The 68,941-nt window shown below is 37.3% G+C and overlaps 1 protein-coding gene and 1 non-coding gene across 2 annotated transcripts; both read right to left on the bottom strand.

Moving 5' to 3' along the window:
* Positions 1-43,379: 43,379 nt before the first annotated feature.
* Positions 43,380-45,393, bottom strand: LOC101663528 (thyroid hormone receptor alpha-like). The gene is given in 3 exon segments (XM_013005907.3): positions 43,380-44,101; positions 44,104-44,284; positions 44,287-45,393. Coding segments are annotated over 3 exon segments (1,584 nt in total). The 5' UTR covers positions 44,968-45,393.
* A 9,967-nt stretch (positions 45,394-55,360) lies between these two features.
* On the bottom strand, positions 55,361-55,547 carry LOC115868314. Its single transcript, XR_004045506.1, has one exon. It is a non-coding gene; the product is annotated as a U2 spliceosomal RNA (small nuclear RNA).
* Positions 55,548-68,941: the final 13,394 nt, after the last annotated feature.

The following is a 68,941-nucleotide window of genomic DNA, read 5'->3' as shown; positions in this document are numbered from 1 at the left end:
TCCATCTCACAAAACAGACACAACGATGCCGACTGCAGGAGGAAAGCCGAGTCAGTGAATGTGTAAACATCTCAGTGCTGGCAGGGGTCTCCACACAGCTGCCCCAGCACCCAGGGCTGCATCAGGGGAGGCCCATGTGGCTTCTCCTCAGGGATGTCTTGCAGGAAGTGAGCCTTGCAAGCTAAGCAAGGAACTGGCTAAGGTGGCTGCACCCTGGTCTGACCATCACAAAGCATGAAATCCGAGAACTAGAAAGGCAAGTCTCACTGAGCCATTTATCCCTCCGCCTTTCAATTAACCCCACATGTGTTTATAGGCCAGGTTGGCACAATAAACTAACTAACTCACTAACTGCATAGGTCTTAAAGCTATATTTGAAGTTACCCCCTCACAATGCTTATATAGACTACTATAAAGTTAATACTACAATTGAGAAGGAAAATAACAGACATTTGGGCCTGCTTCTACATGCCTTTTGTATACTACATTAAGTGTTTATCTCATTGGGTCAAAATCCTGTCACTGGATCCAACAGTTTTAATTTTGGAAGATATACTTTATATGAGTTGGTACCCCCCAAAAAAAAACCTGGGGAAAAGCTCTGATGCAGGGAGCTTTCATAGTATGCTTCTTCCCACTAGGTGAGCATTGAGCAACTCACTGAGTCAGTACCCCCAGTGGCATCACTTGGGAACGTTCTTTCTGGTCACAGTGAATTTTTTTTTTGTAAAAGCAGTTTCCCTCAAACTCATTTGTGTGGTGTGTGTGTGTGTGTGTGTGTGTGTGTGTGTGTGTGTGTGATGGCTGATTTAAGAGATCAACTTGCAGCTGTGAAATTTTGTTTCCTGCTCAGGAAAAATGTGGTAGAAACTGTTGTGATGTTAAGCACAGCTTGCAAGGACAGGGATAGGGGACTCCAGTGTATGAGTTGTTTTCTTGCCTCAAAAAAGGTGAAATGTTGATCGATGACAAACCTCTTTCTGGACATCTGTCAACTTCCCAATGGATGAAAATGTCAACAAAAGTCATGCACCTGTGCTCAAAGACTGACAACGGACCATTGAAGAGATGGGGAAGTTACCTGGTCTATCTTGTAGCTCAGTTCAGTGAATTTTAATGGAAGATTTAGGAAGGAGAATAGTTGCTCTGAACTTTGTACCTTAGGTTCTGACTGACTGGGTCACATAATGTTTGAGTGGAAACATGTCATGCTTTGGAAAAACAGTTGCAACGCGACCCCGACTTTTTCCCCCAATGTCATTGCTAGGGATAAGAAGTAGTGATACACTTGTGACCCTGAAACCAAAGATCAGCCAGCAGAAGCCATTATTGTTCCCTTGCCCCCCAAAAGCTCGTCAAGTGAAATCAAAGATGAAGATAATGCTCATTAGGGTTTTGGGTGTGAGGGGAATAGTGCATTCGGATTTCATTCCACCAGGTCATGCTGTTAATCAAGCTTTCTATTTAGAGGTTCTGTAAAGATTGTTTAACAGTGAACAACAAAAAAGGCCTGCTTTGTTGCAGACAGGGGACTGGTTTTGCCACCATGACAATGCACCTGCTCCAGCAGCCATTTCGGCGCACCAATTTTTGGCAAAAAACAGCAAGCCTCTCTTACCCCATGTATCTTACTCACCTGACCTTGCTCCATGTGACTTCTTTTTATTTTTGCGAATGAATTGGGGCATGAAAGAACATCAATTTGATGACATGGAAAAGAAGAGGGGGAAAAAATCAGGGAGTTGCTGCCAGTCATTCAAACAGATGAGTTTGACAAACGTTTCGAAGAATTGAATTGAAGATTTGACAAATGTCTTAAGTGTAATGAAAAGTAATTTGAGGGTGATAAGTGTTTGGGCAAATATAAATAAATAAATACATACCTTTGAAAAAAATTGTTTGTTTGGTTGGGTTTTTTTTGCATAACCCCTCATGTATCAAACCCAATCCATGCTCATCCTTAGATGAATTTAGTCTCCGCTAACTGTTGAATAGTCCCCTGTTTGATCAATGAATGAGTTTAAAATATTCATGGTCTAATTTCAACTTTGGACACTGCTGAATTTAGAGGCATTATCCCTGAATAAGTATCTGACAAGAAGGCTTCACCGGACGAGTAATTCTGCTGTACCAGTGCAATCCTACAGAAGCTGTAAAGGTGCCTCTGATACCTGCTTAACTCTGAACCAACACTACCCTGCACATTCTTCCTGAGGGCTTCCTGTAGGGATCAGACAACCCAATTCCCAAGAGGGGGAATGTAAGGTCCTTGAGGTTTTCTTTTCATTTTTCAAACAGACAAACAGAGACTCAGAAAGAAAATATTCCCTACTTTCCTCCTGACTGGAGGAACTGTGTTCCATGAAGCCTAAACAGAGACACTCAAAATACTAAGGCAAACTTTAATCCTTTTAAATTCAGTTTCTTCCGCCCAAATCTTGCTGACGTGCTCATTCCAGCAAAAATAAAATTAACTTGTATCCCTTTGCTTTAGTTACCTAGTGCTGCTATAACAATCAGCAAATATGTGGTTTTAGCAAGCAGATGCTTATTTTCTCCGTTTCAGAGACCTGGCGTTCAAATCTGGGATGGCAGATGTAGGGAAGGATTTCTCTTCCTGGTCTGGAGGAAGGTCCTTGTCCCTTTGAGAGTTTGGCCTTGGAATTATCTCCATGCGGTTTCACATTTCTCTTCATCTACCTCTACTTATGTTTATTTAATCGCTTTTCTATCTCAAATCCAATTTTATTAACATAGAAAGACAACTCATTCTCAAATAGGATTATAACCCAAGGCATGGAGATTAGAATTTATAACACAAAAGTTTGAGGACAAATTTAATCCATGACATTTCATCCAAAGGTCCCCTAAAATTCATGACCTTGCCATGTGCAAAACACATTCACCCCAGTATGTTATCCCCAAAGTCCTCAATCTATTTCATGGCCAAAATCTCATCTTCTGAAAAATCAAATAAAATATAACTGAGAATGCAGGAATAATGTATATTAAGGCATAATTAACCTTCATCTGTGAACTTTTGAAATTTAAAATACAGTGATAGAAGAGGCACAAGATACTTATTTCCAATATAAATTGGAACAATTAGAGGAAAATAATGAATTATAGGCAATTAGCAAATGCCTCCCACCCACCCCAAAAAATTTGAATTCATTTCAAGGCTGGAAAAGTATCCTCTCTTCTCTGAGATCCATTGAGCTATGGCCCTGATCTCCAGCCTGGATGTTGGCCACATACTAGAGAGTTTGTGGTGTTCCTTCATCCTAGGGTTTAAGCTCAATCTTCTAGGCTCCTGGGAAAGTGAGTTTGTTTTCTTGATTCTGGATGACCTTATAATCCTAGGCCACCTCCTCAATCTTGGCAAGGCCCACTCTTCTGCCTCTTGATCCGGACACTCTGCCATCTCCTCTGCTCTATCTTCTCAGCAAAATGAATGGCGGCCCAGCATTCGAGAATCAGGTTGATGAGGATCTGAAACTTGGAAACCTGGGAGGCCGTGGCTGGACACGTTGAGACCCCAGAGGTCATGACTTTCAGATTGAGTCAGACTTTCAGATCGAGGCGGCTCTGCCTCCAGCGTTTCTTCCAGCAGTCTGCTGCTCTCTGCATTATTGCAGGCATGCTTTCGTCTTTCCTTAGAGGACAGCAGATAGAGCTCCTCTGGCCAGTTCCATGTTTGTAGAATTTCAAGGGGCACAAAGTGTTCTCCCCTGCCATTCTTTTTCTTTCCCATTTAGTCTAAGCTGATAACCAGGATAGTTGGTTCTAGCTATGGGTCACATGCTTATTCTTGTCAACATAAAATTGTGTAGCAATAACCTTGAAAAAAAATCTCTAGGACATTTGGCTTTAGTTTTAGAACAGAATTTTCTAAATCTAATATCCAAAGTTTGGATGAACTGTTATACTGTGAAATTCTCCGTCTTCAGTCATTTATATCAAAATATAAGAGGAAAGAGAAGGACTAAAAAGCGACTAGTAAAATGAGAATTTAAAAAAATTGTTAGTTGGAGAATCCAACTCCACCACTGTCAAAGACCAATTGCCTCAAGGCAAATCTCAGACATGCCTCCACCCTACATCCGTCTTTTACCCTATTCTTATACCTTCTCTTCCTCCCATGGAACACATCTTCTATGCTGGGTTCAATAATACATCGGAAGGCCACACAGAACTGATAGATAATACTCATAAATTGTAGGTCTTGTTAGGGATGTTAACAGGTCACCAAAAACCACGATTAGAAAAAGCATTAAGGATACAGTCAGTGGTTGACATCAGTAGCTCTTATCCTGCAACTAAGTCATTCTCTGGCCCTTAGCCTCCTTGTCACTTGGTCTATGCCTCTGTGGTCCAGGAATCCCAAATTGCCATTCTGCCTTGTGGTCTCATCCTCTGTTTGTATCAAGGTGGCTCCTTTGCTCTATTTCATGGTCTCCATGCCACATATTCTGCTACCTCCACCAAGTCAGATATGCATCTGACATATATGGTTCACTGGTGATTGCTCTTTCTTGATGGTCCCAGGATTCTCTCTATTCCTGCTTCTGAGGTGCCTCTCTTACAGCCATGGGGATGACAGAACAAGCCAATCTCCAAATTAGAGTCTTCTATACCGTATTTGCATGGTCCACACAATTATTTGGTGGTAATTCCATAGAAATTGATAGGAGAGTCATAAATAATTTCATTTCAGCACAGTGGCAAAGAGAACCCATAAGTTTTCTTTAATATCCTGCTCAGAGATATTATTAGCCTGATATTCAAGTTCATCACTCAGAAGTTCTATTTTCCACCAAATATTTGAACATAATTCAGACAATTTTTTACCACTGTATAAAAAGTAGCACCCATCTTCCTTTGTGCAATCACATATACATCATTTTCCTTTAACACCTCACCAGAAACATTTTTAATATTCATGTTTGTAGCAATAATCAGTTACTGGTACCATATGTTTTCTCTAAAATATTCTCTTTCTTTGTACCTCTGTTTGCTTACTGTTAGTTATCACCAGAACTGGCTTTGAAATCCATAATCCTGTGACCAGTCTGTTCAAAGCAAACCTAGGTTTTATTAGTATACACTTTAAAACACATCCAGCCTCCATCCATTTCTGAATTCCAAAGTCAGCTCCACATTGAAGGTATTCGTTAGAGCAAACCCTCACTTTCGATACTAAATCCTGGTTTTAGTGTTGCTGAACAGAAACACCACAAATGGATGATCTTTAACAAATAGACATTTATTTGCCCATAGTTTTGGAAGCCAGAAGTTCAAATCCAGGGCTTTCTCTCTGTAGATTCTAGAGAAAAGTCCTTGACTCTGAACTTCTGCTTCTGGAAGATTTTTTTGTGTGCCTCAACTTTCCCCATTTGGCTTATCTTATGTTTATTTAATCTTTTTTTATACATCAAAAGAGAGACTCAAGGAAGACTTTACATTCATCCAGTTTCCTCATTAGCAACTCACTTTCTAATTGGTTTATATAGGCATAGAGGTTAGAATATACAACACCTAATTATTGTGTCATGGAAGAGTATTGTCAGTACCAGGACCCACAACAACAACAGGAACATAAATCTGTCTTCAATACAATCTAGGCAGAGTACGCCTTGAAAGCAAGGATCGTAAGAATTTGTCTCGCATACTTTGGAGAGGCCATCACGCGAGGACAGTCCCTGGAAAAAGTACATCGTATGTGGTAAAGTGGAAGGTTAACAAAACGAAAAGACTCTCAGTGAGATCGAATGATCCAGTGGCCACAAGCAGGAGCTCATGCCGTTAGTTGTGTGGTTGGCACAGGACTGGGCCGTGTGTCGTTGTTTTGTACTCCGAGTAGTAACCAACCGGATGACACCTAACAACCATAACAAAATTAGAGGTAGGTCACACTTCAGTCCATGCATTCTGTTTTAGCTTTAATTTCTAGATGCCTAAATGAATCTACCACACCGAAAGAAGAATTGCATGTGTAGTATGAATGTTTATTGATATCACTTGCATTACAGGCATACAATTCCTTTTATCAAGTTGTCAGTCATATTTCTTTGAATACATTCTAAGGGTTCTTATAGCTGACAACCTAATCGTACTTGCTACACTATGTATGAGATATTACCAGGATTTTGAAATTGCTCATTTCTGTGCACCAGGACCCTGATGATCAAGCTTTCCTGTGACCAAAACCGATTGGAGCACTCATAAAAAAAGTTAGTGGATGTGTGTGATTCAAAAGTTGTTTTTTATTTTATTTTATATAAATACTGAAATTAAGAACAGGGAAGATATTAATGATAATGAAAAAGAGGGGGGAAACTCAAGAACCATTCCTGAGTGGAATGCAGAAATTAAAAACTGTAAACATCCATTATCATAACATATTGTGACACTATCCTATTCTAATGATGGATTATTGGGTACATTTTATTTCATTAAAAGCATTAACATTTGCTGATGACTTCATGACACTATGCATTTGACACATAATAATTTAACTGGTGAAAACTAGTGCATAACTAAGTTAGCTTGATGCATTACCAAATTTTGTTTTGAAAATGCAGTTTATGTCTATAAAGTATAGTATATTAAAATATTATATCTTATCTACCCTTCCACTATAAAATGTTGACCCAATTTTTCCAGTAAGAACATATAAAGTTAAGATAGAACTTTTCAGATTCAATTACCTGACAACATATAGCCCATTATGTTGAGCAATTCCATATTTGAATATCAAACACAATCCTTTTGGTAGACTGAAAGAAGTAATATATGAAGGGGTCAAGTAACTTTACCAAGTCCACCAAGTCTGAGTAATTAGGACAGAAAAGCTTCTATATCCATGCTGTATCCTTTTACAGCTCAAGTTTATGTTTTGTTTTCTGTCTGGAAGGAAATGTGATTGCTTTTAAAATGTCAGAGGAAAATAGACTATTAATAAATATTTATTTTGTATAAATGCTTTTCACAAAGAGACCTTACTGATTGGTTAGTATCGTTAGAGTTTCTTTTATCCCAGGCATATTGGAAGACTGTACTTTGTAACTTTTAAAGAAAGACTTTATGAGTTTATTTGGCCGGTGGTGCACAAATGGAAGCAGCATTTCTTGCTTCTCTGAGGAAGGATTTAACTTCTGGAACTGAACAGCTCAGCGACTCTTCTCTTACTGGGCTGACCTCAAAAGCACATGTGGTTACAGAGGTGTTCTAAGACTGTGATAGCCCATGGCACTGAAATATCACATAGTGGTAATTTATCCTGAAAACAAACAAGCAAACAACAATAACAAAACTACTTGGACTCAATTATGTGAGTGGAAACCACATTTGTGCTGACCTGCTTTGGGATGATTTAGGGCTCGTTATAGAAGCATGACTTGTGCTAGTCATTCTGGCACAAATGAATTATAAATGACTTTTATTTGTGCCTTTGCCTTCGTTGTCCTTCCTTTTTTTTCCTTTTATAGGAAAACAACAAAAATTAATACTTTTCTGACAAATTTTGAAATCTACTAGAAAAATATGTAGTGTGAAATAAAATATAGTCAATGTTAACTTCAATGACACATATTTAAATTGATGGCCCGGGCTGATGAACATTGAAAAGCCTTTCAACTCCTTTTTCTTTTGTTTTACATAGGAAAATAGTCCCACTTATTTTTCTCTAGAGTTTGACTTCAATAGTGATTTTGGAAAAAGATTTGATAACAAAAATATACAGACATGTAAATGCATTAATGATCCGAACAGAGGAGAAATTTGCTTGTTTTCAGAAATTAAAAATTTAATCTCTCTCTAAATAGTTCTGTTTCTTGTTTTTGTTATTTTTAAGTGACTTCATTTAAATAAAATTTAAAATTAGTACATACATATAATATGTGAAATTCAATTTTTAAAGTATAATCACAGATGTATAACCATTACCATTGGACTGCTATCCGCAACAAGTTTCAAACTACCAGCCACCCTGAGCATGGAAGAAAGACTGGGGTTTCTACTCCCATCGAGAAACTCACAGCATCTCCTGTACTATTCTGCCGCATAACTTCACTTAGAGTCTGGGCATCACCTCTTTGGCAGTGATTTGAGTTTAGTGAACCGGGGTGGTGTAGTGCCAGCAGCCCTGATGGTACAGAGGTTATGTGTTGGGCTGTGACCTGCATTGTTGGCAGTCCAAAACCACAAGCAGCTCTGTAAGAAAAAGACTGGGCGTTCTACTCTTGTGAACTCCTGCCCTATAGGGCTCATAGGAGTCAGCATTGACTCGATGGCAGTGGCAGTGAATGTATGATCATGCCACATTTTGCCTAACCATTCATCGATTTATGGCAATTTGGGTGTTTCCACTTTGTAGAAAGTGTATGTGTTCTATCTTGTGAAGTCCATATAGAATCACAGTTTACATTGTCAAAATAAAGTGTATACGTTGATTAAGACATTGGTCATGCAAAATTTTAATCTTGTGATCTCCAACATCATTTATATCACCAAGTCCATATTTCCCAAATGCTGATTATTCCTCTTAGTTTTAAAACGTTGTATTAAAATCACAAGTTAAGATTGAGAATTGAGTGATTCAAAAGAATAATAACAAAATGAAATCCACTTTAGAACATTTCCATAATTCCAAACTCATTTTTCTTTGTGTCTTCTGCAATTTCTAATTACATTCTAGATCCAGGTACCTACTTAATTTACTCTGTCTTTATCACTCAGTTTTCTAGATAGACAGTGTGAATTGAAATATTTAAATCATAGAATATATTTCACTATGCATTTCCGGTTCTGGGTTCATCCAAGGTGTAGTGTGCAATTGTAGTTCCTTCTGTTTTTCTCACTGAGTAATCCTCTGGTGTGAATGGATATTTGGGTTGTTTCCAGTTTTGGGAGTCTGTCTCCTAAATTTATTTGGTATCCATAGTTTTTAAATAGATATTAAATAGATATCTAAAACAAAACTTGATCCAATGTATTTGTTTCATTGTTTAGAATCTTCCAAAAATGTTTTACAGAATACTTTAATTGTTTACATTCTATGTTCAACGTTGGTGGGTGAGGAAATGGCATGGGGACCACGTCTGCACACTTGCCACTACACAATGGGGAAAGCGAGGCCAACTTCACATATGTCCAAGGATGATTTCCATGAAGCAGAGGACATCCATGTTTCCTCCTTCCATCTTTTTTTAATCCTAATTTGACACCAGCCATAACTCCCATGACACTCTACTTCTCTGCAGGGTTCAATCAGTCACAGAGAGCTCACTGACAATATTTACCAATATTTACTGTAAGGCTTATTGGGGAAGTCAGATCACAACAAGTCAAGATCAGAAACATTAAGCATACATTTCCTTTGTCCTCAGCAGGGCTTCTTCTCAACCAGGCCTGCAGGCACATTTCTCCCAGGTTTCCATCCTCTCAGCCACATTGTCCCTTGGCCCCTGTCTTTCTTGACCAATTGTTTCAAAGCTCCTTTCTTGCTAATGAATGCCCAAGGGGCATCCGCTACTCTGCCTCACGCCTGTACACTGCTGCTCTGTTCTGTCTCATCATCTTAGTAGTACAGCCTCCAGTTCCCCTGCTGCCTCTTCAAGCAGATTGCTTATATGCAAGATCTCAAAAACAAAGCACGCACGCAAACCTCACAGCTGACTCATAGCTGCTCTACTGGATGGGACAGAACTGTCCCTGTGTGGTTTCTGAGACAGAAACATTTTACTGGAATAGAAAGCCCCTTCCTTCACCCATGGGGCAAGTAGTTGTTTTCAATGACTGACCTTATGGTTCGCAGCCTTAATGCAACCGCTAGGACACCAGGGCTGTATGTAGTTTGATAAACCAAATGCTCACTGCCATCAAGTCGATACTGACTCATAGGAACCCTATAGGACAGGGTTTAGCAACAGCCCCTATGAGTTTTTGAGACTGTAACTCTTTATGGGAGAAGAAAGCCTCTCTTTCATCTCATGAAGTGGCTGGCGGTTTCTAACTTCAGGCTTTGCAGTTAGTAGTCCAACACATATCTACTGTTCCACCAGAGCTCCATGTGCTCCGACAGTGGCTCTTATTTCTTAATGATCTTGGGATGTATCTCTTCCTGTGTCTAAAATGGTTTGCTGATATCCCGTGGAACAACAAAACTGACCAATCCCCCTCTTAGAATCCTCTACTCCTTATTTACATGCTCCAACCCAATTATTTGAGGAGAGTAACAAAATCGATGAAGAGAAGAGCCATAAGAGCAGTTTCAATTCACTGTAGAGTTCTTGTTTTTGAATATTCTTGGCAATATTTCGTATTTTTAGTCTTTTTATATTATAGTTATTTTTGCTGGTGGCTAATTTGCATTTCATAAATGACTAGCAATGTTAAGCATTTTTTTCATGTGATTATAACCCATTATAACTTAGGTGATAAAATACCCTATTTTGATATTCTGCCACTTTCCATAGGTGGTTTTTCTCCCCCCTTTGTTGCTGAATTGTAACAGTTCTTTATATATTACCAATTAAAGTCTCTTATTATCTATTTTTCATTATTTTCTCCCATTCTGTTGCTTATTTGTATTTATATCTTTAGTTTTTTATTAGATAAAATTTTCTCAAATACATTGTTTTAAAATTTAGTGAACTTCATTAGCGCTTCAAATTTTCTTTTATTTGTTTCCCCTTCTTCTTTTAGGGATTGTCTTAGAAAATTTGTCTAAGCTAAGTTCACAAGCATATTTTTTTGCAGAAACTCTAGTTTAAAGTCTTTTAGTAAGTCGCTGATCCATTTGAGTATATGTGCCTATGTATGTGGTGAACCGCATATGGTTTTCTAATGGATTTCAATAGGTTATCATTATTTATTGCAAACTGTCATTTTCCATTAAATTACTGACTATTTATTTCTTTATTTTTGGAAAATAAGTTTACCATAATTATGAAGTCTATTTGGGGTCATCCTAATTTGTTAATTTGTATTTTTTGTCCCCATACCACTACTGCATTAACTTAATTACCTTAGACTTACCTTAAGTTTTGACATGAGTAATGTAATTCCTCTAACTCTGTTCTTCCTCCAGAAACTATTTGGGCTTTCATATCATTAACACTTTATATGCCTTTTAATCAGCTAATCATACTGTTGAAAAATTCTTCCTAGAATTTAAAAAAATACTGTGCTAAATATATAAGTCAATTTGATAAACATTGCCATCTCAACAACATTGTTGTCTAATACAACAACATATTCACATTTATTTCATGTATCCTAAATCTTTATAATATATGCTTATATTTTGATATTGTTAAATATGTTTATAAGGTTTTATGCATATTTTTCTAAATTCCATTTGACTTTCTCAATGAAGAATAATGTCATTAGTGAATAGAGTTTCACTTTTTTCCTGTCCAGTTTCTGTGCTTTAATTTCCTTACATGTCCTATCTCAGTGGCTAGAATCTCCATTATAATGTTCACAAGAAACAGAGTGGGTAACTTTGCCTGCCATCGAATCGTGGCTGAAAACACATTTTCAATATGAAGTATAAAATTTACTAGATCATTTTGTGTCAATATAGCTCCTCCCTTAATCCAGTTATAGAATTGGGAGATGCCTTAGTTTTCTGAATATTTTATTCTCCTAATATTGCTGGTTTCTTCACAGAGTACTTGAAAAATAGGTTATTCATAACTTACTGAAGAACTGAGACGACACTGGGGATTATACTTTTTAAATTTATAACTTTATCCCATTAAATTTGATCTGTTCGCTGATTAACTAAATCAAATTGACTACAAAAATGACAATAATTAAATGTACTCATCATAATCATCTGCATCAAGTTCTACATTCTAGTTTCATTCACAATGTCCTAACAAGATATAATTGTACTAGCAATATGAAAAAATAAACGCACCCAGATTCCTTCATTAAGAACAAATATTAACCACAAACAAAAGTTGAAATAGTTAGAATGTACATTATTATATTATCCTTTAAATTGGCATTAGCATCTTTAACAATCCAAAATTTTTTGAATGGTGTTGTTTACTTTGCCCAATAGTCAAACTAAAAATTTGATTTGAAAAAAACCTTGTACAAGCTGAGAGGGAGTTATGTGTCTCAGAGCGTCTTTATACTGATACAAAGGAGTGATGCTTCAGTCTAAGCATGGCTCTAGCTCAGACAACATGAAGTGTCTTAAAAGAACGTTAATGCCACAAAACCTACGCGATTGTGCTTTCTAAAGTGCTCCATTTGCATAAAACGATACAACCGTGGCCCAAAGAAAGTTAGTGATGCCCTCAGTAAAGCTTAGAAGAAAACTGTGAGAATCACAACAGAGTTAAAGAAAGAAATCATAGCAAAATCTGAATCAGGTCGCCGCATGTCTGATTTGGCTGCTAAATACAACATGGCTCAGTCGATATTATTAAAAAATTGGGGGGTACTCTTATTAACGCGGCTGATGTAGTAAAATGTGTGAAATAGTTAACCATGAAACAAAGAACACAGACCACTGAAGAGGCTGAACATTTACAGTTAATTTGGGTAAACTGGAAACAACTCCATGTGATAGCATGTCCAAGGCAGTGATATGTGAGACGGCTAAAAGCCTTCCTAGAGTTGTAATGAAAAATAGTGTGGGGATAAGTGATGAGCAGCACAAAATGCTTAAACCCAGCCATGGCTGGTTTGAGAAATTCCAGAAGAGAAGAGACATGAGTGTTTACTGTAATGTGTTTTGATATTTAATGTACTGCATTTATTGTATTTAGATGTTTTAGGAGGTATTTCCTATTATTACTTTGTGTTAAAGTCTTCGAAAAGTGAATTTGTAAATATAGTTTTGGGGCTTCAGAACCAATTATTTAGTTTTCCATGATTTCTTATGGGAAAATTATGTTCAGTTATGAAAATTTTCATTGTCCAAACACAAATTTGGAATGAATTGAGTTTGGCCACCGAGGTATCACTGGAGTAGATAAAATATAATCCCCACAACCCACTCCTTCCATTAAAGTCTCCTTCACAGGGACGGTCTCACAAGGTTTTTGTGAGGCCGTGAATCTTGATAGAGACAAACATCTTCCTCCGATGGAATTGCTTGTTGAACCTTTTAGTGAGTAGCGGATTGTTTACCTGTTGCACAGTCAGGACTTATCCTAAATAGTGCACAGGGAGCTAATATTTTCAAAATGGCTTCTAATACAGAATGTTTACTTTAAATATTTATTCAAAGATAAGACGATTCTTTCCATTTGCTTTCAAAATCCGGCTTCTCTGCAGGTGCTGGTTCTACTTGAGTCCCTTCCGAGCATCGGGAGTGCATCATGTTGCTCTGCATGCACCTGTCTCTTCACTGTTCCGAGTATGCACGTAAACACACCTTTCATTCTTCACAGTAGGAAGGTAAAACAGCATGCTTTCCTGGTAAGTTCTTTCTTTTGTGGGTCTAGGAGCATTGAATTTAAAGTAAACATACTCCTCTCTCTTTCTGCCCTATTTTAAATATTTCATATCAAACATTCCGCCCCCACACCATATACCCAAATATTTCTGTTGTCAAAAATGTGTTGCTTTAAATTTTTATACCTTTCTAATTTCACTGATATCATGAGCAAATTAAACATGCTTTTCTTTCCTTAAGCATATCTTATTTATAACTCATGTATGCTTTCAAATCTAAAGCATGGTATTACTCTGAATCTATTCGAGATGTCTTGTAAAGTTATGTGAGTATTCAATTGAGTTTTATGGTTGTGTGAAGAGTATTAAGATTGGATATTGGTCTATCACATTTTATTGAAATGATCTAAAAAAAATCTCCAAATATTAAATTGCCTGTATAAAAATTGTAATATCATATCCACCACCTACTTCTGAAAAATGAATATTCAATCTTATAGTGTGAAAGATATTGGGAGATGAGCTATGGAAAAATGAAAACAAATGTGTAACATGTTATCTGAATTTGGAAAGTATTTTGATTAATGAAAAGCACTCCTCAAAGGGAAAAAAAGTATTCAGTAAACACAAGAACTACCAGAAATATTTTTATTCTTATAGGCTATAATAAAGAATGACTTACTCACTTGGAGATTCAAGTTAGAAAAACAAACAAACAAACAAACAAAAACAAAGCAGAACAAAAAATTACACTGTTGCTCCGGAGAGGTGAGAGGATGGAATTGCTTTGACCATTAGTAGGTAGGAATTATTTATTTTCCAGGCTTAGAACTGAACATGTTTCCTTGAATAAATTTTGTGCCAAGTAAAATCTTTTATTCTTTGTTGCTGTGGATAAATACGATTGAAGTTAAGTACAAACCATTCTCTTTTTTTCTCATAAAAATATTTCATGTTTTGTAAAGGTCTCCAGATGTCCTATATTTACAACATGTTCTTGCACTAAATCACAAAAACTAAGGCAGGTCGGAAATAACAAAATTGTCTCATGTTGATTCAGGGAGAGAATTAGACCTACTGAAGTAACTGACTATAATACATGGCTTCTTCTTTATAATATTAAAAATGTCTTGTCTGAATAAAATCTTTATGCATTAAGGTACATTCTAATATATTCTACCTATAGAAGAAATATACAGAGATATTTTGAAAGAAGCATTAAAAGAAAAATAAAGAAGATATCTAGTTAATTTCAGTCTGAACTCTTTTAATGTACACTCTACTTATCACACTTGTTATGGATTATCTTCTGTATAAATAGATGTCTATATAAAATTTCTGGAGCCATGGTGGCATAGTGGTTATGTGATGAGCTGGTAAATGGAAAGTCAGCAGTTTGAAACCGCTAGCTACTCCTTGGGAGGAAGAGAGGGACTTCTATTCCAGTAAAGAGTTACAGTCTTGGAAATCCACAGGAGTTGTTCTACTCTCTCCAATAATCTCGGTGTAAGTTAGCATTGACTAAATGACACTGAGTTTTGAGTTTATAAATTCTTCTGAGCTGGGGTTCCTGGGATAGACTTGAAGTGGAAGTTTCCTGGGATAATCTTAAAAAAAAATAGAGCTAAAAGATAGTTTCCAAAGAAGACATTGAAGTACAGAATTAAGCAAATGTCAAAATTTTTTAAATGTGAATCAATATAATTTTTCAAGAGAATATCAACCAGAGAGAAAAATAGGAAAACATATGGGATGTCAAAATGGAGTTCGTTTTTATATTTTTTCTGTGGAATGGCCTTAACTTTTCTTCCAGTCTTTAGTCTACTTACTGCTTTCTTCAAACTATTTTTTAAACAGCTTTATTAGCACTTCATCCACATATCATACAATTCAATAATTCAATTATATCAAAATTAATTAGTACAATTATTACCACATTTAGTTCTAGAACTGAGTCATCTTTCTTGTATTCATTGCGATTTATGTAATTATTTTTTTCTAATTATACCAAAAATATAAACAACAAAACATTATCCAACTTCACAACTTCTACATGTATAATTCAGTGCCATTGATTATACTCTTCTGTTGTACAACTATTATTGATCTCATTTTCCAAATTATTCTGCTATAATTAACATAAACTCAATGTCCCCTAAGCAACAACTCTTTCTCCTCACACATAGTAACCACTGGTCAAGTGGTTGCTTTTTTTAGGAGTTCTCTTCATATATCATACACTCCTATGGTTGAATTGGTTTTAAAAGAACTGTGTATACATCACCACAGTCAGTTGTAGAGCTTCCTCTCCCCTCCTGCATTATTGTTTGCTCCCACCCTCTCCACCTCCCCTTGCCCCCTCCACATCCCTATAAATAAATGCATCAGTTATTTTCTCTGTGCATCCATGGCTTCTGTGCTTTACAAACTGGGGAATCCATAAGAACAATATGAAACAAACAAAGGATCACAAGAAGAAAATAATAATAATAATAATAATACAAAGATGAAAAATAAAAATAAAGCATAATAAATAAAAGACCACCATCAATATTTAAAAGGCCAGAGAAGAAATTTATTTCCTGGAACATGTGAGAAATACTTCAGCCTAGAGAAAATTCAGGTTGGGTCAAGAGAGAGGTCAACTGACCAAGTATTACCCTTTTAATACAAAGATATTAAATATATACAATGTATTATATGACACAATAGTCTCAGAATGTCTACCCAGGATTAATTTACTGGGTAGCGTATATTGTCATTATAACAAAATTTGTAGAAATATTAAATATTAAAATATTAAATTCATTCTGGCACATGCATTGCTATATAGTAAAAGTCCAATTGAGTCATTTAGATAAAGGTTTCATTCAATTGTCGGACCTTTATATCTGGGTGGTTTTAAGACTGTCACTTAATTTCATTAAGTCTTTAAAAACTCAATTATAAAAGTTAATTATACAAATAAATATACAAATTACCTGCCTTTTTGTGTTGAGTTTAGAGAAGTGGTTCTCAACCTTCCTAATGCTGTGACCCTTTAATACAGTTCCTCATGTTGTGGTGACCGCCAACCATAAAATTATTTTCATTGCTACTTCATAACTGTAATTTTGTTACTGTTATGAATCATAATGTAAATATCTGATATGCAGGATGTATTTTCACTGTTACAAAGTAAACATAATTAAATCATAGTGATTAATCACAAAAACAATATGTAATTATATATTGTGAAATATTTATTTCTAATTACAAATAAATGAAATTTTGTCTTCAAGCAAGGTGTAGCATGGGTAACAGTCTTAATATAACAACAGCATTGCTGTATTTTGCGACAGTATGTGTAAAAAGCCAGCGTCAGTGCGAAGGTTGAGATAGCTTCTTTCTCACCAGATCAGAAATTCTCAGGGTAGGTAGTCTTTGAAAGAGCACAGCGCAGATCATCTTCCACAAGTCTACTTCTGTATTTGGACTTGATAACCAACAGGCAGGAAAACACTGTTTCACAAAGATATGTTGTTGGAAATAGAAGAAGAAGGTGCAACACAGTCTCAGACGGAACAGGATATGACCGCAAACACTTGATCCAGAATTTTGTAGCTGGCATTGCAGAGAAATCAGTTCTCGCTGCATCGCTGTCAATAAGTTCAGGAAACCCCTCTTGTGCTGTCTCAGGAACATCCTCAACTTTGACCGTGAATGGGCTTCTGGCAAGTGCAAATGGGGGGTCAGGTAGATTTGGAAAGGACGATGAAATTTTGTCTGAAAGCATGTGCAGATTAAATTCCCATGGTATAGATATTTTTCTTTTGCAGTAGTTGATTATTTTACATTGCATGGTTTTACATTTATCCAGTAATTATAATTCATGAAGTGTTGTTTTACCTCCAATACCGCTGCTTTCAACACAGAAGCTGCTTTCAATGCAGTAGCTGCTTTTTAACAGAGTAGCTGCTGTCTACACGTGTGACTGGCCGGCATATGCCACCAATCCTGTCAGATACCCCTGTATTTGTACGGGGTGTATGTGATGGAGTTGGCGTGATGATGTCATCACGCCGAGTACTCCTATGTGGGCCTATCAGCACATGGGCAGACCCGCAGACGGATAGAAGAGCGGTATCTAGGTTCCTAAGACCATCGGAAATAGGTGTTTTCCGATGGTCTTAGGCGACCCCTGTGAAAGGGTCATTTGACCCTCAAAGGGGTCGCGACCCACAGGTTGAGAACCACTGGTTTAGAGGATGCAATGACAAAAGAAGACACTTAAGATAAGTCCCTAAGCATATTTCTCTATCTTCAGTTCATATTGAGGGAAGAAACACATAAATATGAAAGGGTAATATTTTTTATGATTAGAAATGCTACCTACCGTACCTTGTAAAATAGGAATTTCCCACTGCTGGAAAATTTCAACAGCAACCAAAAAGAGGGATGACCAAGTTCAATCAAATGGATGCAAATCCATTCCATTGTTGATGCTACGTTCTCTTTCTTTGATATAGTAAAATATCCAAGTACTAACACAGTCGTCTGTCCATTTATTGTGGTATTACGTGTGTGTTATGATGCCAAAAGCTATGCTGCCAGAATGTCAAGCACAGCAGGGTCACCCACGGTGAGCAACTCTCACCATCGCTCCCAGAAAAGCACACAACTAGAAAAAAAGAACGGAGCACTCAATTTTTTGGCGGTGGGGGATGGAGGGGATATAGTAGCAACTGAAAAACTGATTATTTTCTGATACACTGTTGAAGATGAGTCTCTAAGATTAGGAGACACTCAAAATGTGACCAGGGAAGAGCTGCCTCCTCAAGGTAAAGTTGACCTTAATGAATTGTAAGCAGTACAGCTTTAGGGAACTTCCATTTGCTGTTTGGGTATGACTCCAAATGAGGAGAAACAGCTATAAACATCCATTAATTATCAAAGAGAGGAGGGTACAAAATAAGATTCCCCCAAAATTGGGTGCAATGCATAAATATCAATATGCTTGACAATAATGAACTGAAATGAATTGGTATTGGACATGTTGAATCAGATAATCATGGTTTACTATGTTGGATATATTAGGCTGCATTTTCTAGAGAAATAAAAGCAGCGCGCGCGCGCGCGCGCGCACACACACACACACACACACACACACACACGAAAGAACTTCATATCCACAAAGACATTTAAATCAAGAAAGTGGCCCAGTCGTGTCCAACTCAAGTCCATGGGGCAGATGCTAGCTAGAGCCCTCTGCAGACTCACACAGCTGCCTGTGTAGGGAGTAGGAAGGCAGAGATCGTAGGTTGATGAATGCTGAGTTGCCTGGATCCAAGATCAGCAGGAACATGGCAAGGGCCCTGTAGATCCCAGGTTTGGGAGGTCACAGGGCTGCCAACCTCAGAGTCAAATGCAAAATTCAAGCAAGCAGGCAGTGGAGGTAAAAAAGAGAGATCACTCCTCCACATCTGTTACAAACAGATCACATTCTTGATTTTTCCTTTTTATAATAATGGTCACATTGCTCAGAAGCAGCAAAGCCCACATAGAAGAAGCCTGTGTGACCACGAGCTGTCGAAGGGATCAGGTATCAAGCATCAAAGAACAAAAAATCACATCATTGTAAATGTGGGTGAGTGCAGAGTGGAGGCTCAAAGCCCATCAGTAGGCAACTGGACACCCCCCTACTGAAGAGTTGTGGGGAGGAGATGAGCCAGTCAGGGTGCAGAGTAGCAACGATGAAACATATAACTTTCTTCTAGTTCTTAAATGCTTCCTCCCCCCACTATCATGATCCCAATTCTACCTTACAAATCTGGCTAGACCAGTGGATGTACACTGGTACAGATAGGAACTGGAAATACAGGGAATCCATGACTCCTTGAGGACCAGTGGTGAGAGTGGCGATGCCTGGAGGGTAGAGGGAATGTGGGTTAGAAAGGGGCAACCGACTCCAAGAATCTACGTATAGCCTCCTCCCTGAGGGATGGACAGCAGAGAAAGAGCGAGGGAGTCATCAGACAGTGTAACATATGACAAAATAATAATAATTTGTGAATTATGAAGGGTTCATGAGGGAGGGGGGAGGGCAGAGAGAGGGGGAAAAGGAGCAGCCAATATTAAGGGCTCAGGTGGAAGGCAAGTCTTTTGAGAATGATGATGGCAACAAATGTTCATATGTGCTTGACACAATAGATGGATGTATGGATTGTGATGGGAATTGTATGAACCCCCAATAAAATGATTAAAGAAAATATATATATATATATATTTGTTCTTTTGTGTTTGAATAACTTTATTCAGTGTATTGGTCTCTAAATCGCATAATGTAATGAGGTGTTTTACAGGTCCATCATTACTTATTAATGATGTGTAATATTCCACTATGTATATGTACCAACATTTATTTATCCATTATTTCACTGATAGGAATGTAGATTCTCTCCATCTTCATGATTTGGGGAATAGTTCTGAGATCAACGTGGATATGCATGTAACTGTCCATGCTATGCCTCATATTTCTTTAGGTTTTGTCCTCAGTAAAGGGATTGCTGAGTTATATGGTACTTGAATTTCGAGTTGTTTGAGGAAGTGCCATATCACTTTCCACATGGCTGCACAGTTCATAGCCCCAAAAGTAGTATCTAAGGCTTGCAACTTCTCCATAACATCTATAGCATTTGTTATTTTCTGGCTGATGGACTTTGCGAGCGATGCCAGGTGGCATCTTACTAACGATTTGATTTAGATCTCCCAAATGCCTTGTGATCCCAATAATTTCTTCATAGGTTTGTTTTCATCTGAATGTCTTCATTCGGAAATCGTTTGCTTATGTCCTCGGCTCATTTTTTAGTTGGATTATCTGTGCTTTTCTTGGTGAAGTGTTGCTCTTCTCCATAGAATTTAGAGATTAGTCCCTTGATAAATCTAATCATGCTAAACTTTCTAACCAGTTTGGGGGTGCTCTTTTTACTTCTTAAATAAGTCTTATAATGAACATAAGTGTCTTATTTTTAAAAGGTCCTTGTTATCTCTTGTCTTCTTCTTTTCGGTATGTTCGATGGTGTACTTATGTCATGTATCTAGAGTCCTTAAGTTTGTCTTTATTCTTTTATTGATCTTTAGCGTTCCAGAGCTTATGCACTACTGTTGCTACATCTTGGGTTCATTTTTGTATATAGACCTAAGTATAGGTCTTGTTTCAGTCTTCCGCAAATAGGATCCAATTTGACCAGCACATTTTCCTGAAAAAATTTGCCGCTGAGTCAGGACACTTACACAGCCACCCTGGGCACAGCAGAACGAAACACTGCCCAAACCTTTGCCATTCTCACAATCATGGTGTCATTTCAACTCATTGAGGGCCTTCCTCTTTTTGTTGTCGCTTTACCAAGGATGATATCCTTTCCAAGGGCCGGGTCTCTCCTGACAACATGCCCAAAATATGTAAGATGAAGTCTCAGCATCTTTGCCTCTACGGGCACTCTGTCCATCTTTCATCTAAGACAGACATTTTTTTCCTTTTGGAAGTCCAAGATATTTTCAGTGTTCCCCTTCAGCACCACAATTCAAACACAGTGACTCTTCTTGGGTCTTCCTTATTCAATGTCCAACTTTCACATGCAGCGATGCAATGGAGAATAATGGCTTGGGTCAGGTGCTCCTTAGTCCTCAAAGAAACATCCTTGCTTTTCCATACTCTAAAAAGGTCTTATGCAGCAGATTTATCCAATGTAGCATGTCTTTTTATCTCTTTACTGCTGCTTCCACGAGCATTGGTTGTAGATACAAGCAAGACAATATTCTTGACAACTTCCATCTTTACTCCAGTTGTGAGGATTTTGATCTTCTTTATATTGAGTTGTAATCCAAATTAAAGGTTACAGTACTTGGTATTTATCAGAAAGTGTTTCAAGTCCTTGCCACTTTCACCAAGCAAGGTTGAATTATATGCACATCACAGGTTGTTAACAATAAGTATTCTTCCAATCCCAGTGCTACATTCTTCTTCATATAACCCAGTTCTTCTGAATATTTGTTCCACACACATATTGAATAAGTATGGTGAGAAGATACAGCCCTGCCACACAGCTTTTCTGATTTTAAATATTATGTATCATTTCCTTGTTTTGTTTGCACAATTGCCTCTTGAACCATGTATAAATTACATATAAGCTCAATGAAGTATTCTGGAATTCCCATTCTTCTTACAGCTATCCATAGTTTGTTATGATCCACACAGTCTAATGCCATGGCATAGTCAATAAACCACAAATAGGCATATTTTTTGTAATATTTGCTTTCAACCAAGATGTACCTGACATCAGAAGTGATACCCCTTGTTTCAAGTTATCTTCAGAATCCAGCCTCAACCTCTCAGAGTTCCCTGTCAATGTGCAGCTTCAACCATTGATCATAAGCAAAATTTTTCTTAAATAATATTGGTCTATAATCTGAATATTCTGTTAAGTCAACTTTGTGTGGAATGGGTACAGATATGGATCTCCAGTCAGTTGACCTAGAAGCTGTCTTCCAAGTTTCCTGTCATAGAAGAATGAGTGCTTCCAGTGCTTCACCAGGTTGTTTATATATTTCAATTCGTAATCCATCAATTTCTAGAGACTTTCTTATGGCTAATACTTTCAGTGAAACTTGAACTTGTCTGTCTGTAGATGTTTATTATCGGGTTCTCTATTCTATTCCATTGTTACCATTGTACCAGTATCAGACTACATGGATTACCATGGCTGATTTTTAAGGAAGAGAGTCCTCCCACGTTTTTCTTCTTCATAAGCAGTGCTTTGTTTTAGGTCTTGATCTTTTCTGTACACATTTGGTGATTCATTTCTCAAATTCCTTAAAGAATAATACTTAGTTGGAAGTATTGGAATTGCCTTATATTTATAGATTGCTGAGTTGTATTGACATTTTCACAACGTTAAGTTTTCCTATCCATGAACATGGAATATTTTTCCATTTCCATATAATTTTATTGGTTTCTTGTTGTAATATTTTGTTGTTTACTTTGTAAAAGTCTTCTGTTTCTCTGGTTAGGTATATTTCAAACTATTTCATCTTTTATTTGGCTATTGTAAATGGTATCATTTTCTTCTATCGTTTTTAGAGTTGTCTTTGCTTATATACAATAATCTGAATTTTTTATGTTGATTTTATACTGTGCCTGGTTGCTGAAGCTTTTAATTATTTCCAAATTTTTTCTTGTCAAGTATTTGGAGTTTATTTTATGTTTTAAATAATAACATCTTCAAAAGGTGAGAGTTTACATCTGCTTTGTCTATTTGGACGTCTTTGGTTCCTTTTGGTTTCCTAATAGCTCTGTCTAAGACTTCCAGGTGATAAAGATCATCCTTGTCTGGTTCCAGTTTGTAAATGAAATGCTTTCAATTTATTCCTGGGTGTGAGATATTCGCTCTTACTTTTGTGTATATGGCCTTTATTATGTTTAAGAATTTCCCCTGTATTCCTGTTTTGCTGAGAATTTTTATTAGGAATAGCTATTTTATCATATCACATGCCTTTTCTACATCAAATAATTTGATCACCTCATTTTTCCTTTGTTTTATTTATATTATAGATTACACTTATTGTTTTTATAATGTTGAACCATACTTGCATACCTGGTATGAATCCCTCTTAATCATGATATATTATTTTAGAGGTTTTGTTGAATTATGTTGACCAGGTTTAGTTAACAATATTTTTATCAATGTTCATAAAGAATATTGATCTGTATTTTTTCTAAGCTGTTAATGTCTTTGTTTGGTTTTGGTATTAAGGTTTTTGTGTTAGGCAGGGTTCTCTAGAGAAACAAAACACGTGATTTAATAGATAGATAGATAGACAGATAAAATAGGTAGATAAGTCTATATTTCTCTCTATCTCTGAGAAAGGAATATAACAACTAATTAGTCACACAGAAGTACCAAGGACTCAGTTGAACTCACTTTCATGGAACAGTTAATATACTGGAAGTCCTTCAACTCATGTGGGCTACCAGGTTCAACGTCAAGGGAGCAGACAGCAGAGTCTTCCCTCAGACAAGGCAGGAAGTCTGTCTGAAGGCAGCATGCTGCGGGTGGGTCAGCAACAGGCAGTAACATTGAAGCTTTGTGAAGCAGGCCCAATGGGATCTTGAACTCAAGCATGGCGGCAGGATCCGCCAGCCTCAAGCTCAAACAACATCGCACCAGCAGCATGGTGAAGTAGGTCTCCAAATTGCCTCAAGCTCTAACAACACAATCCATGGGTTTGTGTGGCCCACAGGTAGTGCAGCACTCTGGCTGATGCAGAGAACTAGCTAAAGCAGCAGCACACAGGGAGCAAGAAGGAGATAGGATGGCAGCTATCTTTATCTCGATCGCCCTCCAATCAAGCTGCTACCGGATCAAATTCTGCCTCCATGCTCCTATTGGACTAGTTGGCACAATAGCTATCACAGTTATGTTTGCTTAAAACATGAATTTGGGAAATTGTTCTTGTCTATATTGTGAAATACTTTCCAGAAATCATTTTCAGCTATACTCTGAGTATGTGGTAGAATTCTTTGTTGAAACAAACCATCTGATCCTTTCCTTTTTTGTTGAGGCATTTTTAATGACTTGATTTTAGTTTTTGTGGGTCTGTTTAGGTTTTCTACAGCAGACTGTGTTAAGTAGGTAGTGTCTTTCTAGGAATTTGTCTGCTTTTTCTCACTTTTCATTTTGGTGCGGTACTGTTTTTTATAGTACCCTGTTATTAGGTTTTAGTTTCAGTAGGTTCGGTAGTGACATTGCTCTTTTCATGTCTTATTTGTAATATTTGCTTTTTCTCCTGCTTTTCCTTTGTTAAGCTTGCCAGTGGTTTGTCAGTTTAGTTAAACCTTTCAATGAACCAACTTCCTAGCATGTTGATTTTTTCTGGTTTTTCTAATTCATTTATTTCTGGTCTAATCTTTATTATTTCTTTTCTTCTGGTGGCTGAAAGTTTATTTTGCTGATCTTGTTCCTTCTGTCTGTGATAAAATAATATCCATAATCAACATCATAAACAGCTAAAATAACCATTATTCAGTTTATGCACCAACCACTAAAATAATGAATGAACAAATTGAAGAGTTCTACAAAGTTCCTAAAACTAAAGTTGATGAACATGTGATCAAGATGCATCAATAGTTATTGAAGTTGGCAATTATAGCCTTGCTGAGAAAAATGAAGCTACAGGTGTTATCATTAAAATTTGCAATACCAATGACGTCATCCTGAATAACTTTTTCCAAAACATAAACAACTATGAACTATACACATCTGTCTCTTGCCATATGAAATACACAAACTAGAACAGTGGGAAGAGGCAATCGAGAAGCTGAATATCCTCTGCCAAATCAGGCTATGGTCAATTGTGTAGCAAAAACTAAACTCAAAATGAATTGTCCATATGCATCTTCAGGTTGAAGCTGTAGGAAATGAAAGAAAAAGTATCAAAATCCATTATATGACTTTGAGTATTTCCTATCAAAATTTAGAGAGTACTCAAAAAACATATGGAATACATTTAACACTGATGATGGAAGACCAGTAGAGTCATGGGATGACATCAGGAGTTAAGTGAAGAATAAAGTACATATTAGAAGAAACTCTGCAGCTTCTTCTTGTATATAGAGTAGTATCAACTTACCTGCCAAAGGATTCTGAACAATTTGGTAATTGAGGGTTGTTAAACCCAAATGATTGGACCTAACATAATGGAATTGACTTCATAACGGGATCTGCTGTGAGAAACAAAAAAGTAGTTGTAAGTAGATTTGGGTGGAGTAAAGCTTCCATAGTCATCTCACAGTCCCATTGTAATTAAAAGGAAGCTTCCTCAGGGGTGTAGCTGATTCCGATATTTGTAGCTAGCATGGAAATGCTTGCTTACTATTTGTCAAGGGCAGATCCTGCATCTGCTTTGTCAACCTCCAATTATCTGTACTTGAGCCAACAACTTACCATATTGTCTACCAACCTCAGGAGCCATAAGTGGGCTGTCATATCACCTGCTGGCCTTAGATTCATTCACTTAGCCAGTCACAAGCATGACTTGCTGACCCTGGATATATTCAATTCTGCAGACATCAGCCTGTGCTGTTCCTACTAATCTTAGAATTATCAGCCTCTGAAGTGCTATGAATCAGAAGAAACTTCTACTTAATATCTGACCCACTGACTTGGGACCTGTCTGGACTCTGGATTGCTCATTTCTGCAACCGTGTGAGTCATTTTCTTGATATAAAATCAATATCTCTGTCTCTCTCTCTGTCTCTCTCTCTATATATATATATCACAGGTTACTTCTCTAGAGAAGCCAGCATAACAAGAGCAACTACAGTGAATGAAAGAAACGATAAAGTAAAAGTACTGAACAGAAAATTTCAACAGACAGCTTGAGAATATAAAACACAGCATTAAAATGAGTTGGGCATATGTATGAATTTAGAAAACAAAAAGGAAAGAACACATTCATCATATTTAAATTGAAAAAAAATCTGGAAAAATCCAAGTCTCAGCTTGAAATGTGAGTCTCTGCACAAATTTTGAATTAGTTAGGAGGAACCAATGAAGATGGAAGGAATACAAAGATATATAAAAGAATTGGTAAACATTTCATCATTTTAACAGGCAATCTGAGAATCAGTACCTACAGTATTAAAGGTAATATTCAAATCCCCATGAAAGGCATTATTGAAAAACAAAGTTCCAGAAATTGACAGAACCAATTAAATGTTTCAATAATGTGATGCGGTACAGGAAGTTCTAACTAGTCTAGGTCAAGAAATTTCTAAGAGAGTTTCTTGGACAACTAACTGGAAGAGATCCATCTTTGTGCCCCTTTTAAAGCAGTGACTTTCTCAAGCAATATCATTAATATTATATGTAATTAAAATTGTTATGAAGATCATTCAAAATCAGTTGTAGCAATATGCCTGCAAGAATCTGCCCAACATTTGAGTTAGATTGCTCAAAGGATGTGCAACAAAGGATATCATTGATGCAATGAGGCAGATCTTTGCTGAAAGCAGAGAATGAATATCAGAAAGATGTTTGCTTGTGTTTTATTGACTATACAAAAGCATTCAATTGTGTGGATTATAACAAACAACAGGAATTTCAGAAATGTCTATGTGCTCATGCATAGCCTGCACAGAAACCAAAAGTCAGTCTTTTGTGCAGAACAGAGATATTACATGGCTTAAAACCAGGAAATGTTTATCAGGATTGTATCCTTTTACTACACTTATTCAATCCTAAACTAATAATTATGAGAAACGACTTTGTGAAGATGAATGTAGCATCAGCATTGGTGGAAAACTCATTAACAACCTTAGGTTTGCAGCTAACATAACTTTGCTTCCTGAAAGTGAATAGAACGGTAAGTACTTACTGATGAAAGTCAAAGAATAGAGCCTTCATCATAGATTACAACTCAGTATAAACAAAACAAAAATCCTCCCAACCAGACCAATAGAAAACATCATGATCAATTAACGGAATACAGTTTGAAGTTGTCAAGGATTTCATGTTACTTGGATCCACAAACAATGTTCACGGAAGCAGCACTTAAGACATCAAATAACATACTGTGTTGAGTAAATCTGCTGCACGTGACCTCTTTAAGGTGTGACATAGAGAAGATATCTTTTTGAGGATGAAGACATACCTGACTCAAAACCATGTGCTTTCAATCCCCTCCTTTGCATGTGAAAGCAGGATAATAAACAATGAAGAACAAAGAAGAATTAATACATTCAAAATATGGTGTTGGAAAAGAATATTGAAAGTATCATGGACTGATAAAACAAAAAAATCTATCCTGAAGAAAGTGAAGTCCTAATGCTGCTTAGAATTCATGATGAAATTTGGTCTCACATTTTAGACATTTTCAGGAGATCTAATCCTGGAGAAAGATGCTATGCTTTGTGAGCTAAGGAAAAAGAGTAAAGCCATTGAGGAGATGGATTCATACAAAGATTGGCTCAAACAACAAAAAAAACCAGGCAGTGTTTTATTCTATAAATTCAGTATGAGTTGTAATCTCCTCAATGAGCCACAATGTTATGTCTGCCTTGTCTAACTGTCTCTTGACATGTCTTTCTGCCAGCAGGCTCTTAACCTTGTATCCAGGTCTCCACTTGGCTGAACTCTTCTTGACCTTTTTAAAGCAGCTACATTGTCTCCCTTAATTAATGATAACATTCAACCTATGCAATATGGTCTGGACATAGCTACGCATTTTTTATAGATCATTTTATTGGGAGCTCTTACATCTCTTATCCTAATCCATACATCCCTCCATTGTGTCAAGCACATTTGTGTATTTGTTGCCATCATCATTTTCAAAACATTTTCTTTCTACTTGAGCCATTGGGATTAGCTTCTCATTTTTCCCCTCTCTTCCCCGCCTTCCTTCCCTCATTTTTTAACCCTTTTGAAAGACTAAAGAGAGAACCTTTTTTAATGAATCCTAATCTATGATTTGCTCCTATTTAAAAAAATAATCCTATTGGTCTTCCAATCAAAATGAATGAGCTATAAAACATCTACTGAAGTCCTTAAAAATCAGGCTATTTCTGAAATCACTTCAGTCCAACAAGCCAAATTGTCCTCATTAAAAATTGTAGAACTGTGTCAGGAGAGGTTGTTAATATTTTACATACAATAGATATCATTATGGGATTATACCAGCTTTGGCATATTGTGATAACAAAGAGGATGTTTAATCTTCTCTGTAAATGCCATAAAAACTGGCACTATCACTCATCTATGGAATTGCTGTCTTAAAAATACAAGAACGCCAACCAAAAGGAGGACTTAGAACAATGAGCATCAGAAGAAAAAAACTTACTGATGACAGCCAGGCAATTTACCTCTCTCTTTGTATTTCTGCTTTTATAATGAATATAGCAAATGACTTCCCATTTTTGACTATGAATATATCTGACTTTCATGAATTAATGCTAGAAAACTTTTAAAACCTATTTAAATCCAACTACATGTCTCCCTATAGTTAATGAGAAAATTTAACCTACATATGATTGTCCAGACTTAATTGTGTATCTTTTAATCCTTTAGAAAGGTTAAATAATTGGCCCAAAGAGACAAAATTAGGGCACAGAGAGTGTCACTGTAATAAAGCTCTTACTGCTAACTTGTGAACTGAGCCTACTAAGAAAACTGTCTTGCCCATTTATTTACAACTTCCAATGTTATGAGCCTTGCAGGAAGGTTCCCACAGGAAGTTAAAATGATTGAGACCTGATAATATGTTGGTAGACACGTGTTTTTTTCCGGTTGCAGAATATGCTGTCGCTTATTGGTCTGTATGTATTCACTACAATCCAGAAAAATGCACTAAGTTCCAGAGAGACATCTGCCTACGTGCCTGGCTAGGACAAGGAAGACTTCCCTGACAAGCTAACTGTTTTGCTAGCATTTCTGAGGCTGAGTGGTGATTTGATAGTATCCCTAACAAAGCCACTTAGAAGAGTTTTACCTTGTCTTACCTAGTTTGAGATGTATTATTTCTCAGTAAACTCCTTTCTCTCACTCTTAAGTGAGTGTGAGATTATCTTCTTTGACAAAATGATACATTGAATCTATTTTCACTTTAACATTCACTTCTTAAACATTCATGTAATTTAATCAAATCAAATGTTTATAAAACCTAAACTAATGTCTTTTCCTTTTAAATATGGGGTTCTCATTTCTGTCTGAACATTAGAATAAATGGGAATCTTTTAAAATTTGCAGTGACCTATAACACACAATGGACAAAATGAATAGAAGTTTTTGATTCACATGAAAGATCAGCTATTCATTTTTTAAAAAAATATGTGAATTCGACTGTAGAACAGACTGAGCACCATTGCAGTGTGACATTCTTTTGGCTTATGGCTCTCATATTACACTTTATTTTTTCCTGAAAAAAGTAAAATGTGAACAAAGCAGCAAATTTATGATTTCCTCCACTGAGTCAACATTAAATGAATGTTGGCAATACAAGAAGAATGAATAGTATCAGAAACATATTTTTAAAATATTGACCCAATATTTAAATACCATTTTCTATTTTGCTTAGTATTGCTCATGTTGCATGGTTCATCAACACAAAGACTAATCCGTTTTTTACAGATGTCTTCTGACTGTATCAAGTTTATCCCAGGGAAACAAAACCAAAAAATATGTGAAAAACTTACTGCCAACAAGTCAATTCCAACTCATAGCGACCCTGTAGGACAAGGTAAATCTGCACTTGTGGGTTTCATAGACAGTAACTCTATCCTGAGGTAAGACACCTCCTCTTTTTCCTGAGGAGCAGTTGGTGGTCTTGAATTTCGGCAATTAGCAGCCCAAGACATAACCACTATCTCTGCCACCAGTGCCCGTACCCTCTCATGTCATCCATAAACCCATAATGTCAACTAGTTTCTATGATACATAAGTACTTATTACGTAACCACTGTTGGTGGTGTGTTGAAGTGATAGCAGTGCTATCACTTGTTATGCACAAATAGTTACAATTGCAGCTTATGAGATATTGGATTAATTTCAGAGATATTTCTACTATTTTTTTAAACATTTTATTAGGAGCTCATACAACTGTTATCACAATCCATACACACATCAATTGTGTAAAGCGCATTTGTACATCATTCTCAAAACATTTTCTCTCCACTTAAACCCCCATATTAGGTCCTCATTTTCCCCTCCCTCCCCGCTCCCCCCTCCCTCATGAGCCCTTGATAGTTTATAAATTGGTATTTTGTCATGTCTTGCCCTGTCCGACGTCTCCCTTCACCCACTTCTCGGCTGTCTGTCCCCAGGGAGGAGGTCACATATAGTTCCTTGCAATCGGTTCCCCCTTCCCTACCCACTCTCCCTTTACCATCCCTGTTTCACCACCCACACCACTAGTCCTGTAGGGCTCATCCACCCTGGATTCCCTGGATTTTCAGCTATTTTTTGAAAAATCTCCTTAACTCATCTGACTTAATTTTGGAGCTATATATCTTGATTTTATTCCATCAATCAATTTACTTTTCCTTTTGTTTATAACAAAAACTTAACTTTTAACATATGTGATGCTTATCCAAGATATGTATCAGAATAACCTCAGGAAATATTCAAAATGCATATGTGCCAAACCTACACTCTGCAGATTCTGACTGAAATTCTGTGAATTGAATAAAAAGAGCTTTAATAGCTTTATTTTACATTTGCAAGTAATAATTTTTCCAAGAATACAATGGAAGAGTAAATCACTAAAGTTTAAAATATTTATATTAAAGACAACAGATCCATTTTTATATATCACATTGATATGTAAGACACATTCTGACTTCACTAGAATAATATATTAGATGCTATACTATTCTTTTTTAAAAGAGAGTAACGGACTGTGTATATGTATAAATATGACATTTGTAGAGAATATATTAAGAACAAATAGCCAATTATAACTTCAGGATATGAAATAATTTTCTTAAAAGCCTAAATAAATGCAAGCTCACATACCAAGAAAGAAGTATACATACATTCCTACTCTTGCCATTGTTGGGAGCTCTTGAAGAACTTCCAACTCATGGCAACTCTAAGCACAAGAGAACCGAGTGCGCTCTGTCCCTGGAAGAGCCTGACAATTGTTGATATGTTTGAGGCCATTATCCCAACCATCATATTACTACTTCTTACTGAGGGTCTACCCTTTTTAATTACTGACACTTTACCAAGCATTATAATAATTCTATATTAACACATAATGGATAAGCCTTGTAGTTGTCATGTGCCATTGAGTCTGTTCCAACCTTTAGTGACCCTACGCATAACAAAAGGAAACACTGCCTCTCTTGTGCCACCCTCACCATTGTTCCTACGCTTGACTTCATGCCTGCAGCCATTGTTTCAATCCATCTCCTTGAGAATCTTCCCTTGTTTCACTGCCCCTCAACTTTATCAAGCATGATATCCTTCTCCAGGGCCTGGTCTTACCCGACACCTGCCCGAAGTACATAAGAGGAAGACTTGCCTGTAAGGAGAACAATGATTCTATGTATTCAAATTTACTTCAAAACCACATCTATGACCACATGCTCAATTACCTATATCCATTATACTGTGGAAGTTAAAATTCACACTGGATGTACTTTGCACTTGTGATTCTCACAGCTTCTGGTAGTAAAAAAGAGTGAAGAATGGTAAGATTCTTATAGGTAAAACTTTGAACAACATATCTGGTTGCTCACTTAGCTAGAGAGTGAAAATAGCCAGTTATTGATCTATATGAATGTAGATTGATGGATAGCAGCTGCAATTTATTTGGGCCTTCATAGAAAATGAAAAGATAAAGAAGAGTGGACACAAATAGATCTGGGGAATATGTGATAACCCATTCAATAAATTCAGATGATTCAGATACTTAACGTTCCAGGAACATCTGGCAAAGGACACACACCACAGAGAAGCTTCTTGAGAAGAAGAAAATCAAATAATTCATTCCAGGACTAGACTGCTCTTTTCATAGCTCTCAAATGTTTTATGAAGGGAGTAAAAAATATTGTGAAAATTTTGAGATATTCATATTTATTTTTTAAAGTTTTTCACTCACCAAGGAGGATTCTAGTTCCTCATATGCTTATTGCCCAACCAGCCATCAGAAGAAACCAATACTGAACTCCAAATATGGTGTTGTTCCACAAATTATTTTGTGATATAATCCGGCATAGTATTTGTTACATTGAAACTTTTTTTCACTGATGGGAAGTGATGTATGTAGTGGAATATCTATCTTGCCTGAACATGGATTTTCCTTCCCTGTTCACAATATTTTAATTCATACTTCTATCTGTTTACTTATTAAACAGCTTATTTTCCCTTGTGATATCCTATAGCTTTCCTTAACGATACATAATATAAATGTTTCAATGCAAAATAAGTTAGGAAAATCTGGTTTCATGGAATGGTAGATAAAATATTATAATTTTAATGTCTCATTTGCAGTGCCATCTGTATAATGACCAATTGCCGCTTGGGATGCAATAAATCAGATCTGGGATAATACTACAGACAATCATTAAAATTATCTCTCACGGTAGAATATTGCCATAAAATAAAAAGGAAAGAAAATTCTCTTAATATTATTGAAATTATTTATTTACATATATTTATCAATTTTCATTATAAAATTATACTGCTAACTTTACAATATTAATTGGCAAAGATTTACTTGTATAGGGAACTTTTCATTGATGCCATTGAAATGGAAGATAAGATGAAATCGTAGCCAATCTAGGTTTTTAAATCCATGTACCTAGCAGGTAAAGTACAGTATTACTTGGCTTGGCTAATTTATTATTGTAAATAAGAAGAAATACAATTGCCACTAAAAAGGTTGAGAAATATGTCTGGATAAAAACTATATTCTCAGATGTATCTCCAAGTATTTCAAAATGGTAGTAGTAACTGTCACATTAATCCAATCACACATAAGAATTATTTCTGGTCATTTAAGAGGGGGTACCCCCCCCAAAAAAAAAAACACAGTGGAGTGGAGCTTTCATAGTATACATGTTTTTTCCCACCTAGGCGAGCATTGCCTGGGAAGGTTCTCTCTGGTCACAGTGAATTTTTTCATAAAAGCGGTTTCACTGTAACCTCTTTTTTGTGTAATGGTCGATTTAAGAGAACAGTTTACAGCTGTGAAATTCTGTTTCTGCTCAGGGAAAAATGCCACAGAAGCTGTTATGACGTTGAACACCTCACAAGGATAGTGCTACAGGAAAAAGTCCAGTGTACAAACGGTTTTCTCATTTCAAAAAAATGTTGATTGACGACAAACCTCATTCTGGATGTCAGTCAGCTTCTCGAACGGACAGAAATGTTGACTCATAGTGCATTTGGAGTTTGCTCCACCAGTCAGACTGCTAATCAAGCTGTCTATTTCGAGGTTCTGAAAAGATAGTGTAGCAGTGTGGGACCAAAAAGGCCTGCTTTGTGGCAGACAGGGACTGGTTTTGCCACCATGACAATGCACCTGCTCATGCCACCAGCTCAGTTCTCCAGTTTTTGGCAAAAAACAGCATGCCTCTTTTACCCCACACACCTTACTCACCTCACCTTGCTCTGCACAACTTCTTCTTCTTGTCAGGAATTCAGAGGAACATGAAAAGACAGCGATTTGGCAAGGTTAGAAGAGATAGAGAAAAAAACAAAGGTGTTGCGAAAAAGAAAAGGAGATGCTGTCAGCCATCCAAACAGAGGAGTTTGAAAAATGTTTCCAAGAATGGAATCACAGATTTGACAAATGTATTAAGTGTAATGGAGAGTACTGAAGGTGAAAAGGTTAATCTGTAAAACATTTAAAAATTAAATACAGTGCTTTCGAGGAAAAAATTCCAATTTGGGAAGGTATTCTCGTGTGTGTGTGTGTGTGTGTGTGTGTGTGTGTGTGTGTGTGTGTGTGTGTATGCCCCAATTCCTTTTATTGTCTTTCCTGGGGGCACATATTTTACAAAATATTTTATCTATTTGTAGGTCTGCTTTTAATAATATAAAGTATTTTCTAGTATTTTTATATTGGTTGCAATCTTACAAACCCTGATTTAACAAAATAATTGAAACTGTTATTTTAATGGTTAGATATAAAATTATGCATCCTTTGATTTATCCAATATACATTTATGTTATGCAAATACTTGGCACAGCATAGGTATTTTCCTTTTTACTGAATATGTCCATGCATCAGAATTTTCACACTTTCACACTTTCATGGCTATCACTAAAATGTGGTGAACATTTAATATATTGTTTTCCAATTATGTCAATAGACCCGATCTACAAGTCCAGATAATGCACATGTAATGATAACACTTTGCGGGAAGGGGGAGGGGGCGTCATCTCTGACCACATTCCTGTTGCTGCACAGCAAAGGTCATGCATAGCACTTTACTCCATTCTTCTCTCCCTAATTCTGCCACCAACTCTCCCTCCTACAGCAGACTGCTTCAGCACTGGTGCTCTGTTGTTGTTCATTGCCCTTCGGTCGGGTCAGATTCATAGTGATCATATGTACAACAGAATGAAATACCCCTGCTACTGTGCCATGCTCACAGTTATTCTTCTGTTGGAGCTCGTTGTTGCAGCCACCTGTCAAGTCATCTCATTGAAGGCCTTCTTCTTTTTCCCTGTCCATCCACTTCACCAAGCATGATGTCCTTCTCCAGGGACTGGTCTCTTGATCACATGTCCAAAGCACATGAGATTTAGCTATGCCATCCTTGCCTCTAAGGAGCATTCTGGCTGTACTTGGTAGCTCAAATACATAGATTTTTCTTCAGTCTTTCTTATTCAATGTCTAACTTTCACATGCATATGAGGTGATTGAAAATATTATGGCTTATTGCAGGCATATCTTATTCCTCACAGTAAGCTCCTGGTTTTTAAACACCTTAAAGTGGTCTTGTGCAGCAGATTTGCACAATGAAATGGGTTATTTTATCTCTTGGTTGTTGATTCCATGAGCATTAGTTGTGAGTCCAAGCAAGATGGAATCCTTGGCAACTTCAATTGCAATTCATTGAAATGGTACATAGAACTCACAGGCAATACACACTTTATTAGGGAAGTTAATCGTTTACCAAAAGTTAAGATCAGTGTATAGTAAAGATGTAGTCATGGTTCATAGCAACACCTCTCCTCAGACAGCAGCCAAGTTTCACTCCACTGCTCTCAGCCACGTGGTCCTGACTATGCTGCCTTAGTAGCCAGAAAACCCACCTCTCATTCGGCCTGAGAGTTTCACACAGTCTTGTCATTGTCCTCTGTTCTGCCATGGTTTCCTTATTTCATCCTCTTGTCTTGGCCTGGTCCTTACTCTGTCCCATAGTCTTTGCTGCACAGTCTCTCGTGACTCTGGTCATGGCCTCTGCTGATGATGCTGAGGTTTCTCTTTCAGTGCCTGAGATGGCTTTTATGCACAGAAGATTGGCGTTGATAGAAGTGTGGTTTCGGTCTTGTATCAGACTATGCCTCCAAGGAAACAAAGGGTATGACTTGATTCACATCTTCTACTAAAGTCAGGACTTAATTCCAACTTAATCCTGTCTATTAATATAGTAGATAACTCACTCAAAAATTAGATTATAGCCATAGGCATGTAGATTCCAGAATTATAATATATCACATAAGTAATTATGGCTAGAAGGGCCACGTCGATTGACTACATCTCACACTTACACAAAGCAGTGGATAATTTGAAATTATTTTTGCCTGAAGGTGATACAGAGAAGTAGGTAACCGATAAGATAATTCAAGCCCACATAAAAGGAAAAGAATTCTTAATGTAGTAAATGGAGATTTAATTTGATAATCTCGAGGAGAGGCTCTTGATTCTGCTTAAATGCCGTCAGGTACTCACTCTACTGATTTAGTCAATAATGTTGCTTAAGGGAATAATTTTGTTGAAGGTCTCCCAAAATCTCACACTGATACTCAAAGTTCATGACAAAGACAAAAAGGCTGAGGTTCCTGGCAGTTACTTTAACCTCAGACTAAGGGATTTGATAATCTGTCTTTCAGATAGTTTTTGATCTTCATCAATTCCACTTTGCATTCAGCAAGGGATGTTGTGTCTTATTGAAGACTATTAAGGTCTTTTCTTTCAATCCTGCATTTCATTCATACTGCCCTGCTCCTTGAATTATTTACTTACCATAAAAGAAGTTTGGTAAATGGACACAACCCTGACACATACAGTGTTTCCCCGAAAGTAAGACATCCCCCGAAAATAAGACCAACTTACAGTTTTGCCTTTCTGTGAACTATAAAGCATCCCCCGAAAATAAGACCTCCCCGAAAATAAGTCCTCCCGCCCCCGAAGCTACAGTAACTCTGGACTCTTTACCGTAGAGGTAGGCGCAGCTGTGCAGCTCACTGTTGGCCGCAGCGCAGCCGGAGAAGACAGGAAGTGCGAGGTCTCTTTTAATCAGAGAGCCCACACCACAGCCAGGGCAAGCCACCGCCTGCTGCTCTCTCTGCCCTGACGGAGTCTGTTTCACGCACAATTAGACAGTGAGTTGGGCAGGGCAGAAGTAACAACAAATTCTTGATACTGTAGGATTCACAGTTTGTCTGGCTATGCTGGTTTGTGATGACTACCACTACCGTACCGTATACAGGTAATAAATTTCCTTTTTCTGGTGTTCAACAATAAATATGTACCGTATTCTTCTTCCTGGAAAAATAAGACATCCCCTGAAAATAAGACCTAGCACATCTTTGGGAGCAAAAAATTAATATAAGACATTGTCTCATTTTTGGGGAAACAGGGTATATTTCCTAAATTTGAACCATACAATATCCTTTTCTTCTATTCTAGCACTGTCTCTTTTTCAATGTACAGGTTCTACATAAGCACAATAACGTGTTCTGGAATTCCAATTCTTTGCAGTGCTTCCAAGAATTTGTTATGGTTCACACAGTAAAATTTCCGTATACAGTTAGTGGAACTCTTGTGTGATAGCTAGGTTTATTGTGCCAACCTGGCCAATAGGAACATGTGGGATTAATAAGGTCACAGTTTGATTGGAGGGCAAAGAGGTTAATGGCTCGGGAAGCCCCGCCTTTCTCTCTCTCTTGCTCTCTGGTGATCGGACCAGTGTGCAGCTGCCTTAGTGAGTTCTCTGCCTCAACTCATGAGTTACACTATCTGTGGGACTGCCAACCTATGGATAATGTCACTAGAGCTTGAGGTTCCTTCAAGACCTCCTTCGCCACTCTGCTAATGTATACATTGCTTCAGCTTGGGACTGTCCAGCCTTGGACAGTGTGGTCTTGTTGACTGTCATTGGTGACCCACCCTGCTGTTTGTTGCCTGTGGTTGGATTGCCTTTCACTTCAGAAAACTCAGCTGCCTGCTTCCTTGACCTTGGACCAAGCAGCCCTCAAGAGTCGAAGGACTTCCAGTATATCAATTGTTTCACAGAAGTGAGTTTAACTGAGCCCTCTGTAATGCTGTGTGGACTAATTAGCTGTTATATTCTTCCGTGTTCTATTTATCATCTATCTTTCTATCTATCTATCTATCTATCTATCTATCTATCTATCTATCTATCTATCATCTATCTATCATCTATCTATCATCTTCCTATCTATCTAATCATCATAAGTGTCCTGGTTTTGTTTCTCTAAAGAACCCTGTCTAACACATCTTGTTAGTATCTTCCTGGTATTATATGCTTTCAGGCAAGATGCATCTAACATGAGTCAAGATATTCTTCATTTGAGGTCAGTATTAATTATTATTAACTTAATTAACCACTGCATAAAGTCAATTCAACATACAGCAACCATATATAGGGTTTTTGAGAATATGAATTTTTATGGGAACCAAATAGTCTTATCTTTCTCCACATGAACAGCTGGTAGAGTTCAACTGCAGATCTTAAAGTTATTAGCCCCAAAACATATCTCATTTCACCAACAGGACTGAATATTAATTATACCTTAGAATCTTAAAATAAAAATTCTTAGAACTAGAAAATCCAACAACATCATGATAAATAGAGAAAATACTGATGTTGCCAAATATTTCTTTTTACTTGGACCCACAATCAACACTCATGAAAGCAGTAGTCAAAAAATCAAACAACATATTCCATTAGGCAAATCTGCTGCAAAAGTTCTCGCTAAAATGTTAAAAAAAAGAATAGATGTACTCTGTAAACATTGCACGTCTGAACCAACCAAGGTATTTTCAAAAGCTGAACCGTGAATAAGGGAGACAGAATAATCAATGGCTAATAAACTGAAGTTAGGTCTATTTTTATGATTGCCTGCTATAAGGAGACCTACTATAGTGGATGATGTTTTGAGCTGCTAACCACAAGGTTAGCAGTTCAAACTACCAGCTGCTCCATGGGAGAAAGATGAGGATTTCTACTCCCATGAAATCCAGAGGTGTTGCTCTAACCTTCCTATATATTTGCTATGAGTTCGAATTGACTAGATGGCAGTGAGTTGTTTTGGGATGTTCAAGAGGAAGTTTCAATGACACTTCTGATATTTATTTTGGTCTTTCTTCTAATTTCCAATCTTTCTAATGACCTTTTGATTTATTCATCTATTATTTGTTTGATGTCATCCCACAAGACAGCTAGTCTTTGGTCATTAGTGCTTATTGTGTCAATTTCATTCATGGGATCATTTGTAATTTCAGGTGGAATATGTTCAAGGGCATATTTTTAATCTTGCAGATTAAATTTCTTCATGTTTAACTTGTAGATGAGCAATTGGTTATTTGTTCTGCAGTTGGCCCCTAGCTGTATTTTTGACTGATGACATTGACCTTTCCATTATGTCTTTCCATTAATGTATTCAATTTAATTTTTATATATTTCATCCATGGAGGTCCATGTGTATAGTTGTCATTTATGCTGTTAAAAATAATTTGCAATAAATATATCATTAAAAAATAAAAAATAAAATAAATACATCATTATAATTTTTTCTAATCCTATCATGTGATTTCTGCTTTCTATTACCATGGCAATAGTTTGCAACTGCTAATCTTTCTGCTTTGCTTCCAAATTTTACATCCAATCATCAGTAATTATCATCAATGGACAGTGATTGCATGTTTCATCAATTTCAGGCTGCATATGCTGATAAAACTCTTCAATTTTCTCAGCATTGGCATTAGTTATTAGTTTGTAAATTTGAATAGCATTCATATTATCCATTCCTCCTTGTAGGCATATGCATATTATCTAATCACTAATAACATTGTGTTTCAGGAGAGGTGGTGAATGTTCTCTTTGATGAACATGAGACACCACTTGTCTTCCACTTGCCAGTCTGGTATGCAGACCATATTATTGTTTGTTTCAAAATTGTCTAGAACAGTTCATTTCATCTCACTAATTAATATCTAGAATACTGATCTTTACTGATTCTTTCATTTTTAGCAACTTCCAAGTTTTCCAGATTCATACTTTCTATATTCTATGTTCTATTTTTTAACGAATGATTAAGACTGTTTCTTCTCATTTGGGGTTATGCTATGTCAGCAAATGAAGGAACCCAAACGTTTGCCACACCCATATCGTGAAAGTTGACTTTGATTTAGGAGACAGGCCTTCCACTGTGATAGTCGGAGTGTTTTCCAGCCTGAGAGCCTCATCTTCTGGCACTATACCATAAAAAGGCTGGCTGTTAAGAGCATAGTTTTTGGTGACTAATTTCTCTGAACTGGACCAGCTATTTGATCTTCTACTCTGTTTAGCTGGAAGCGCCTCTGAAACTTGTTAACCCTGGGTGACCCTGCTGGTATTTGAAATACTGGTGGCATTGCTTCCAGTATTACAGCATCATTTAAGGCAACAGAATATAGCAAGCTGACCATATGAGTGGTAGGATAGGGTTTATAGCACATACCTGGGGAGATTAAATTGAATCCATAACAACTAGTGTGTGTAGTGTCAATTTTTAATTTTCCATCTTCACTATCATCCATGAAATAGTTTGCTGAAATTTTAGCAAATAAAACTATAATACTGTTTTCAGAAATTCTTATTTCCTTGACTTTATTCAATGTGAAACATGAATATTATTATTATGAATTATTCAATGTGAAACATTGGATTAGTCCAGATTTCAAACTTGGTGCCTAAATTTTATATATATATCAGAAGAAATAGCTCACAAATAAGATATTTCAAAGAAATAGCTCACAAATAAGATATTTCAAATGAATTCAAATACCCCTATAATTAATCAAGTGAGTATAATATGATATGAAGTGGGAGCTAGAAATATTTTCTCTCACAATGTTCTATAAGATATCATGGGAAAACCAATTAATCTCACTGGGCAATATCACACTAATTTGCAGACTATAAAGTTGTATTAACTCAAACAAAATAAATTTTGATTCCAGGAATTCAAACTGTCTTTAGTTTGCATGAGATATTTAGATATGTTTCAACATTTCAACTTACAACATTTCAATATTGTAAGTAAGCAAAATTTTAAATATTCCTATTAATACTTTTAATCTTCATATATAATATTTTCCCAAATATTGAGTAGTAGGTTTGTAATTAGTATCTTTTGTGCACCATTATCATCTTGACATTTTCCTTATTCAAAGTGTAATCATTTTAGTTTCAACAATAATAAGAATTGAAAGTTCTACTGACAATGTATAATACATACTATTCTTCTGAAAAGGAAAGCTGAATATATAACATGCATGCACTTTTAAAAGTGAACTAAAGACAAAAACTTTACTTATTAGACAAACACATATAAAAAGATATTGATTACAAATTCATGATAGTTCTAAATGTAAGACTAAATCTATAGAACTTTAAAATAACAACTTAAAAAGCGTGGGGATTTAGGGTTTGAAGATGACAGCTTGTATAAAATACCAAAGGCCTGATGCATAAACAAGAAAATAAATGACAAATTAAGTTTAATTAAAATGAAATCCATGTGCCACTAAATATGTTGTCAATAGAATGAAAATAAAACAAGCCACACACGTAGAAAATATTTGTAAAACACATATCTGATAAAGCACTTGTAACTATAATATAAGGAATACTGAATTAAATGCTTTCCTGCCAATCAAAAGGCTGGCATTCTGAACCCAACAGCCACTCCATGGGAGAAAAATGTTACTGTTGCTTCCATAAAGATTTTCAGCTTTGGAAACCCTGTAAATAGTTCTGTTCTGTTTTATATGCTTATTTTGATTTGGAATTGACTTGAAGGCAATGCGTTTGGTATTGATTATCCAAGTATGATACCTATGATTCACACAATCAAGTGCATCTTCAGAGTCAATAAAAGCTACGTAAACATCTTTCCTATATTGTCTGCTTTCACTCAAGGTCTAGCTGGTGTCAGCTAGGTATCCCACATCCCATGTCTTCTGAATCTAGCTTAACTCAGTGACAGCTCTCTGTTGATGTTACTGCTGCAGCATATACGTGGTCCAGAAAATATGAAGGTGAAGTTTTGAATTTTATTTAAAACTAGCGGTTGTGAATTTGTCAGGAAAACCAGGAAATGATGATAGTTTGGAAGTCATTAGCATATGTATGGCTCCCAGACAGATTAAAAAGACATGGTAAAGGCTAAACATTATAGAACACAAGGAGAAAAGTTCTAGTTATGAGGCATAAGGGACATCCCAGGAAGTAAGAGGAAAAATCAAGCGTGTAAGTTATAGGAGCCAACCATGGGGCATGCATTCATTGCAACAGCAAGGTAGAACATATAGGTATATATGCACATTATCTTCTGATTTAAAAATGGGACACACAGCATTCTCATCAGATAATTTATTGACTTCTATGGATGACATATTGAGTTCAACAGCTAAAAGTGGATGGAGAAAAGAAAAAGTTTGAAATGACTTCTTATTAATAGGACATGGATTTATTAATGGAGTGCTAATTGAAAATGAAAATAATGTATATTTAGTAGCAGCCATCATAAAGGGTGTGCTAAGAAGTTACAAGTGGATGTGCATAGGCATAGATTACAGTGAGAAGGATAATGATTCTTTGAAGGTTAGAATTTGTTAGCCTGTTCACAGCAATAGGTATTAGGTGGCATCGAGTCAGCTCCAACCCATACCAACCCTATACACAACAGAGTAAAGCACTACATTCCTGCATGATCCTCCTCACAATTGTTTTGATGCCTGAGCCCACAGATGCAGCCACTGTGGTCAGTCCATGTCCTTGAGGGCCTTACTCTTTCTCACCACCCTTACCTTTTACCAGACATGATGTGCTTCTCCAGAGACTGGACTCTCCTGACAAAATGTCCAAAGTATGTAAGATGAAGTCTCACAATCCTTGACTCTCAGGAGCACTCTGGCCTCACTTCTTCGGAAACAGATGGGTTTGTCCTTTGAGCAGTCCATGTTACTGTCAACAATCTTCTACAGCACCACAATTCAAATGTAATTGTTCCTCTACGGTCTTCCTTTTTCAATGTTCAACTTTCACATGCATATGATGTAATGGAAAAAATCATGGTTCGGGTCAGGTGCACCTTAGTCCTTGAGGTAGTTAGTTTATTGTGCCAACCTGACTGATAAACACATGTAGGATTAATTGAAGGGTGGGAGATAAATGGCTCGGCGAGCCTTGCCTTTTTTGTCTCTTGCTCTTTGAACATTGGAGGACTGTGCAGCTGCTTTGTTTGTTCTGTTCTTCAATTTGCAAGCTACACTACCTGTGGGACACCTAACCCGTGGACTGTGTCACTGTAATTTGAGGTTCCTTCAAGACCTGCTTCACCACACCATTGGAATTCACATCTCTTGAGCTGGGGACTGTCAGACCCTGTCATCTGGCTAACTGTTGGTGACTTGCTGTTTGCTGCCTGTGCACTGATAGCATAATTGCTCTACAGAGGACTACCCAGCGGCCCTAAAGACTTGAAGGACTGCCAGTGTCTCACAGCTGTCTCACGGGAGTGAGTTGCACTGAGTCATTTGTACTGCTTTTTTTTTTTTTTTTTCAATTCAACACACCTTTTATGGAGTCCCTACGCTATGCCAGGCCCTGCACCAGGCGCTAGAGATACAGACACGATTAAGACACAGTCTAGCTTGGGAGACAAGACTCATGCCCAACTAATTATAAAACAGTGGGAGAAGTGTCACAGTAGAAGCAGGCACCGAGGGAGGGCTTTAGGAGCGCAGACAACTATTTCCGCCTGGGGGGAGCTGGGAGAGGAGGTGACACTGAAGTGGGGCTTCAAAGGACAAGTATGATGTTGCCAGGCAGAGGAAGGGCGTCCCAGGCAGCGGGAACTACAGGGCCAACAACAAGGGAGCCTGGCGCCATGGGGGGCCTATTCTGGGAAGGAGGAGAGTGGGCTGGAGGGGTGGGAGGAGACCAGGTCGAGTCATCAGGTACCTCCTGCTTTCTGGGCAGAGGCCTGGGAGGAGGAGGGGTAGTCGCTCCTACCTTCTCCTTCTTCTCCTCCTTCTCCGGAGGGGGCCCCCTGAGGGGCTTCAGGGAGGGAGGCCACCTTGCTGGCTGGGTCCTCGCTGGCCTCTGGGTCCTCGTCAGAGGAGGAGCTTGAGGAGGAGCCTGCCTCACTGCTGTCGTCCTCCCCATAGACCGCTCGGGCACCGAGGATTCCGCTTCTGTGGAGCAGCTCCAGGAGACGCTGCTGCGGGCTCTTCGGGCTCTGGTGCTGAAGAACCGGCCCTTGGAGACTTCCCGCTTCACCAAGCTGCTGCTCAAGCTGCCGGACCTGCGGACCCTGAACAACATGCATTCCAAGAAGCTGCTGTCCTTCCGGGTGGACGCCCAGTGACCCGCCCGGCCGGCCTTCTGCCGCTGCCCCCTTGTACAGAATCGAACTCTGCACTTCTCTCTCTTTCATCAGCAGCTTGGACCAGAAGTGCGGAATGTTGTGTTTGCGGTGGTTGACGTAGTGCTCGAACGCCAGCAGGTAGGCTTCCTGACTCTTCTCGATCTTGTCCACACACAGCAGGCCAGAGCGGTCTGTTGGCATTAGCAGCACAGCCTGCAGCAGAGCCACTTCTGTGTCATCCAGGTTAAAGGCAGAGAGGGACTTGCCCAGTTCAAAGATGGCATCAGAGACCACGCCCAGGCCGCCGTCTTGAGCTGCTCGCGCTTGACAGCCATCTCCCCGCTCAGCTTCAGAGTGTCGCTCTCAGGGTCGTAGCTGACAGCCGCCCGCAGGGACATGATCTCCATGCAGCACCCCTTCAGGAGGATGATCTGGTCTTCGCAAGGCAGCTCAGAGAACATGGGTAGTTTTTTGGCAAAGTCTACCACACCACACGGGTGATGGCTGGGGTGATGATCTTGGTAAACTCGCTGAAGGCCTCTAGGTCCACCTTGTCTCCGTCCGGCATTGAGACGATGGGGGACTGGCCAATGTCATCCGGCAGGAATTTCCGCCTCTGCTTCCAGTGGCTGCCCTGCGCGTTAGTGCTGCGATGGGCCTCCGTGGCGACGTGGATCAGGTCCCACTCCTCAGGAGTGGGCTCTGGCCGCTGCTGCAGTGAGCAGATCATCTCCTTCCGCCGCCTATCCCGGTTCTGCTCGATCAGCTTGCGCTTGGCCACCCGCTTTGAGTCATCTAGAACCAAGTCCATAGCCATGCCCACAGCGATGCACTTCCGGAAGCGGCACAGCTGGCACTGGTTGCGGGTGATCTTGTCGATGACACAGCAGCTGTCATATTTGCAGGAGTAGGTGGGGTGGAGGTTCTTCTGGATTGTGCGGCGAAAGAAGCCCTTGCAGCCTTCACAAGTGATGCAGCGGTAGTGATAACCGGTTGCCTTGTCCCCGCACATGACACACTGCTCGTCTTTGTCCAGGTAGCTAGGGATATACCCTGACATGCTGGTTTTCAGGGGACATTGGCCATTCTTTCTTTTTCGCTTTCCATCGGGGGACCTGGCACTGTTCTCCTCTGGGTCCGACCCACACTCCAGCTTGCTTGGCTTCTGTTCCATTCACTTTAATCCCATCCAGGATGCACTCCAGCACGCCAAGAGACTGGGGTGGGCACACGGGCCCCCCCCCGGCACACCCACAGGCCACCCACCCCCACCACCCGGGCCCTAGGGCACAGCACCCATGGTGCCCACCTAAGCACTTGGCCTTCACACCATGCCCTGCGCCCCAAGGGGGGGCGGGCAGTGGGAGGGGCCAGGGAGGGGCAGAGAGAGCTGGGGGGCAAGTTGGATCTATGGGGAGGGTGGGGTGTCCTAGACTGGGGCTGGGGGGTGGTGATAGGTCCGCAGTCTTGTCCTGTTCTGGAGTCCCTCGGCGTGGCGCGCTGGACTGAGCTGGGCAGCGACGCAGGGGTCTCAGCGCCCCGAGCCGGGGGCGTCCATGGGGGGCCGGTGGGGCCCGGCCGCCCGCCTCCTGCGCCAGGGTGTGAGTCTGCTTTATAATTTAATTAAATGTTTATTTCAGATGTTATATATCTATCTGTATAAATATATATAAAATTATTAGCATCCTGGTTTTGTTTCTCAAGAGAACCCTGTCTAACACAGTCCTCAAAGTAATATCCTTGCTCTTCAACTCTTTTAGTGGTCTTGTGCACCAAATTTACCTAATGCAATATGTCTTTGGTCTCATAACTGTTGCTTCCATAAACATTGATTTTGGACCCAAGAAAGACAAAATCCTTGATAACTTTAATCTTTACTACATTTACCATGATGTTACCTCTTGTTCCTCATGTGAGGATTTTATTCTTCCTTACATTGAGTTGTAATCCATAATGAAGGCCACAATCCTGGGTGTTCATCAGCAAGTGCTTCAACTCTTCCTCACTGTTAGCAAACGAGGTTGTCATCTGCATGTTACAGTTTGTCAATAAGCCTTTCTCCAGTCCTGATGCCATACTCCGTAATTCAGCTTCTCTGATGATTTGCTCAGCCGAAGGATTGAACAAATATGGTGAGAGAATATAACCCTGACACATACCTTTCATGATTTTAACCCCTGCACAATTCCCTGTTCTTATCGCACAACTGCCTCTTGATCCATGTACAAATCCCAACTGATCACAATTAAGTGTTCTGGAATTCCCTTTCTTCTCAAGATTATGCACAGTTTATTATGGTCCACACAGTTGAATGTCTTTACATAGTCAATGAAACACAGGTAAACATCTTACTGGTATGCACTGCTTGAGCCAAGAGTCATCTGACATCGGCAATGATATCCTTTGTTCCATATTCTCTTCTGAATCTGGCCTGACCTTCTGGCATTCCTGTCAATGTACTGCTGCAACCATTGTTTGCACACGATTTTACTTGTGTGCGATATCAATATTATCATTATAAAGTTTGAGCATTCTATTGGGTCACCTTTCTTTGGAGTGGGCACAAATATGGATCTCTTCCAGTCAGTTGGCCAAGTAGCTATCTTCCAAATTTCCAGGCATAGATAAGTGAGTGTTTCCAGTGCTTCTTCAGCTTTCTGACACATTTCAATAGGGATTCCATCAGTTCCTGCAGGCTTTTTTGAAATTTATTTTTGCTAATGCATTCAGTGCATTTTGTACTTCTTTCAGTATCATTGGTTTTTGCTCATATGCTAGAAATGGTGGGATGTCCAATAGTTCTTTCTGGTACAGTGACTCTGAAAGATGAAAAGAATATACTGAGTCACACTGATTCATAGAGACCCTACAGGACTGAGTGGAATTATTCCCTAGGATTTTTAAAAATTAGTTTTATGGGATCAAAATTTACATATCATACAACTTAATAGTTAAATTATGTTAAGAAGTGTTTTGCAAAAATTTCAAATCATTTTAGTTCTAGTATTCATTGTTTTTAGTTCCATTTCCCCCATCCTTCCCTGGCATGACCCCAGGTAGTTATTAATTCAGTTATTATCTTTATATATTTACCTATCCTCAATTTCACATACAGAAAATCACACATAACACAAATAGGAAGTGAACAACAACAAAAACTAAACAACAACACTGTAAAAACAAAAACAGAGAAAAACCTCAATGGAAAAGAAAGCAGAAATATTAAAAGCTGAAACAACTTTAATGTGGATCAAAAGAGAGATCAAATGATAAGGAATCACACATTAACCTAGCTACCTCTGCTATTATCAACTTCACACTAGTCTGCCCGAAAGCAAGGCTATCCAAATCATTTGACTGTGCTCAGAGGGGACTCGCTGAGGATTAATCCATGTGGGAACCCTGCATATGGCATCTGCTTTTCCACTGTCACCTATATCCGCTGACAATTTAAGCTCGGATAGTGTTTCCTCCTTTTGATTTGGATTTTATTATTTACAATCCTTAGATTACACAGACTGGTGTGTTTCTTCCATGTGGATTTCGCTTGCTTGTTTGTAGACAAGGCTGTAGACTCCAGATTCTTCTCTTTCAGATAGCAAGTCACTGTCTCTTTCTTCATCACCTATAGCACCCAAGTCTTCAGTCATCTTTTTATAAGGGCAAGCATTGAGTAGGGCCACTTAAGAGCCAGTTGTTCTCAGATGGGGGCTAGAATTAAATGCATGCCCCAAATTCATGAACATATTTATGTTTTATATATGTCTCTGGTTCACTTTAAAGATATCATTATCATTTTATTATATAGAATGCTATAAATCATCCCTGGGGCATAAAGCAATTATCTTCATAGTATTATTAATTTAGTCACTGGTACAGAATTTAAAACACTGCAGTAGAGTAAATTATACATGTATTGTCTGGCTTTTCAAACTGAAATTCATGAATTATTGATTGTGCAGATTAAATGCTTATGTGACTGGGAGCTATTCACACCAACAATAGGGGTTGATGACAGGGCAAAACATTCAATACCACAGATTCACAGAGCTGGAAGCATCCTATCAGAGTAATGTACATCAAAAAGCGGCAAGGCGAGCATTGACATAATAACTATGTGGTCGTCCCAGGCCCCCTTTCCCTGGGAACCCTCAAAGAAAGAGACCTGCACTAATGACTACCATTCCCATGCCCTTGAGATTGTAACAACTTGCTTCTCCTCACATTGGTGTCTTGCAGTCTTCAGTTCAATGGAGTCTAGCAGTTCCTTAAATCTGCTCCAGGTGACTTTGATGTAAAGTCCAGTTGATTAGTGGGATTTGCACATCAAATCTTTCTAATACGGCTTATCAAGACTGCTAAGAGGCACAAAAGGACAGACTCTAAAGTCCCAGTAGTTTATAGGAAAAAGCCTGGCTCACCAAGGGCTAGATGGAAACTGAGTACAAGTTGTCCGATGAGGATCATAGGACCCGGCATCTTCTCCTCTTAAGACAGAAGAGAAGAAAGCCTCACCTTTCGCCCACAAAGTGGTTGGTGCACTCTGCAACTGCTGACCGTGGGGTTAAGCAGTCTAACGAGTAAGTGCCTATGCCCTCAGAGTCGCTTTGTAATCTGGATAGAATTAGTAAAAAGATGTACCGTTATTAAATATATCTTAGTTTTACAGGTGTACCAATCTATTTTAACTTTGATTTTTCAACAATGTATCAAGTAATTTAGTGAAGAACGATACAGTGTTTGATGTTTGCAAAATTAGATTAAGTCATTACTGAACATTCTTTTCTCGTACAAAGTGGTACCTGACTTAATTAATAACTTGATTACAATCTACTTCAGTATTATTTAATAGAATGCTTCACATTTTGTGCTAGCACAGCTCTATTAGCCATAATCAGTAGAGACATATTTGAAACCTAGCGTCATGTTTATAGGACCTTTTGCTGATGCAAGCTTTCCCCCCTGGAATTTATTTACTGTATTATAGTCTTAGTACTTTATGATAAAATAAAGTTTCTGGCACAACTTACTATTTTTCATACATTTTTTAAGTGTTATCCAGGTTATTTTCATGTATTTCATAGCTGTATATACAACTTATCATCAATATGCTTATCAAAAAGAAACATCCTCTATACCTATCTTTGCAACTTTCATTAATCATGTAATAACTTGTCAGCGTTACACTTGTGTGCTTCTGAGTGTAAAAATATAATAAGTTATTCACTATGATTCTAGATGAGCTCTTCCCCTCCTTCTGCTATTATAAAAGCATAATCAACTTTATATACTTCTCAAATATATTTGATTATATTTTCAATATATATTAGTTATTTTAAGACTCCATCACATACAGAGTATAGAGACGATTTCTCTTGTATTTTGTTTTATGTCTGAGTAAAAGATTTAATTTTATATGCACTTCTCTAAAATCGTTCATTGTTATGCCATCATATAAGTTGAATATGACAGCCGTATTGAATTGAGATATCATTTAGTAACACTATGGTGCACATGAATTAAGTATTCAGGGAACAAAATGACAACTGTGTACAACTCTACCTCCCTCAGGATATGAGTAATTTTCAAGACCCAAGAAAATTCCCTCATTCCACTTCCAGTCAATACCTGGCCCCACCTTCCCATTAACTGTTTTTTTAAATTATTTTACTGGCAAGTGGATTTTACCTATTGTAGATTTATGAGAAAATATATATAACATAAATTATTTTCTGTCCAAATCATTTTTTAACATGAGCTTATGGAGTGCTATTTATATTCTAATAGTTTGTTCCTTAAAAAAATTCTGGATTATCTGTCGCAATAAAGTGCAAACCATTAATGTTGTATGGTTGAATCTACCTAAAGGTGAGAAGACAGGCATAGAGACATTCTTTCACATATCACACAGCCTTAGAAACTATTTTTATTTCATTTTACTTATGTTTGTATAGAGTAGTCAAAATATGCTATCTAAAAATCAATGTAACAAAAACTCTATGGAACAATTCTACTCTACACACATGGGGACACCTGACTAGAATCAATATAAGGGAAGGAGCAGCACTCTACTGCCTGAATACAGGTTTCTTCAGTAAATTTCTAGTTTTCTAAAATCAGAGAAATGATGATAGGGTGTGTTCATTGAGACAGTATTATCAATGGTGAACTTACTTGTCAAAATTTCACTATTATGATTATTCTTTATATGGTTTTGGTGCTATAAATATTGTTTTTTTACAATGGACACAATGTCCATTTTACACCCAAGAATGTCTAAAGGATATTCTTAGTAACCTTTTTCAGAATAGTATTAATCTGGGGGGGAAACATCTACTATCATTATTTCTTTGTTTCTTGATACCAGAGATCAAACGTACCAGTATTTAGAAAATTTTAAATCATAAGTTTCTGGAAATTAACTCCCTACCAAATTAATGCCATTGTCTGGACAATTTTTAGAATGAATACTGCCATCAAATAATTGATAGTTGTAGGAATGGTGATTCCCAACGTATCTTCTTTATTTAACTTTATCCTTTGTCTTTCTAAAGAAGCGATACATTTGGGGAAATTAATATTGATTTTTGTAAATTTAATCTCCAGACTTCAATTTTAGCTACTATTTCCGATGTGACAAAATTGACACTACCCAATAACTGCCACACAACTATTATTTCACAGTTTTGTCAGCGTTCTTTCTACTTATTATCAGGACACCAGAAGCAGTTTGCTCCACTCTGGTTTGGTCAGCAGGACAATGTCACTCAGGAATGAGGCTACGTTAGCACTCTACCCTGCAGAAATAGTTTGCTCTGAAGAGCAAACCATCTTTCTCTTTTGAAGAACATCATATTAATGACAAAAAACATTAAGTAAAACTTGCTGTATCCTACAACACAGTCTGTTAGATTTTTATGGACTCTGGAGGTAATATAAAATATATTGATTCAAATATGTTATGTGATTTTAACCCATTTATTGACTAACTCATGAATCTGACTATTTAATAGGAGCAGTGAGCAAAAGAAGACTGCTCAGCAAGTTCAAACCACTGTGAAAATTGTTTTAAAATTTGGCCCAATAGTTAAAATATTCTGTGGTTTAAAACTATCCATTGTATATAATGATTTATGAAACTTAAGACAATTCCTAATAAAAAAAATTGCACCATAACTAATATAGTTCAGAAACAAAGTTGCCCAGTCTTGCATGTCTGTTTTAGGGGAAATAGTTTCTGAATGTTTCCTGGCCTTTGGTTAGAGCCAAACATGTGATATTACTACCAATCAATCTGAAAAGCCCATGATAAACAGTAATCTGTTTGACCCCCCAAGTCATAGATTTGGGTTTGCACTATAGTACTCAATCACTAAGCAAAAGTAATATTGCAAACACAAGCTTAAGCTGGCCCTCAGGTACAAGAAAACATAAACAAATGGAGCACATCCCTCTTCCCCGAAGCAATCAGTGGGCCCGCTGATAGTCTTTCTTCTGGCTGTTTCTCTGTGAACTTTTCAAAGGTGGCAATAGGAGTTGGAATTAACTAGCTGGCAGTGTAAGCACAAGCACCAAGTTGCCAGTCAACTACAGAATTAAGCATAGTATGTACTGTGTTAAGCTGGGTTATTTAGAGAAATAAACTATACACAACCAAAAACTTATGAGTGGCATTCATAATGTATAAGTGACACTCTTAATATATATTATGAGTGATGCTCATAAATGTAGAAGAAAAACTTTATATCAAGACGGCATCTACACCAGTCCAACTCAAGTCCATGAGTCTGATGCTAGGAGAAGCCCTCTACAGACTCACACAGTCGCACATCAATAAAGCAGAAATACGAGTCTAAAGTGGCCAAAGGAGAATTAGGGACTGCCTGGAAGAAATGGGTGTTTATTTGAACCCATGGTATAGGGCTTTTAAAAAAAAGCCCCACCCAATGCTTTGAGTGTCTAGACATTTACATTTGAAAAGACTTGTAACTAAAAGTGCTGAAGGATTGAAGGAAAAAAATTAATGCTTTGGCTTTTTAAATTTTGTGCAAGCAGTTTGCCTGGGCATGTGTGCCTAGGTCAGCAAAGTTTGTGAAGTCAGAAGACCACCGCTGTAGGGCTGTTGGTTAAAAAGAATGTGCAGGCAGCCTAGAAGAGTCAAAAGGGGGTGATAAAGGCATGAAGTGTCTTACTTACAAACTTCCATGGGTGTCTAGTCCTAAGTAAGTGGAACAAGGGTAGATTCCCACTGAATAGCTTTCTCTTTTCCTAATGTGTCTAGAGAAAAGCAAGTGAAGGGAGCATGTTGATGGAATTATATGATCCAGATATATGTGCTCACAGACCTGTAATTGATAGGCATGAAGTAATTTTGTTTGGTTTATTTCTAGACTATTAGATGTAAATGGGGCTGGTGCCTTTTTGATTGTACATGTTTTAGTTGTACCTTGTTATGGTATTTGGAAATTATGTTTACTTAAAGAGTCATGTACAGGTGTCAAGTTGAAAAGGGATGGTCTGTGGTGGTTAGATTTTAAGCTAACTTGATGGTATCTGTGTGGAGGTAGGAGTGGAGCACAACCTGTCAATCTGATGGTAGCCTGGTGATGCCTCCTGGGGAGTGTGGCCCTTTTATGAGACACAGTGAGAAATTCTCTCTTATGTCCGTCATCCTCCCCACTTGCATGGATTCTGTGTCTGCCTCCAGGGGTGGCCCCATGTGAGCCTACCACCCAAGAAGCTATGGGTGCCCTGCCATGGTCCTGCCAACCTTGGATTTACATCGTATTACTCAGCTTCAGACCCCTGGCCCTCAGACACATACTTCAGCTTCCTCAGTCTGTGACTCTGAAGAGGGTTCCAGTTAGCATCTACCCCATGGACTTGAGTTAGACTGGACAGGGACACCTACTTTATATAAAATTATTTCTTGATATAAAGTTCTTACTTATACATATATGAGTGTCACTGGTTTTGTTTATTTATACAACCCATCCTAACTTACTCTTTAACTTGACATTAAGTGATAGTTGAATAAAACTCATTCAGAATCTGGTATTTCCAAATTTGTTGCATTGATCCCATTGTCTCTCAGTATTTATTAATTATGGCATTTGAGGCACAATTAAAAGGCAATGTAATAGAAGAAGAAGAAGAACAAAATGCACACTTGGTTTGCTGGTGAATACAACAAATCTTACTGCCAAACAAAGACTGATACTTCTAATATAAAAAAAGAAGAAAATATTTTCCAGACTGAAGAGTTGCTTCCAACTCAAAGCAGCCCGATGAACAACAGAACAGAAGTGGCTCAGTCTCGCACCAAGTGTGTCACCATCCTCACAATTTTTATTGTAGGGACCATGTCAATCCATGTCCTTGGGTGCCTTCATTTATTTTATTTTATTTTTAACGACTCTACTTTATGCAGCTTGATGTTTTTGTCCAGGGACTTGTCCCTCATGATGCCATGCCCAAATTAGTGAGATGAAATTTTGCCATCCTCGTTTCTAAGGGGCATTCTGGCTGTGCTTCTTCCAAGAAAGATTTGCTTGTTCTGGCAGTTCATGGTACTTTCAACTTTCTTCACCAACACCATCATGATAGCGCATACCATCTGGGGTCTTAAAGGTCTGAAGAAACAACAAAAGCCACATGGGAGAAGCACATCAGCCTGTGTGATCATGAAGTGTCGATGGGATCAGGTATCAGGCATCTAAGACCCAGAACAAAACCATACCCTATATGAAAGGGGGGGCATGGAGTGGAGACCCAATGCCCATCTGTACAAAAGGGGACATCCATAGAGGGGTCACAGGGAAGAGATGAGCCAGTCAGGGTGCAATATAGCACTGATGAATTGCACAACTTTCCTCGAGTTCTCCGGTGCTTCCTTCCCTCCACTATCATGACCTCAATTCTACCTTACAAATCAGATCAGACCAAAGCATGCACACTGCTACAGATGAGAGCCCGCAACACAGGGAATCCAGCATAGATAAACCCCCCAGGGCCAACAAGGACAGTAGAGTACGAGGAGGATTAGGGGAGAGTGGGGAAAGAAAGGGAGAACTGATCACAAGGATCAATCTAGAACTTCCTCCTAGGGAGACAAATAATGGAAAAGTGGGTGAGGGGCAACAGAGGACAATGTAAAATATGGAAATAATCATCTATAACTTATCAAGGGTTCTTGAGGGAGGGAAGGTAGGGAAGGGAGGGGCAGAAATGGGGAGCTGATATCAGGGGCTCAAGTGGGAAGAGAATGCTTTGAAAATGATAATAGCGGCATATGTGCAAATGTGCTTGACACAATGGATGAATGTATGGATTACAGTAATAACAAGTAAGAACCCTCAAATGGATAGTAAGAACCCTCAATAAAAGTATTTATAATATATTTGTGTATATGTAGATAGATAGATAGACAGACAGATCTTGTTCAGAAAATGTATCCAATAAAACACACAGCCACAGACTTCCTGAGTGTGGCTCTTCCATCAGGAGGAGCCCTGATGGAGAGGTGACCTGAGAGTCATGAGTTTGTGTGTGCTTCTGTGAGTATGAGTTATGAGCCCAAGTAAAATAAAATCTTTTACAATTTCATTCTCACTCTGTGTATCTTGATGTTGTCTAATGATCTAACAGTGAGGACTTTTTAAATGGAAAAGCTATAGGAGAGGCATGAAAATGTGAATATTCTTTTTTTAATATAATACTTTTATTGAGGGCTCTTACATCTCTATCACAAGCCATACATTCATCCAGTGTGTCAAGCACATTTGCACATATGCCACCATCATCATTTTCAAAGCATTATCTTTCTTAATTACATTCTGAATGTAATATTTTTTTAAAACAAATGACACCTGTTACTAAGCTTTTAATAACAAAAGTGACTCACACTGTGGATGTCAGTTAATCTCTTCACCAAGTCAGACCAGTCCTTAAGGCTGGTATGGACCCAAGAATAATAGACTTATGGTTTTAGGAATCGTTACTTTGAAGTGCTCATGAACATAGATTTCCTTTCATTGAGATTGCCCTGAGGAATGCCGTGTGTGAGTATCCAACTTGTCAACAATGATGACGGCTACTGAAACCCTTTTAACCATTCTTTTTCTTGGTCTGCACCAACGTCCTTTAGAGAACTCTAATCACTGGGTACGTGCATTCCGTGCAACCTTCTTTCTGTTCTTCACATGGTGCCTTGAAGATGAAGTATTCCATGATTTTGTGGCTTTTAGTTGTACCCTTTTGAAAAGTATTTTGAAATTTTAGCTTTTGTTTCTACTTTTGTTGTCATTAGAGATAGTTAGCTATGAATGAAAATACAATCAAATTTTGTTTATCATTTTTTAATTTAGATCAAAATATATTTTGATTCAATTCATTATACATAAGAATTAGTGTAGAAAGATATTTGAGATATAGTAAGGTGAGTAATAACAAAGATTAATATAAGGCCTGTTTTAGAATTTTAAAATTTTTCAGTAGAAATATGTGACTTGTGAAATGGTGTTTAGATTTTATAAGCTAATTTTCAATTGAGTGAGGTCTTGCTTCCAAAGGACCTTACAAAATCGTCGAGTACAAGTGTAGAGTTATAGCAGACAAAATCAGGGAAAATACATTGTCCTAAGACTTGGGATCATTATATATGGATTGTCATGTTTACTTCTAACATCCTCAGCTATATTAAACTGATAATAACTGATGCTACACTTGATCTTAGCCTAAAGGCTGATAAGTCATTTTAACCTCCTCAACTCTAGAACTATGTAGAAAAGAAGGGAATTAGAAACTATAATATTTTCCTAGTAAATAGAACCTATGACATTATTTTATTTATTTATTTTAATAAAAAGATCATTTTATTGGGGGCTCTTAATTCTTCTACCTCTATCCATAGATTTGCTTCCTCACTCTTTCCTCTATTTCCTTTGACCTTCCTCCTAACCCACCATCATGCTTGTCCTTCTTATGCCTCTTGTAATTCTTCTCAGCTAGATTGCTGTTGTTCCAATACCCCCAGGATCTCAGATCTGTATGTCCTCCTCTTTGTTGATTTTGATTCCCTAGTTGTTCCCCCATTTATAGGCATTGTTTTCTCACCTTGATTTTCATCAGGATGTGTTTCAAGTCCTCACTTTCAGGAAGCAAGGTTTTTTTATCTGTGTGCCATACATTCTTAATAATCCTTCTTCCAATCCTCATGCCAAATTCTTCTTCATATGATCCAATTTCTCTGTTTATTTGTTTGGCATACAGATTGAAAAAATATTGTGAAAAGATACAATGCTGATAAACCTTTCCTGATTTTAAACATGAAATATTCCTTTATTTTGTTTGTACAACTCTATCTTGATTCATGTACAAGTTCTGAATATGCACAGGGAAATGTTCTGATATTCCCATTCTTTTCAAGGCTGCCCATAGATTGTTTTGATACACAGTTGAACACCATGTCACAGTCAATAAAACACAAATACATTTTTTCTGGTGTTCTCTGCTTTCAGCCAAGAGTTGTCTGACATCAGCACTAATATCCCTTGTTCAACATCCTCTTCTGAATATAATTTGAATATGTGGCAGCTCTATGTTAATGTACTACTACAAACATTGTTGGATGATCTTCAGAAAAATTTACCTGCATGTGATATCAATGATACTGTTCTATAATTTGAGCTTTCTGTTGGGTCAGTTTTCTTTGTCATGAGTAAAAGTATTGATCTCTTTCAGTAAGTTAACCAAGGAGCTCTCTTCCAAATGTCTTGGAATAAATAAGTGCTTCCAGTGCTTTATCAGCTTGTTGAAATGTTTCAATAGGTAGTCCATCAATTGCTGAAGCCTTGTTTTTGGTTAATGTTTTCCGTGAAGCTTGAACCCCTGGGCTCTAGTTGGTCCAAATTTCACCACTTAAACTTTAATTCACTTATCATGCAACCCCTTGTTAAAGTAGACTATGAGTTAGGCAGAGACATAAAACAATGAATATCAGTGACATTGATTTTGTATATTTGAGAAATCTGTAATTCACCAACACAAAAGTAATAATATAAGTGTAATCCAAGACAGACACCACCACCACCACCCAGCCACTTCTACCAACGAACCTACATCTTGACTTAAATTTCTAGTAAACTTCACTAATCACTCTTGTAGGAGTGGCTCTTGATGTAGGGTGATGTCAGAACAATGTTGTATGAAAGCAATTGAATGGTTTTCTCCTTTTCTTTCCATCTTGAGAAACTGATCTCAGCTGAGGTAAAGTCTCCTGTGTCAGTGGTTTTTAAGTTCTACAAACAAAGGGGTGACATATGGTTCTTGAGTACTAGGCAGCCTCAATACCTGGTTGGTTGAGAAACAGGATTAGAAAAGTGCATGTTCAGAGAGCAGCAAGCAGAAGCCTGCCTTTGTCTAGATGTATTTCTTCAAAATATTGGACTCAAGCAGCATTTCCCATTGTGTGATGGACTAACTCAGCATATTGGTTCCCAGATCTATTAAATTTATCATATGTTTCATAGTTGCATCACTGCTTTAAGGATGCATAATATTTCATTGCGCATATTACCAAAGTTTCTTCATCCATTAATCTACTAAGGGGAATTTGGCTTGATTTGTGCCTAACCTGTAATCTATTGTAGAATATACCATACTTTGTGTGCCCTGCGAAGATTGTATACTGTGTTGTTGGGTAAAGTACTGGGTATATGTTTGGAGGTCAAGTTTGTTGATTGTGTAGGTTAGCATTTCTGTTTTTGGAGTTTTCTTCCTGATGATCTGTCTTGAGAGTGTGGTGCTAAAATCTCCTACTATCATTGTCAAAATATTAATTTCTTTATTAAATTCTATGAGAATTTGGTTGGATTTCAAGGATCTTTCAAAGGTGTGTATATGTTCATTATGGTTACATATTCTCAATGTAAGGAGCTCTAGTGGCATAGTGATTACACATTGGATTGCTAGCCACAGGGTCAGCCGTTCAAAAGCACTAGCCACTCTGCAGAAGAAAGATGAGACTTTCTACTGCTATAAAGACTGTCTGTCTCAAAAACTCACAGGGGACGTTCTACCTGGTCTTACAGGTTCACTACAAGGCAGAATTAAATTAATGGCAGTAAGGTTTTTTTGTTTGTTTGTTTGCTTCCTGGTGTACTGTTTCTTTATTCATTATGTTGTTTCTGCTCTTTTATCTTCTTATATTATTCGTATTGATTTCTACTTTATCAGAATTGAATATTGTCACTCCTGACTTTTATGGATGTCTATGGCTTGATAGGTTTTTGATCATCCTGTCATTATTACTCCACTTATGTCTTTTAGTTTAAAGTTTTTCTCTTTCAGGTAGCAGCAAGTCAATAGGTCTTGCTTTCTAATTCAGTCTGCTACTCTCATTTTTTGATTGGTGCATTTAATCCATTTTCATTCAGTGCCAGTATTGATATATGAAGGTTTATAATTTTCATTTTGTTTTGTTTGTGTTTGTTTTCTGTGTTAGGCTGGGTTGACCATTGAGAGACTCATGTATGTATAAGAAAACTTTACATCAAGAAGTAATTATATATCAAGAAAACATCCCAGTCCTTTCCAACTCAATCCATAAGTCTGATACAAGTGCATAAGTCCCTTTTAAGACTCAGATATCCCCATGATATGAAGCAGAATGCAGGAATACCACTGGCTGGTGGGGGGCAAGATTATGTGAACCCAAAGGTGGTAGAGAATATGACAGGGGTCCAGTACCTCTTGGGTGGCCAGCGAACAGGACGTTGAAGGCATAGAGAGAAAAGCCAGACTCCTGAGAGCTGTATATCTTGGTTGCACTTCCAAGTGAACTTATCAGGCTGCAACCTGACTGACAGGCTAAACCCCACCCCTACACTTTTAAATATCTTCAAGTTTACAAGAAATTAAGTACTACCAAGTTTCTCTTCCATTTTCACGTAATTTTATTGGTGTCTTTTTTCCTCATATATTATTGTGCTATTTTAGATGTTTTCACTCTACAGGTTTGGTGTCATGTTGTGCTGTACAGTGTTCTCAGGTTTGTCTGCTATTGTTCATTCTCTACCCATAGAGATTTGGCAAATGATTTTTGAAATGTGTGTTTTGGTTTTAGAATTCCTTTGGTTTTTAATTGCCTAGAAATACATTTTTCTCTCTTGTATTTTAGGGATAATTTTGATAGATATAACATTCTTGGTTGGCAGGCTTCCCCTCCCCCCAGTATTTTATATATGAGGGGTACCCAAAAAAAACTGGAATTTTTTTTTCAAAGCTGTGGATTTAATTTTTTTTAAAAAACAAAACAATCTTATCATCTTCAAAGTACTCTACTTTATACTTAATACATTTGGCAAAACAGTGATTCCATTCTTGGAAACATTTTTCAAATGCATCTGATAGCACATCCCTCATTTTTTTTCTTCACCTTTTCTACATCATCAAATTGCTTCCTTTTATGTCCCTCTTCATTCGCAGAAATAAAGAGAAGTTCTACTTAGCAAGGTCATGTGAGTCAGGTGTGTGGGGCAAGGAAGAGAAGCATGCTGTTTTTGTTATTGTTTTTGTTTTGTTTTGTTTTTACAAAAAGCTGGTGAGTTGCGATGGCTGCGTGAATTTTACTCGATGCTCCTTTTCCTGGTCAGTCAGCACCTGAGGCACAAGTTTCACATCAACCCTTCTCATAGCCAAATCTTCCATTAAAATTCCAAGAGAGTCCAGATAACTTCCCCATCTCTTCAAGGGTCTGTCATCAGTCTTCAAACAAAAATGTATGAATTTTGTTGACATTTTCATCCATTTGGGAAGTTGAAAGATGTCCAGAATGAGGTTTGTCATCAATTTACATTCCACCATATTTGAAAGGAGAAAACTCGTACACTTTTTAGAACCTGTACACTTCAGTTTTTCTCTGAGCACTTTGCTTGTAAACTGTATTCAACATAACAACAGCTTCTGCATTTTTCCACAGCAGGAAACAAAATTTCACAGCCACAGGCTGTTCTCTTAAATTGGCCATCACAAAATATGAGGTTTGAGAGAAACTGCTTTTACAAAAAAAAATCACCGTGACCAGAGAGAACCTTCCCAAGTGATGCCACTAGGTGCACTAATTTAGAACAAGTTGCTTGATGCTCACTTAGCAGGAAAAATGTGCCCTACTGAAGCTTCACCCAGAGGAAATTTTTTTTCATTTGGGGTGGGAGTTCCCTCCTTGTTTGCCACACAACTGTCTTCCCTATATTGTTTTTGAGAAAAGTCTGATATTAATTTTATTTGTCCTTTGGATGTGAGTGTTCTCTTTTAACTAACTGGATTTTTCCTTTTTCATGACATTAGAGTTGGATTATGATATATTATGATGTTTTTCTTTTGGGTTCTAGTCTATTTGGGGTTGTCTTACCTTCTTGAATTTTTATTTACTCCTCCTTTATAATGTTGGGGAAATTTTCTTCCATAATTTCTGGCACTATTTTTTTGTTTTCTTTTTGATGCTCTGGAATCTTAGTGAGACCTAAGTTATTTTGATTAATGGTGTCCTACATATTATCAGTGTTTCTTCTGATTATATCACTTTTTTGTTGATGATTCCTCTTAATATTTGTAGTCAAAATGATTGACTTCAAGCTCACTGCTCTGATGGTCTTTTTCTTCTCTTTTATTTATCATGATTTTTACTATGCTGCCTAATTCTCTGATCTCTGATCTCTACTTCTCTGTTCTCTAATTGTTTATCTTCTGAGACTACTTTGGTTTCAGGATTTTAGATTTTCTACTTATTCCATTGTTCTCACAAATTACCCCCACCTTTCTTAAAGGGGGACTTAAACCCCATTCTTTTGAATTCTGTTTCTGATAGTTCAAGACCCTCTTTTTCAGAGTTTCTGATTTGAGATTGGGTGATTTCCTGTTGTGTTGGAATTTCATAATCTTTTGGGTGTACTGCAGTTGACTACTGTTACCATGGCATGGTGGTGTTTGAACTGCTGGGTTGTGTAAAGGTAGTTAGTTCAATCTGGTGACATGAGAATTGTCTAAGAGCAGTCAGAAAATATTTGGTGGTTAATTGTAGAAAAGAGGAGAGAAATCGGTTAATAGAAGAAGTGTGAGGGGGAGGGGGAGGGGTGGGAACAAAATAAAAGTAATAATAATAGTATTAACCATAGGAAGAGGCCAGAAGATTTTGTTAAATGCTAGGAAATATTCTAAGAAAACTAAGGAGCCTTGATGATATAGTGGGTTCTGCATTAGGCCGTTAAACGCATTAGTCAACAGTGTGAATCTACTGGCTCTTTAATGGGACAAAGATGAAGCTTTCTAGTCCTGCAAAGAGTTACAGTCTTATAAACCCACAGGCACCTTTCTACCTTGTCCTATAGTTTTGCTAGCTATTGGAATGAGTTTTTTCTTGGAATCAGAATTAATAGGCTTTCTGGAAGTATATATAATGAGGAAAAGAAAAGATCATTGGCATGTTTGTGATGATTACTAATAAAAGACAGTGATTCATTTTTGAATTTCCTTAAAAAATAAAGTTGATAAGTGGGTAAGGCAAGAGAAAAGTGTAAGCACAAATTCAGACTGCTAGAAAACTATTTATGTACATATGTGATTAGAAGGAAGAGTAGAATTAAAGGAAAAAGAGAGAAAAAGAGAATAAAGAAAAAAGAAGAGGAAGAAGATAAATGAAGAAAGAAAATGACAAGGCAAACAAGATATACAAAATGTGTGGTTGGGTTGAGAAGAGGAGAGATAAAAGGGATCATTGCCATGTTTGTGGCAAATTCTAATAAAAGACAGTGATTCTTTTTTTCAATTTCCTTAAATAATAAAGTTGACATTTGATTAATAATTGAATTGTGTTTTTACATTGCTTTGGGTAGTATTGATATTTTCAAGATATTTAGCCTTCCTATCCATGAACAAAGAGTATTCTTCGATTTGGGTGGGTCTCTTGATTTCTTGTAATAATGTTCTGTAGTTTTTGTTGTACAGAACCTACCCCCTCGCCCCAGCTAGGTTGATTCTTAAATATTTCATCTTTGGTGTGGCCATGTACATGGAAAACAAAGACAAAGTTGTCCATGTTTATTTATTTATTTTAATACACTGTTATCTTATTTTTGCAATTTCTAATTTGAATAATCATTGTGGTCTCTTGGGGCTATTGGTGCCCTGTTTTATCCATGCACATAGAATCACAATGAATCTCTGATGGGCTAGTGCCGAAGTCCTACTTGTGCAATATGTTGCGTTTCGTTCTGCTTAAAACAAGTTCAGGGGTTCAACTTTATGAACCGGTCTGAAGAATAAAGGCAAAGCTTTCTGCTCCTGTATGGTTACAGCCATAGAATCCCACAAAAGCAATTCTCCTCTAACTTACAAAAGTGTTATGGGTCAGAATTGACACGATGGCAATGAGTTTGGTTTTGGGTTTTGCAATGTATTCACTATACATAGGAGTTCAGTGAGACTCAAACCAAATCAATTGCCAGGAAAATAGGTACAGGCATTACTAAAACATGAGGCAAGCAGTGGAGGTCATTCATATGTGTCTCCTCATATGTGCTAGATGGTCATACTGAAACTCACTCACAGAATCTAATTTCAGAAACAAATTACTAAGTGTTTCAACAAAGAAAAACAGATTGTTTGAGTAACTACAGATCCTTTGTGAGTATTGGGCTCTTTGACAATATAGAGATTCCATTCCCATGGAGACAGCTTTCTCAGCTCTTGAATAGCAGACTAAGTGCTTAAGTCAGAGTTTCAAATGTGAACAAAAAATCTTGTGCCTAAATGAATCATTTATTTTATAGAATAAGACTTTATATTATATTTATCAGGATTGGAAAAATGGAAAACTGTTTAAAGAAAATATACCTATAAAAGGTTTTAGGATTGAATTATTATAAAATTAAAAGACTCTTATAAACTTATGTTTTGGAGATAGTTTTGACAGACAGGAGAGGTTGAATTTACTGAAATTATTAAGAAAATGGAAAATATTAATGCTTTCATATTCTTATGTGATATATGTAGTCAAATATGATAGATATTTTGAGTTTGATCAGCTAAGAACATATGGTGGCACCGCTAATGAGGAAAACAACCTGCAAATGATGATTTAAAGAGAAATATGTTGTGCTTAGAATTAAATATTACTGTTCAGTAGTCATTGAGAAAGTTGAAGCATTGGTTTGAATATTATCAAGATAGATCCTTAAGTAGAATTATGAGAAAGTGTTTTTTCAAGGAGAAGTAATCTAAAGAGTAATATACAGAGAGGTCTTAGAGAATTACTCTAATTAGGAATTAAATAGAAAGAACAAACTGTTAAACCAAAGAAAAATAATAAGAAGCAAGTTGGAAATTCTTGATTCTACCGGATTATGGGAGAAAAGAGGAAGAGGAATTTTAAATTTTTAAACTTTTAAAAGAGAAAGCATTATCAAGAGGGTGAAATATAACTGAAGTCTATAGTAGGAAAATTGTATTAGAAAGAAGTGAAATACATAATAAAGTTGTTATTTATCACTTTCATGGGTTTATTTTTCTGCATAATATAACAATTGCATAATGGATGACATTATGAAAATCCCTGAATGTAAAAAGAAGCAAGAGCTAACATGGGACATTATAATAAAAGCAGTAGCCACCATCCTGTTCTCCATTGTAATTGTAGTACAACCTCTCTGAGTGATCCAAACATTCCTAAGTGATTCTACATTTCAGTTAGTCCCAGGTTGTTTGCATCCTAGGATAATTGGCAGAAGAAAAGGCAATGCTCCTCCGATTCATACAATTTTTCAAACAAGGCTTCACCAGTTTCTCACAAAACAAAGTTATAAAATGCATCAAGAAACAACACTCCCCCCCCCCCCAGAAAGAAGCAATTCACCAGCTATGAAAGTAAGCAGAAAAAGGTTTTCAGATACCAATTGCTGTACAACTATACGTAAAATGCTTAATATATAAAGAAAGACAGATACTATAAGCAAAAAGAAAGAAAAACCGTTGTCAGTTGCATCAAGTCTATGTTGTTTCCTGGAGATCAAATGTATGTTAGAGTATAGAAGTAGGCTCCATAAGATTTTACTGACAAGTGTTAGCTGTAGACAGCCAGACCTTTTAACCCAGGCCCCACTGGGTGAATTCAAAACATCATACTTTAGATTGGCAGCTTTGGCCCTATCTAGTTACTCACAAGCTAATTAGGAGTTAGAATAAAAATGACTAATAGGATTTTAAATAAATAACGTGAATTTTAACCTAGTTTTTGAACTTGAAATATCAATGCATACATTAAGAATCAAAACAAAGAGCATACTTTGCTTTCTTCTATGTGATTGGTCCTTTTATACAACAAGAAAGAGTGGATGAATATGATGCATGAATGAAATGAAGAAATTGTAAAGCTGAAAAATAATTAGCTTCACATTTCCTAGTGACACAACCATCTATTCAGATAATGAAGGAATCACTTTCAGATGAACAGAAAAATATAATGAATAAATAATCATTATTAAATTTGACATTAATTACATATGTTTTTCTCTGATAATGACTATTGCTGATTTGATATTATTCCTAAATTTCAGTCTCATTTTAAAATTTTGAAACTCAATGCTTTGTATGGAAATTTTACTATATTCCACAAAATGAATACTGTAATTTCTAGTATCCACCACAGGATCTAGTGGGCTAAAATAATCATCACTCACCTCTTGTAATGAATAAAAATTAGGCTAATTACAAATATCTAATATATTCAACCCATTGGAATTCTGAAGTCACAGAATAATGTTTTCCAAAAATTCAAAAACAAAACAGTTGGGCTGGACATCACACAAATCATAATCAGAGATGCCAAAGAATAATTCAACTAGGATATTTGGGAAAAGGACTGAGTAAGAAAACTTGGGGTCAGAGAAGTTAGGAAAACCCATACGATTAGTAGGTTCTTCCTGCATATGAAATGACAATGGAAGGTCGGCTATGATCTCTGGCTTCTCTATTGCCATAAGGCAGGGGTCAGAGAAGCCCCTACAGTCTATCTTTCTTTACCTAAAGGTTGGTTGTGAAACCAACCTTTCCTCCCAGGGCACTCTACATCTGTGCTGGGTTCCATAATGTGTTGCAACAGCTACCCAGAACTCACAGTCAACACTCACAATTAAAGGGGTTTGCTAGGAAAGTTAATAGGTCTCCACAAGTCAGGATCAGCAAACAGTAAGATACAGTTATTGGTCTCCTCATCCAGCAGCCACATCCTCCCCAAGTTCTCAGCTTCTCAGCCACATGGTAGCCAAATCTTTCTCTGGTTCTCAGCCTCTTGGTCATGTGGTATCCAAATCTCTTTCTCTGGTTTTGAACTGCCAACCACAAAAATCCCAGCCCAATGCTTAACCATTACCCTACCAGCATCCCTTTGTAGCTAGTGGGCTGGTAATGAAAGCAGATCAATCCTCTCTCCTGGTGTTATACATGCCCTATTTGCATAGTCCAATCCAATCATTTGGTAGGAGTTACAAAGGGACTTGAATAGAAGAGCCATATTAAGAAATCTTATCCATTCACACACTCTTCATCTAAAAGCCCCAAGTAGTCCTAACACAAATCAGTTCAAAGAGTCCTAACTAGTGTTCATGGTGGTAGAGACCAGGAGAAAGGACAAGAAACACCATATCAGTCCTTCTCCTCTACCCATTACACATCAACAAACATTAATATGTAAGTGAAAGAAATTTTTGTCCTTTAATGAATTCATGAATAGCCTTTGTAGCCCTTGTAGTTATGGAAATAAAATTGAGGAGAATAAGAATACAGTAATGGCATGGGAATAGAAGCTGATTCACCCTTTAGCCTCAGAGAATCAGTACATGAAAAACTCCAAAACTTAATTAAACCAACAAAGACAATATTTCCACCCTAACAATTAGGATGCAACTGTAACTATCTCACTAAATTACTTATATTGACTTAAAGCTCAAATGATGTGATTTCTTCCTTGAACTTACTATAGATGAGTATGTATTTGTTTGCCTACATATGCATTCATATGTCCATAATATTTATACAAATGAACATACAATGCAGAGGCACAAGCTAGATTTCCATTATTTATATCTGTGTTCTCTGAAACTGTTTATACTACATAATTCTTGAGGTAAGAAATGGGTCCTCATCACTTTTGAAATAGCTAACTGTGTTGTGTGTTATATATAGACTTGGGAATCATCATAATGGAATCAAACTATGTGTGTGTGTGTGTGTGTGTATTTCTGGAAAGTCACTTCATAAGACTCTATAAAATAGGTCCCTTTCAGTTATGAATTTTATTGATACTGAATCCTTTCTTCATCCAACCACACATTCTAAAACTGATGGTAATAGCAATTGTATAACATTTCCTGACTAAACTATTGACTTGTATGATGTCTGGATTGTGTCCTAATAAAATGGATTATAAATTGTTTTTAAAACCACATCATATTTTCTTCTGAAATAAACATAAGTGACAACACAAATATTGAAGAAATCAATCTATTGTCATATTTTCAGCAAATGAATTGATTTTATGTTTTTGATGGCGTCAGGGGACATAAAATCAACTTGTACTTCTAGTGCACTGTCTGGATCGGGGCCATCTACATAAAATTCCAGTGTTTGAACCCACTGTGGCTTCCACAATATTACCCATCAGTTGAGGGTCTTCCTCCATTTTGTTGACCCTCTATTTACCAAAACATGATTGTCTTCTCCAGATACTGATCTCTTCTGTAAATATTTCCAAAGAACATGAGTTGAAGCATCTTCATCCTCTCTTTTAAAAAGCATTCTGCCGGTAATTCTTCCAACATGAATTTTTCATTCTTAGCCAACCCATGCTTGATTCATTATTCTTTGCTAACACTATGATTCAGTCATAAATCCTTCTTCTTCCACACTCCTTTTATTTTTTTTGACAGAACTTCATTTCATGTTAGACAACATTATTAATCATGCTCCTGGAGCAGAAGGTGATTTTATCGATAGTGTCATTAATTTAGCAAATGGTATGTAATTTAAGACACTGTTGAGAAAAGGGCATTATACAAGTTTAGGCTGACTACAAACCAAAATACTTGACGTTGATGTGCACAGTTTAAACTCTTAAATCACTGAATAACATTTATATAAACAAAGGGGATTGGTGATAGAGTAAAATTTTCTATGACATTCATCCATGATGGTATAACCATGCCTACCAAATTAATATATATCATATTATATTAAGAAGAACATTAAAATAGTAAGTATATGACATTGCTGACCCCCTATTCATTGGGCACTGTGAAGGCAAGAGATCAGAACCAAAGTCCACAATTGCCAGTTCTATAATCTTGGGATAGCAATGAATGGTTCTGAAACATTAGAGTATTTCAGGCTTAAGACCAAAGGCTATGGGTGAGTTTGAGGTAAATCTCAGTTCACTTAGCTGTGTTTCCATATCAAGTCCTTCAGATGTGGCCTGTGGAGGGTGATGTGTGCCTAGAAGGAGGAACAGAGTTGAAAGTCCCAGTAGTATATGGCACACATCCTGGGTCATCACAAACTTTATAACAACTAGGTCAAAATGTCCCATTAAGAACATAGTTACAGGCATATTCCACCCTTGGGTTCTATACAAGTATTTAATGAGATCTTTTGCAACAGATTTATTAAATGCAATGAGTTCTTTGATTTCCTGATTATTGCGTCCATGGGTATTAATTGTGGGCTTACATAAAATTATGTGACAACTTCAATATTTTATCCATTTACGGTGATATTGCTTACTGACCCAGTGGTGCACATTTTGTTTTGTTAATGTGGAGGTGTAGTCCGTAATGAAGGCTTTAATGTTTCTTCTCCATCAGTAAGTGCATGATATCCTCTGCTTTTAGTAATTTTATCTTATAATATTGGAAAATATGTACCACATGCTGTTCTAAGAACTCATTGCATGTGCAGCACGTAATGTATGGTTTTTACCCATTGTTTTGGCTCTCCACAAGCAAACAAACAAAAACAAAGTCACTGCAATCAACTTGATACTGACTCATAGCAAGCAACTAAACTGTACAGAATAGAACTGCTCCTAGGCTTTCCCAAAATCAATTTTTTAGAAAGAATCATCTTTCTCCCATGAATTGGCTGGCAATTTTGAATGGATGACCTTAAATTTAGAGCCCAGTGTGTAACCCACTATGCCACCGAATGATGAATTAGATACACAGGGAAACTGTAGAAAATGGTATCCATCAAGAGATAGTTTTGAATACAATTGCTGTGTGTGTGTGTGGTATGATTTGATCACATTCTATAGCCCACTAAAATTACAATACTCTAAAAAATATTTCATTGTGAGTTGTTTTTTGTAAAATCTCAAAGACTCAGTTCCAACTCACAGCAAATATATGAACAACAGAGCCCTAGTGTTCACCATGCTTTAATGTTAGGTGAAGTTTAATGCAGATAATAGTTTTCTATTCAACAATTATACACAGTCCAATTCAACTTATCCATTGCAATCTCCTCAATGAACCATCACTTAATCCACTTTTCCTTGAGTTTTCTCTTTCCATTCTTCTTTTTTTCTAACCTTCTGAACTTTGTCCTTGTGAAAATATTGGTTGATTGGTTAATTATGCTAAAATGATGAGTCCGTTTCAGACCAGAAGGATAATGACCAAATGTCTTCGAGTCTCCAAGTCTCTATAGAGCCAGTAAACATGGTATCTTTTATGATTTTGACATTTGTTCCATTTTTCTCTCACTATATCCAGAATGTTCTAATACTATTTTTCCCCCAGAGAAGTTGGTAGTAGTTTCTATGCACCAGCTTGTTATTCTAGCCTCAGGATTGTGAAGACTGATTTTTATAATTACAATGTAAAAATAAATAAAAATAGATATATATTTTAAATTGTGTATTTTATTCACACATTGTAATTTATGTACACCCACCTAGATAAGAGAAATTGGACCAAAAAAATATATATATGAGAAGAAAATAAAGGGACCAATGGCCCCGGAGGGACATGGGAGTGTAAGAGGTAGAGGGGAAGGGAGGAGGGTTGGTCAACCTAGGGACAGAGAACAACAAATGGTTCAAA

Source organism: Echinops telfairi, unplaced genomic scaffold (assembly GCF_000313985.2).
Source record: "Echinops telfairi isolate 266 unplaced genomic scaffold, ASM31398v2 ScPeMD7_9;HRSCAF=40, whole genome shotgun sequence".
NCBI lineage: Eukaryota > Metazoa > Chordata > Mammalia > Afrosoricida > Tenrecidae > Echinops > Echinops telfairi.
This window is presented reverse-complemented; position numbering and strand designations above follow the sequence as displayed.